This window comes from Phaseolus vulgaris, chromosome 8 (assembly GCF_000499845.2).
Source record: "Phaseolus vulgaris cultivar G19833 chromosome 8, P. vulgaris v2.0, whole genome shotgun sequence".
In the NCBI taxonomy this organism is placed as follows: Eukaryota; Viridiplantae; Streptophyta; class Magnoliopsida; order Fabales; family Fabaceae; genus Phaseolus; species Phaseolus vulgaris.
In genome coordinates, this window is record NC_023752.2 from 24,224,669 (window position 1) to 24,296,087 (window position 71,419).

The window sequence follows — 71,419 nt, forward strand, 5'->3', positions numbered from 1 at the left end:
AAAGGTTTTAAAACTTGACCTAGCATGCGCCTCACTACTAATAAGTCTCCTTCACATGGACTCTCACTTTCTTCTTCACTTAGGGATCTAGAATGGTTAGGGGACCTAGACCTTTGGGAGCTATGGCCACTCATGACAACCCCTTCTTTAACCACCATGTTTCTTTTTGAAGAACAACTAAAAACAGTGTGCCCATAACCTAAACATTTAAATGACTTTCTACTAGAGGTTTTGGTAGGTGACTTAGGTGTTGAAGTGGAGGGATTAGAATGTCTAGGGTTATAAGTGGAATCTTTCTCAACATTTGAAGGAAAAGTTTTGGAAGAAGTTTTCTTTTTGTTTTTCCAAGATGATTGGTAGTAGCCATCATTATGAGAGTTTTTGAAATGGTTTTTCTTTGAAAGTTTGGTTTCAACCTTGATGGCAAGGTGAACCAATTTTTCTAAAGATGAATACTCATAAAGTTCCACCACATCTTGGATTTCCCTTCTTAGTCCATTTACAAATCTAGCTATTTTAGATTCCTCACTTTCATGCATGTCAATTTTAGTTAAAGTCGTTTCAAGCTCTTTAAAATAATCATCAACACTTTTTGTTCCTTGTTGAAGCCGTTGGAGCTTGAACAAGAGTTCCTTCCTATGATGATGAGGAACGAACCTAGCACGCATGCATAACTTTAAATCCTCTCAAGAGACCATGACTGACCTCTTGTTAAGTCTAATGTCCATTATAGTCTTATGCCACCACTGCATGGCATAGTCTAAAAATTCTTTGGAGGCTAACTTGGCTCTTTGGTCTTCTTGAACCTCATGTACATTAAAAATTTGTTCAACTTTAGCCTCCCATCCTAGATATATGTTGGGATCCCCTTCCCCACTAAAACTAGGAATTTTTACATAAGGCAAAGAAAGTTTAGGAGCACGATGTGGATGTTGACGCCTCTCCTCAAATTGGTTCAATCTCCAATCTTCTTCTTCCTCATGGCTACCATATTGAGTGAAACTTCTTGTAGCTCTTCTATGCTTCCATCTCCTTGGCCACTCATTTCCTCATCTTTTTGGGCAAGAGATCTCCTAACAGTCGTCAATTCACCCATAAGGAATGCCTTTTGGGGAGATTGGGGTTTTGATGACTCTCTTGAAGAAAGATAAGCCATATTTCACAAGCGAACAAACAATTTGTGAAATATAAGTTAGAAAACACTCTCTCAAGTTTGCGTCACTTTGGTGAAAAGAAAACAAGAAGAGAACACTCAAAGCACTCAAAAAGAATTTTATCCTCTCGCAAAGATCTTTCTTGAAGTTGAAAACTTTTAAATGAAAAAGGTCAAAGTCTTAATCACTTGATCTTAATGGAAACACAACAAAACTTAAAGACAAAAATATAAAAGACAATCAAGAAAAGTTAAACCAAATTTGAGAAAGAGATTATGACAAAACTTTGAAGAAAGACAATCAAGAAAAAGGGACACAAAAAGGACTCAAAGATACTTACTAAGTGAAACTTTTTCTTTAGAAATTGTTAAAGTAAAAGGATAAAAATTCCACAATGGTTGAAATCAATTAGCCAATCAGGTTGAACCCAAAAGTTTGAAAAAAAAGTTGCTCTTTGAAAGATTAGAACACAATTAGCTTGCGCAATTTTTTATTTTTTTTTATACTTTTTCTTGGATTATGGAAATGAAATGTCCATATTTTTTATCATGCATATTTTCATATAACTTCAATATTCACAAAAGTTTTGGATTCAAAAGAATTGATCACTTGAAATCTTTTGTTTGGAACTTAAATCTGCTTCTACTAAAACAAGTTTCTAATTACTTATAACCTTTCATAGTTAAAAGCAAGTAAGTAGAGGAAAAATTATAAGGACTCCTAGAACACTAAAGAACATACGACTCAAGGCAAAGTAGTAAGAACAATAAAAGACATAAAGGACATTCAAAAAGCGAAACATTATCTAGAAGAGATATCTAGAAGATACACATTATTGATTCTCTTACCTACCAACATTACCTCTTTGGTGTTGGGTAGACAGATTTCACATGTGTTTGTCTTGAACATCACTTGATATCCATTGTCACACAGTTGACTAAGGCTTACCAGATTATGCTTTAGCCCTTCTACATAGAGCACATCATGGATGACCAATATGTCTTTGTTTCCTATGGATCCTCTCCCAAGAATCCTTCCCTTGTTGTTGTCCCCATAGGTGACATGCCCTTCTTGCCTAAAGGAGATACTCTAAAACTTTGATTTGTCCCCTGTCATATGCTTGGAGCATCCACTGTCCAAGTACCATTGTTGCCTGCTCTCCTCCAAGTTTTCCTACAAAGAAGATTTTCAAGTACAAAGATTTGGTCCCCTTATGAATGTTGGTCCATTTGGTTTACATTCATCAATTGAAACTTTATTGCACTTAGGAATCCACTTCATAAAGCCCCTAGGAACAACATATTTTCTGATTTCACAGAACCTCACAGAATGGCCTCTTTTCATGCAATAGAAGCATGTAACAATCGGTTGTTTTGATGGTCCAATCGATTATTTTTCTGGCATTTTCGAAAATGGTTTTGAAAATCTATCTTGTTTGTTTTGTGGGTTAAAACCCAATCCAGCTTTTCCAAAAACATAGTTTTGAGATGCCAAGACATTCTCAAAGTTGGATTGACCTTTAGAAAGCTTATCCACAGTTTTAACAAGATAGTGGACCTTCTTTTCAAGATTTTCGCAATTTTCACAAACAAGAGTATCACACTTGCAAGGCGAGTTTTTATAAACAATTTCAAGGTTTTCAAAATCTGTTTTTGAGTTTTCTAATTCCTCTTCCAGTGATTTGACTATGTTTTCAAGCCAGCTATTCATTCCCTTTAACCGGTTGTTCAAGAGGGCCAATCTATTGACTTCTTCATGCATTTCTTGAAAGGCTTGAAGCAATTGACCATAATTTTCAGAGTTTGAGGAGTTAGATGAACTTACACTACTTGAGTCATCTTCCTTTCTGGCCATGAAGCAGAGGTTGAGGCTTTTCTTGTTTTGCCTTCTTTTCCTTCTTGCTTGACTCTTTGACCTTGCCTCCTTTGGTTCATTGTTTCCATGAGCAGCCTTGAGTGTGTCCCACATCTCTTTAGCAGTTTTTCATTTTGATACCCTAAAAAACTCATTAGTATCTAGTGCAGAAGCTATTATGTTTTGAGTAGTACAATCAAGCTTGGCCATTTTACATTCATCATTGGTCCATTGAGACCAAGGTTTTGCAATGTAAGAACCATTCTTTTTAAACTTTGGAATGTAAGGACCATTCTGAATTGAATCCCAAATCCCTTGATCAATAGATTCCACAAAGATTTTCATTCTGGCCTCCCAATACTTGTAATTCAATCCACAGAATAAAGGTGGTTTGTAGATTGAAGCACCTTCCTCAAAAGATTGTTTTCCAGCCATAGAAAAAAGATTTTTGGATCAACTTGAATAATTTTCAAGAACCAAGCTCTTGATGCCAATTGTTAGAATGGATGACTTTAAACTAGAGGGGGGGGGGGGGGTGAATGGTTTAAAGAGGGTTTTCACAAACTTTTAAGCCAAGAATGAAAATACTTCGAGAAACAAATGATAAGAAATTCAGTTTGGCAAAACACAAAGCAAAAACAACAGCACCAGAAAAACAATCGGTTGTTTATACTGAGAGAATGCACACAGATGTTTATATTGGTTCACTCTAAACCCAGAGCTACATCCAGTCTTCTCAGAAACCACTGAGGAATTCCACTAAGCAATCAAACCTAGATCACTTACACCACAACCAAGGAAGTGACCTTGATCCCCTCAAGACACACACTCCTCTTGGTCAACACACCAACACTAAGAATGCTGATCTTGATCCCCTCAAGAACACACAACACTTCTCAGCAAACACACAAGGTTTCTTTCAACAGATACAAGGATTACACTTGTTACAGAATGAAATCTGAAATCAGTACAAGAGAAAATCCTATCTCACACACTTTGATCAATCTCAATCTCTAAGCAATCTCAACTTTTCGAAAACTCAAAATCAGTGAAAAACTCAAATCTGTTTTTCTGTATATATCAAAGTTGTTGTTTGTTATCAAATCTTAACAAACTATTAATTGCATTCAAAGATTGGTCAAAGCATTAAAAACTGGAGCGTAAACAGTTGGAAAATCATTTAATTCTCAATCAAAGCACAAACCATTTTTCTATTATGGTACCAAAACAAACAATCGGTTGTTTCCTCGAATCAATCGGTTGTTTTGGTTTTGACAGCAAGTCAACCATAAAAACAGTTTAAACACCTAAGTATAAAACAATCGGTTGTTTCGACAAAACAACAGGTTGTTTTTCACTTAGCTTGAAAAACACTTTTCTTTTAAAAAGATTGAGAGTGCTTATGCTTTGGATTCAATCAAGAGTGGATTACACATTAAATCTACCCCAAAGTCTATCTAAAGGACAACTCAGCAACAACAAGCATAACTAGCCTTCATCATCCTTCAAAGGGTTTGGATTCTTCAAAGCTTGAACACCACTTGGTTCAACAGATTCTCCCTCCAATTTCTTAAAAGAAACCACCCCACATTATAAAGATTCTACAGATAAACCCTTTACTCCTAAACCACGCACCAAAACCTCAAGTCAAAAATGCTTTAAATGTCTAGGTTTTGGGCACATTGTTGCTAATTGCCCAAGTAAAAGAACAATGATGGTTAAAGGGGGGAATAGTTGTGAGTGATCATAGTTCCCAAACATCTAAAGCTAGTTCCCCTTCCTCTTAAAAATCCCCAAGTTAGGACAATTGTGAAATACCTTGTGAAAGTGACTTATTGGTGGTAAGACGAATGTTCGGTACTATTCAAAAACGTTTTGATGAAACCCAAATATAAAATATTTTCCACATCCATTGCCTTATCAACAAGTTATGTTCCATGATCATAGATGAGGGTAGTTGGGCTAATGTGGCAAGTACAAGAGTAGTGGAGAAACTTGGATTAACCACTATCTCTCATACAAAGCCCTATAGGTTACAATGGCTTAATGAAGAGGGTGAAATTATGGTTAATAAACAAGTCCTCATAACTTTTGCTATAGGAAAGTATAAATATGATATTTTATGTGATGTTGTGCCAATGGAAGAAACACATATTCTATTGGGAAGACCTTGACAATATGATAGGAAAATTTTACATGATGGCCCTACCAATAAGATTTCTTTTAACTTCCAAGGGCATAAGATCATATTAAAACCCCTCTTTCCCAAAGAAGTTAATGAGGACAAAGTCAAAATGAAAACCAAAAGAGAAAATGAAAAGGATGAAAAAAGAAAAGATAAAACGTGTATCATCACCTCACTTCACGCAGTAAAAACAATAATGTTGACTTGTACAAAAATACAAACTACACCTCAAACATATTCTTCTTCCTTATTTTTTTCATTACCTAATTGTTTCTTCCGGTTTACCAGAATGTGCTTCGTGCGTAGCTGTGACTTGCGTATCAAGGGCACCTTCGTCTTTATTCCAGATCTTCACCCTACACCGCCGTGAATACCTGAAACATAGAGAACAAAGGGTGCCCTCGCGGTCGTTTGCACTCCGACGATCAAGTCAGTAGGCAGAAACACTAAGCACCTCCATATCGAAACACCGTAACTGCGATGTTCTGAAGGCGCGTAACTGTATTCTAACGAACTTCTCTCTGGTTCTCAAATCACTTGTGCGTACAGTGTGTAAGCGTGCAAATGATTAGAATGTGTAAAAACGTACCTTACTAAGTTTCTAGAAGGGCTTATATACCTTGAGTTTCAGTGCTACTGCCACGTGTCCCCTATGACTTGAGCGTAACTCCACGTGGAAGGCCTTACGACGCTGTAACCCAACTTAGGAAAATCCCAGCGCGTAAGTTGATGTGATTCCAATAGCAAGATATAGATGATTCTTTGTCATTTTATGGAATCAACTTGAGTTGGAGAATGAATAGGCACTTTTAATAGAAATGGATCAATGTTCTATGTTTCAAGAACTCACCAAAACTTGCACCAAACACCAAACTCACATGGAAGACCCATTTCTTGCCAATTGAACCGATGAAATTGAACAAGAAAGTAAATGAACCAATTGAAACTCTAAAGTAAGCAATTGAACCGAACAAAACATGAAAAGGAGCTACTGAACTGAATTAAAACAGTAAGAAATTGAAAAGAACCGAACCAAAGTGCAAGAAAAGGAAGATGAACCGAATAAAAGAAACTACACTTGTGTTAGAGTTCATATGGACATGGAAATGGAAGAACTAAATGGAGAAGAGAGGAAACTTATGTGGATGAAGAACTTGGTTGATGAACACGCCACTTGAAGTGTGATTGCTCCAAGATAAGTGTGAATTGCCGCCACTTGAGGGAACCAAGGCTCTCAAGATGAGACTAGGAAGAGGAGAAATCAAATCTCACTCACTCAATCACCAAATTGGGAGAGTTTCTTTACTACAAATTCCAAATCTGAATTGTGAATGACCTAAGCCCTCCTTTTATAGGAGCAAGGGTTGGTCATGAAGCTTACAACATAAGCTAACCAAAAGACTCTTCATATGCTACTTACTAATAGCGCCTAAATGAAGCATGAAGAGTACTCTTCTAGAAAATTCTAAACAAATGCCTAAAGATGCTTTTACAAAAGAGGTATCTAAGGTTTCCCTCTAAGCACCTTTCCTAAAAACTATGTATTTAAACATTCTATATTATTTACAAATTTATAAAAGAAACTATAAAGAGAGATATTTAAATGAAGCCTATTCTTGAAAACATGTAGACTTCTTTGGCTTTAGGCTTGATCCTCTCTTTATTTTATATCTTCTTTTAATTTTGAAAAGACTAGAAGGAAGAACTTCAAATGTGTAGGTGAATGACCTCTCCCTTCATTAATAAAAGTGCGCAAGGGGTGACTATCTGGGTGCCAACTCATGCGCCCTAGCCTCTAGTCACTCGCCCTGGGAGTGTATCTGCCTTCCTCTCGTACCATGCACGTGGATTACCCCTGGGGCAGGGCCCTCTCCCGGGTCGTATCTGTCCCAGGGATTCTCCAAAGGTGGCGTGGGTAGCCACGTCCTGCACCCCATACATGAGTACTTCACGAGTCAGGTTCCTCTCGTACCACTTAACATCTCTTGCGCTTCTCAAGTTTATGTTATATCTTTCAAAAATCGCGTGCTTTAGTTACTGTTTCATCACTTTTCCCATTCCCTCACACTGTTCACCTTCTTCTCGAAGCCTTCTCTGCAATCTCTCTTCACACTCCAAGCCTTCGTCAATCCAATCACTCAAAGGTATGGTTTTTCCTCTTCAATGGCTCTTTCTCTTGACCTTTTGTATTGATATAACTGCCTGGGTCTGTTTATTTTTCTCGCATTCGTGCTTTTGCTTCTCATTTCTTTGTTCCCCCCTTTCTTAACCTCTCACGTGGGTAGGGTTTTTCTAGGGTTTCTTCCTCTTTTTCGTATTAACCCTCATTTGTTGAACCTTTACTCTTCTTCATTCTTCAGTTTCCTTCATGGCGCGTACTAAAACGACTACCAACCCTCCACCTCCCAGGGTCAACTACAAAGCCCTGTACCCTTGGGCCCCTGATGAGTTGCTCGATGAGTGCTCAAGTCTAACCTCCCTAAAGGATTGGAGGGACCATGTGGGCGAACCAGGCGCTTACCAAGGCAGTGCCTTTTCCAAGAGGCATGATATCTACATAGTTGTGCGTCCTTGCACACCTGGGGAGCCCGTTTGCGTAGACGAGCGATCAAACAATGGGGAGGCCTTCTTCTTTCTCTACCAAACCGTGTTCAAACGCATAGGCCTGCGTTTGCCCTTCTCTGGGTTCGAGAGAGAACTCTTGACCGAAATCAATGTCGCCCCTGCCCAGCTACACCCCAATAGCTGGGCCTTCATCAAGGCATTTGGGATTCTTTGCGGATATTTCGGCCAACCCCCCTCTGTGGACGTCTTCCTTCATTTTTTCGAGATCAAGAAGCAAGGGAAGAGCCTCTGGGTGAGCTTCAGCGGCATCGCCGGGAGGATCCTGCTATCTCTGTTCCAACAATCTTACAAGGGATGGAGAGGCAAGTTCTTCAGGGTGTGCTGCACTGAACACGACCGCACTGCCCTGGATGGCTTCCCCTTATACTGGGTGAAGAAAGTGAAGCTGACTAAACCCAAAACTTTGGATGAACTACCCTCGACTGATCGAGAGGTTTGCCAGATTTTGGCCAGCGTGGGGGTCTTGGATACTGCCGAGTTGATAGCACGCGAATTCAACTCCGATGCCCTCACCCAATACATTAGTACGAGAACTACCCCCCACCCCTTATCTTCTTTAATTTCTGCCTCTGCTAGCTTTTACCATAGTTCATACATGTACTGCTTGTGTACTTTGGATCTTCATAGTATGTCTGATTGTACTTTCATGCTTCAACTTAGCCTGTGCCTAACCTCTGTTTTGTTTGCTTCCTTGGTGCAGATTCGAAAATGGATATGAACAAGAGGTTGAGGCTTGCCAAAGCTTTGACAGCCCAGGGCAAAGCTACCTCCAAAGGAGCTGAGGCTGAGCCTATTCCTCCAACCTCTCCAACATCCCGCTCTCAGACTCTCCCAACCACACGCCGCTTCCACCCCTAACTCTCCACCGCCTATTGAAGCTGTGCCCCTCACCATGGTTGGAACTGCTACCACACCAGCCCCCCTAGATAAAGGCAAAGGGGTGGTGGTGGTTCTCTTTGAGGATGACGAGGATACTGAGGACAGGCAGGTCTTCAAAAGGAGGAGGACCAACCAGGTTGTCGCCTCCCCTTCCTCCTCCAGCCACGATGCCGAGTCCCTGAGGAAGCACCCTCCAAGCGCCACATCACCGCCCCGTCGACTGGCCTTGGGAGGTGAGGTCGAACCTGAGCCTGCTCCTACCTCTGCACCGGCCCCAGAACTTCCCCCACTAGTCCAAGAATTACTGAAGGGCTACCTGCGCAGGGCGTCTCCAAGGGGCCCATCTGAGGGGGCCAAGAAGGAGAGCATGGCCTACTATCTTGGGGCCTTCCTTGCTTGCGCCACCTCCTGGCGTGACCAGGCTAGGGCCAAGGCCAGCGAGCTCTCAACCCTCCAAGCTCTTGAAAAAGAGGTGGCTTCGCTGAAGGAAGAAAAACAGACTCTGGAGCGTCGCTGGGCCCGCCAAGAGGAAGCCTACAAGGACTCCTTGAAGGAGGCTTAGAAGGCGAAAGACGCTGCCAGCAAGAGACTGCATGAAGCGGGGCAGGCCCATGCCGAACTTCTGGGGCAGGTTGTGCATCTTCGTGTACAGATTACGGAGCTTAAAGATGCCGTCGAAACTTCCAAGGCCCAACAGAAGAAACTCGAGGACCAATGTGTTGATCAAGAAGTAAAACTGGGCGAAGTGGAGGCGGCACTCAATGCTAATGCTGAAGCCTTCGACCGTTTGAAAACAGAGAAGGACGAGGCTCTAACAGCTAAAGACAAAGAGCTGGCATCCCAAGTCGAGCGCTTCAAGGAGACGGAGAAGGAGCTAATCAACGATGCTGCGAACGCCTTTGCTGATGGGTTCGCATAAGCTCTAGCTCAGGCGGCCTGTGCAAACCCAGGGATCGACACCTCCTGTTGCGGCCCCCTCAACCACATAGTTGACGGCAAAGTCGTTCCCCTAGAGATCCCTGAGGATTAGCCTCATTTTCATCCTTGTAATCTTATGAACAATCGTCTTGTATCTGCTACTTCATTGAATATAACCACTTCTTCTACATATGATTGTTTATTCTTCTTTCCCTTTCTACTTGGTCAACATGTATTTACTTTATCTTTGTGTCGATCATTGACTTTACTTGCTTTCTCTTGCTCTGCGATTCCTTATGCTACTTTAGCTCGTAATCAACTTTTAACTTAGTCATTACTTTCCCTTCGTGCCCCTGAGGCGTCCGCCTCCGAAGGTGTTACTGGCCTCGTCATCGCTCGAGGGCGAAAGAGGGCTTAACTCTCATGGCCTCATCATCGCTCGAAGGCGAAGGAGGACTTATCTTGCTCGAAGCCTTCTTACCTGCACTAGGTGCCCACACTCAGGGAGAGACCTGCCGAAAGCAAGGTCGTTTCGTCCCCAGTGTGTCTAGACACTAGGGACAAAGTTGCGCATTGGTGCCCACGCCCGAGGATAGGCCTGCTCGAAGCAGCGTCATATCGTCCACGGGGTGTCTAAACACCAAGGCAACTGGCCCTTATCTCTGCGCGCTTGGTGCCCACGCTTGAGGAGAGCCCTGCCTGGGGGCAGCACCGTTTCGTCCTCAGGGTGTCTAAAAACACCAAGGCGATCAGTGTTCTTGGTGCCCACGCTCGAGGAGAGGCATGCTAAAGCAGTGCCGTATCGTCCCTAAACACCAAGATGACCAGAGACTTTGGTGATTACGCCCAAGGAGAAGGTTTCCCGAAGGATGGCGCTTCTCTTACATGGCGCGTATCTGCACCAAGTCACCTGGCTCTCCACTGCTCCAAACTTCCTCACTGCCTGATGTCCACACTCGAAGGAAACGCCCCCCGCCACTTCCTTACGAGGTGTCTAGGCATCAGACACCGGGGCCAGCCGTTCTTACCTGAGGAGGGGGCGTCCCGAAGGAATCCGTTAACCCCTGCCCAGGGACTAAACACCCGGATTTTAACTATGCTATGCGTACCTTTCAATCTTGACGTCCACGCCCGAAGAGTGTGCTCCCGCCACTCCCTTTGGGGTGTCTGCACGACCAAGTTGATAAGCGCGCTTGGTGCCCACGCCCAGAGGAGACATCCGCGTCCCTCCTGCTGAGGTGTCTACACACCATGGTGGTGGATTCGTTCTTGATGAACCGTGTCTTTGTTTTTTAACGTTTCTTTACATTGCGAAAAAAGGAAATTGAGACAATGTAAACTTGAACTCATTCTTTTACTTGGGTGACCTCATTAAAAAACCCTCGAAAGGGAAAAAGAGTGTCCCCTTAAAACTGTGTTGATGAGAATCAAATAAAGGAGGCTTTTATTAATGGAGGAAGAGGACATCCACCCTCACATTTGAAGTTCTTCCTTCTAGTCTTCTCAAAATTAAAAGAAGACATAAAATAAAGATGAGGCCCAAGCCCAAAGCCCAAGCCCAAGCCCAAGAAGGCCAAAGCCCAAAGAGCCCAAGTCCATCCCATGAGGGGCAAGGCCAATCTTTGAAATACTCTTGTATAGATTTAGGAGGTGTGGTTATTAAATAAAGGAGTGTGAAAATGTAAAATAAAGTCACATTGTCCATGTGACTTAGGAGAGTGGTGTAGGTGTAGTTTTTAGGAGGTGTCATAGTAGAAAAAGGTCACACCTCCCATGTGACTTGTTTTTGGTGGGAATTTCAAATGAGTTTATTTGAATTTTCCCACCTATTTTTCAGCACCTCTAGGCTATAAATAAAGGTGCTTAGCTTGTACAATTCAGATTTGAATTTAGATTAAAGAAACTATACTCAATTTTTGAGAGAGCATTGGAGAGCTTTGTGCCTTCTTCACTAGTCTTATCTTGATGGTTCCATGGTTACCTCAAGTGGCGGCTTGCACACTCATCTAGGAGTCTCCATCCTTCTAGTGGCGTGATCATCCAACCATACATCCATCTTTATGAGCTTTCTCTTCTCCTTCCTTCATTCTCTTTCAATTGTTCATGTTTTAGCTTGATTCCTTGAAATTCTGTTCGGTGTTCTTGCTGTTTTTTTGTGGTTTTTTGTTCGGTCTTTTTATATTTTTGTCCATTCATCTTGTTCCTTTGCTTTTCTAGCTCATATGTTCGGTTCATTTCAATTCTTAAGTAATATGTTCGGTGCATTTGCCTTTTCTTCCACTTTAATTGGTTCAATTTGACAATATGTGGAACTTCCATATGAGTTTGGATTTGGTACTAGTTTTTGTGAGTTCTTGACTTAGAACATTGATCCAATTCTAAGAAAAAGTGCCTAACTATTGTCCAACTCAAGTTGATTCCTAAGAATGTCAAGAATCATTCTCTTCTTTGCTATTGGAATCACATCATGTGTTCTACATAGAGTTTTTAACTAAAGTAAAACTTCAAATTGGCTACGTTCCAGGTGCGTGGAATGGGGCCTCCCTCCAGAGTTTCGAGACTGTAAGACCCGTTCCCTTTAGCCTCGGTCACTCTAAAGGGCCCGGTCCATTTGGGCGACAACTTGTTCTCCAACTCATATGGATAAGCCTTGCGCATGACGAGATCCGTGACCTGGAACTGGCAAGGCCTCACCTTGGAGTTGTACTGGCGCTCCACCCTTCTCTTCACTGCCTCAGCCTTTATTCTTGCCTCCTCCCTGGCCTCGTCCAACAGGTCCAAATTCACCCTTCTCTCTTCGTTGGACTCCTCTGCCACAAAGCTTTGGAAACGCGGCGAGCTCTCATGTATTTCCACTGGAATCATGGGGTCCGACCCATAAACTAGGTTGAACAACGTCTCCATGGTGGAAGACTGGGGCGTGGTGTGATAGGCCCACACAATCCTTGGCACCTCTTCCGCCCATGCTCCTTTGGCTTTCTCGATCCTCTTCTTCAAGCGTCTTAGCAAAATTCTATTTGCGGACTCCACCTGTCCGTTTGTTTGTGGGTGTTCGACTGATGCGAACACCTGTTTGATGCCCACTTCTGCACACAACTTCCCCAGTTGCTGGCTTGCGAACTGGGTACCATTATCTGAAACCAAACGCCTCGGCACCCCGAAACGACACACGATGTTTTTCCAAACAAAGTGCTGTACCTTAAGCGCAATAATCTGTGCCACTGGTTCTGCTTCTATCCACTTTGTGAAGTACTCGATGGCCACTATCAAGTACTTCATCTGCCTTATCGCTAAAGGAAAAGGCCCCAGAATGTCGATTCCCCATGTGTGGAAAGGCCACGGGCTATAAATTGATCTCAACTCCTCCGGTGGCGCCTTGTGCCAATCAACGTGCATTTGGCACTGCTTGCATTGCTGGGCATACCTCACACAATCCTCCCTTACCGTCGGCTAGTAGAACCCTACACGGATCACCTTGGACGCCAAAGACCTCCCCCCTACGTGACTTCCACAGATCCCCTCGTGAAGCTCCGACATTATCCTTGTCCACTCGCCTCAGCTCACACATGATAGAATCAGATGTGTGAACCCGTGCCTGAACAATGCTCCATCCACGAGAGTATACCTCGCGGAGCTCTTCTTTATCCTCTTGCCCTCTCCCGGGTCTGCTGGTAGGATCCCGTTTTCGATGTAATGCCTATAAGGCGTCATCCAAGTGTTCGCCTCTTCTACGATGCACACCTGCATACAATCCTCTTCTTCGAGCGAAGCCGGGTAAACACTAATACTGGGGACCCTCGCCGTGTCCTGAATCAAAGACCAATGGCTCTTCGGCTTTCCCCAAGCTGTGAAAACATGGAGGATGTCCACCCTATTGTCTGTCACAAACGTTCGTGGCGCCTTGAGGGTCTCCTGGATGACCATCATCTGCCTTCCCCCCTTGCCTGAGCTAGCCAGCTTGGTAAGCAGGTCAGCTCTGGCATTCTGATCCCTTGGGACGTGGACCAACTCGAATGCCACGAAGGCCCCTTCAGGACCTGGACGTACTTCAAGTATGCCGCCATTTGCGGATCCTTAGCCTGGTACTCCCCAGTTACTTGCCCTGTGACCAACTGTGAGTCGCTCTTTGCCAGCAAACTTCGCGCACCCATCTCCTTAGCTAAGAGCATCCCAGCTACGAGGGCTTCATACTCTGCTTGATTGTTGCTAGCTTTGAAAGAAAACCTTAGGGCCTGCTCAATCAGCAAACCCTTTGGCCCCTCCAGGACCACGCTGGCTCCACTTCCTTGCTGATTGGAGGACCCATCCACCGAGAGCATCCACTGCGAGCCTACCTCCATCTCTTGCTGTGTGCTTCCTGGCGAGAGTTTTGCCAAGAAATCAGTGTATACTTGCCCCTTGATGGACCCCCTGGGCTCACACTGAACGTCAAACTCAGACAGCTCTACTGCCCAGCGAACCATCCTTCCTGCAACGTGATGGGTTGATACCAAAAGATGGGTTGTTCTTCTTGGAGATTTGAAAAGGGTGGCGGAAGCAATGGATGTGATGGATCAAGGAGGGCTCATATAGAGCTATGGGTTCCTTGTAGGTACATGAAAGGTATGGAGAGTGATTGGTTGGGCATATCACTTGGAGAAAGGTGGAGGTGAAGATCAAAGTGTCTAACCTAGAGAGACTAGACAAGGGAGTAGAAGCTTGCAATATTTGGCAGCAATTTACTCATAAAATTGATCTTATTAAAACATGAGCCAAGCACCCCATTATGTAGGTTCAGGTGCCTTGGAGAACAAGGAGCAAGGGTAGGAAGGGGAATACACAAAAGAGCGGCTACTAGGGTTTTGACTAAAGTCAATGTTGCACCCTAGGAGCAAAGTTCTAGAAGCTAGGTTAACTTCTTACCCTAAACGACTTTACTCAAGCTACAATGATAAGCACACCCCCCCATTATGCTAAATGAACCCTATTCTACTGAAATTACAAATAAAGAAACTAGCTCTCATGGCTTGGGCTTTACTTCTTGTGGTCCTCTTTGAACATATAAAGAAACATTTCTTTGCCATCAGTAGCAGAATCCCAATCTTCTTGAATCCTCTTTGCCATGGACCTAGTTGCTGGGCTTGAACTAGGGCCCAAGCTTGGGCCTCTTCCATCATCCCCTCCCTCTAGAAGAGGATTTGTACTCAAATCACATGCTTCTGCCTCTTCATCTTCACTACCTGCAAAAGGTGTTAGATCCATAACATTGAAGGTAGTATGTACTCCATATTCTTTAGGCAGGTCAATTTGATATGCATTATTATTGATTCTTTTGAGAACTTGGAAGGGGCCATCACCCCGGGGACTAAGTTTAGACTTCCTCTGATTAGGGAATCTATCTTTTCTAAGGTGAAGACAAACCCAATCTCCTTCCTCAAAAATCACCTCTCTCTTCCCCTTATTGCTATGTTTCCTGTATTTCTCTGTTTGCTGTTGTATTTTGTATTTAATCCTCTCATGCATTTTCTTTACAAATTCAGCCTTTGTTACTCCTTCCTTATGCACAAAATCTTGTGGATTAGGTAGAGATAACAAATCCAAAGGAGTAAGAGGATTGAACCCATACACAACCTCAAATGGAGAAATGTTAGTAGTTTTATGAACTACTCTATTATATGCAAACTCAATATGAGGAAGGTACTCATCCCAAGATTTGTGGTTTCCTTTCATGATTGACCTAAGCATAGTGGAAAGAGATCTATTTACAACTTCAGTTTGTCCATCCGTTTGAGGATGACAAGAAGTTGAGAAATTCAACTTAGTTCCAAGCCTTTCCCAAAGAGTTCTCCAGAAATGGCTTACAAATTTAGGATCTCTATCCGAAACTATGGTCTTAGGTAAACCATGTAGTCTTACCACTGCTCTAAAGAAGAGCTTAGAGATGTTGGTAGCATCATCCACTTTATGGCAGGGTATGAAATGAGCCATCTTGCTAAACCTATCCACTACCACAAAGATGGAATCAAAACCTCTATGTGTCCTAGGAAGTCCTAATATGAAATCCATGCTTATATCTTCCCAATGAGCACTTGCAAAAGGTAAAGGAGTGTAGAGTCCGTGAGGCATTGTCTTAGATTTAGCTTTTAAACATGAAATGCATCTATGACAATGTCTTTGGACATCTTTCCTCATGTGTGCCCAAAAGAATTTTCTTTTTAAAAGCTCAAGAGTTTTATCAACTCCAAAATGGCCCATGAGTCCTCCTTAATGTGCTTCTTTAACAAGGAGTTTTCTATGTGTTCCTTGGGGTATGCAAAGTTTTCCTTCTTTAAATAAGTACCCCTAAAAAACATAAAAACCTCCTTGTGCTCTATGTTGACACTCAGCAAAAGTGGGTGCAAAATCATGATCTTCTTTATAAAGTTTAGGTATGTTTTCAAATCCAAGAATTTGGGCTCCAAGTTTAGAAAAGAGGGCATGTCTCCTTGATAGAGCATCTGCCACAATATTTGTATTGCCCTTCTTGTATTTGAAAACATATGGAAATTGCTCAAGAAATTCCATCCACTTTGCATGTCTTTTGTTCAATTTGTGTTGACCCTTCAAATATTTCAAAGACTCGTGATCACTATGTATGACAAATTCTTTTGAGACTAGATAGTGTTCCCAAGTCTGCAGGACCCTCACAAGTGCATAAAGCTCTTTGTCATAGGTGGGATAGTTGAGGGCGACACCATGAAGTTTTTCACTAAAATATGCAATTGGATGCCCACCTTGGAACAACACAACACCTATTCCTACTCCCGATGCATCACACTCTAGCTTAAAAGTTTTTGAATAGTTTGGTAAAGCTAGAATGAGTGCATTAGTGAGTTGAGCTTTCAACCTTTGAAAGGCTTGCTCATGCTTCTCCGTCCAACAAAATGGAGTGTCTTTCTTCACTAACTCATTGAGTGGTGAAGCTAGACTTGAGAAGTTAGGAGCAAATCTCCTATAGAAACTTGCTAGACCATGAAAGCTCCTAACATCTCCTACATTTTGTGGGGTTGGCCACTCTTGGATGGCTTTGATTTTCTCGGGGTCAACATGTACCCCATTTTTGTTTACTATAAAACCTAAAAACACTACACTATCTACACAAAAAGTGCACTTATCTATATTAGCAAACAAACTATTTTTCCTAAGCACTAAAAGAACCTCCGTAAGGTGACTTAGGTGAGACTCTAGGCTTTGACTATATACTAATATATTATCAAAATAAACTACTACGTATTTACCTATGCAATCCATAAGGACATGATTCATAAGCCTCATGAAAGTGCTAGGTGCATTAGTGAGTCCAAAAGGCATCACTAACCACTCATATAATCCAAATTTGGTCTGTCTTAAAAGCAGTTTTCCACTCATCACCCTCTTTGATTCTTATTTGGTGATATCCGCTTTTGAGATCAATTTTAGAAAATATAGTGGACCCATGCAATTCATCAAGCATATCATCAAGTCTAGGAATTGGATGCCTGTATTTGATGGTGATATTATTGATGGCCCTACAATCACAACACATTCTCCACTTGCCATCTTTCTTTGGCACCAACAAAACAGGTACAGCATAAGGACTTAGACTCTTTTGAACCCAGCCTTTCTCCAACAATTCCTGAACTTGTGACTCTATCTCCTTAGTCTCCTCAGGATTAGTTCTATAAGCTGGTCTATTTGGTAGAATAGCTCCCAGAACTAAATCTATTTGGTGTTCTATACCTCTAACAGGTGGAAGTCCAATGGGTCCTTCCTTAGGGAATATATCACCAAATTCTTTTAAAAATTTGTGGACTTGAGAAGGTAGCTCACAAACTTTAGAAAGTGTGGCAGTGCATATATGTGTTCCTTTACAAAGAAGGAGGCCTGAAGGTTGTTCAGATAGAAGTATCTTTTCAATCTTATTTTCAAATTTTTCTTCTTTCTGAATGACCTTGTGGGAAGGAACACTCTTCTCCCACGCCTCAGCTTTCTCTCTAAGGTCTTTTTCTATTTTCTTTTTTTTTCTCTCTCATTTTCTCTTTTTAGTTTCATTTGTACTTGGTCCTTTATCACTTGTGAGGGTGTTAAAGGATAAAGTAAAAATTTCTTTTCCTTATGAGTAAAAGTAATCTCGTTGGTAAGACCATTATGCATAACTTTCTTATCAAATTGCCATGGTCTTCCCAATAAGATATGACAGGCTTCCATGGGTACTACATCACATAAAATCTCATCTTTATAGTTCCCCATAGAAAGACTAACTTTTACTCGCTTGTCTACAGTTAGTTCCCCATCTTCATTGATCCATTGAAGTTTGTAAGGTTTTGGATGAGGTACTAATTGTAGATTAAGTTTTTCAACCATCCTAGTGCTACAACAATTGCAACAAGAACCACTATCCACAATGAGAGAACAAATGTTTTCTAAAACTTTACATCTTGTATGAAAGATGTTCTCTCTTTGTGTTTCATGGTTCACACTAGGGTGATTGTTGAGGGTTCTTCTGATCATCATTAATTCTCCCTCACAAGGATATGCCCCCTCACTATCTTCTTTCTCTTCTTCCCCACTAGACTCGTCATCTTGGATGCTATACTCACCCCTCTCTCTTAAGATCATGGTTCTCCTATTTGGGCATTTGGATGCTATATGACCCTCTACCAAGACACTTAAAGCACTGGATATCTCTACTGCGGGGTTGTGAGGTAGACACATCTTTTCCTACACGTTTTGGAGTTTCTTTGGGTTTATCTTTTGAAATATTATCCTCCCTTTCTCTTTTATACTCTTTCTTGGGATAAGAGTTAGAGTAAGAACTCTCCTTGCGACTTGATCATTTTCTCAAATTTTGTTGCTCAACTTTTATACAAAGTTGGATCAAGTCATTTAAGTCCCTATAGGGCAAGAGTTCCACTTTATCCCTTATCTCAAGATTGAGACCACAGAGGAACCCAACTATGGTGGTGGTTTCTTCCTCCCTAATAGAGGCTCTCATCATGTAAAGCTCCATCTTTTGCCTGTACTCCTCTACACTCATGTTCTTTTGTTGGAGTCTTTGGAGCTTGTCCATTAACTCTCTATTGTAGTATGAAGGAATATGGCGGCGTCTCAAGGCTCCCCTAAGGTCATTCCAATATTCTATGGGAGGGTCCTTCTGGAGGCGCCTATCTCTCTCTAGTGTTGTCCACCAATACATAGCATTCCCTTGGAAGCTTAAGGTGGCTAGGGGTACTTTCCTCTCTTCACTAACATGGTGGCAAGCAAAAAGTTGTTCTACCTTCATCTCCCAATCTAGATAGGTTTCAACATTTTCTTTCCCATAAAAATGAGGCAAGTCTACCATAGTCTCCTTTGGGTGTTCCCTTCTAGTTCTTCTAGGTGGAGGTTGATAATAATCATTAATTCTCAGACTCCCCTCAGCATGTGACTCACTCGACCTAGAACTAGATGCATGTGATTTTTTTAAGTTTCTAATATATTCATCCTTTTCTTTCACAATTTTCAACTCCTCTTCTAACATAGCAAGATGAACATCCCTTTCTTTTTTATCTTCTATGATTTGGGCCTCATGTTGCAATTGCCTATGTGATAGTGATTGAAAGTCTTTGGCTAATTGTTTTAAAAGAGATTTTATAGACTTTCTATCACTTTCACTTGGACAAGAAGAATGGGAAGACATGTTGAAAGTTATGTGTTAGAAGCAATTTACCAAAAGAAAGATAGGTGGAGTACCGTAGGTAGATTCCCAGGAAAGGGAGGTGGACCCCTTGGATCACTTAAGTACCAAGCCTTTCCTAGCCAGATTCTAATCCACAATACTTTCACAAACCCTTCTCTAAGTAATTCACTTAGAGCACAATGAAAGATGAAAACAAAGTTTTATGCAAGAAAACAATGTAAAGCAATAAAACACACAAGAATATTGCTATCTAGAAAGCTTTAAAACTAGTCGAATCTTAAGGTGAGGCTTCTTAGCACTTTGGAACCTTGAAGACAAACTCACCGACTAAAACGGATTAATCCACTAATTAATCAAAGTTCTTGCAAATTACAACTCAAAGAAATACAATGAAATTAGGTCAACAATTTTTTTATTTTTATGCACAAAAATTAAAGTCCTATTCTTTGCACTCCTTCACTTGTAGCTCCTTTGTGCATATTTGTGTATTTTTCAAGTGAGGTCCCTGCTTTGTCTCCTTAGGTTATTCAACCTCGAGTCTTTACTCCAACTCCCTTTTAGTGATATAGCTTTCACCAAAACAAAATTTTAGCTCCACTACTCACCAAAACACTTTTTAGGTAAATTCCACCAAAGAGAGGTCAAACAAGTTTTAAAGCAACAAAACTCAAATTTTAAAATCAAGGACTACTGCAAATGGAGTTGATATTTGACAAGACTTAAGAGTATTCAATAAAATTGACAAGCAAAAAATTAAGGCACACAAGAAAAGGTAGCACACAAAGTAGAATCCTAGTGAATGGAACTAGAATAGATGAATAAAACCAAAACAGCATTACAAAATTTTTTTGTGTAAATTTTTCACAACTTCCCAAATTTATGCTGGACAGAATACTTCAAAATTGAGCTTGAAATTTTAACCACAGAAACTTCAATGTCTTAGCTCAAAATAGGCGTTGGAATTTTACCAAAACAGTGAGCCAAATAATTTTAATATTTTTTTCAAGATCACTGCCGCATCACCGTTTTTCCAGAGTCAGAATTTTTGCACTCTGTTCGTATTTCATTTTTCATTTTTTTTGTATTTTTAATTTTGATGTACTTTTTTTTCACTTTTTCTCAACAGATAAAACTAATCAAATCCAAAATTTCATAATTTTTCACCCACAGAATTAATTTCTGGGAAAGATTCCAGCCAGCACAGTAACAGTGAAAACATAGAAGTCCTAAACTGGAATTAGAAAAGAACAAGGAAACTTCAAAAACACAATGGAAATTATAGAAAAAGAACTTGTATGGAACTAACACACAAGTATGAACTCAAATATGAAAATATAAAAGGCACCAAAGCTTCAAAAATAGAAATATAAGCTGCACTCAAAATCAAAATCAAGCAACCAAATCAACAATAAAAGGCACCACTAGGAATTTATGACATTGTAGGATGAACATGACTTTGACAAAACTTGTATAGATTCAAAAATAAAAAAGACTCAACCACAAACACTTTGTACCGATTAAAACATCAATAAGACTCAAATAAAATTAAAAACAAAACAGCCAACACAAAATAATCAATGGAACCTAAAAACAGTTTAGAAGCTCAAGAACAATTTGAACCAATTTTAAAACAGCAACAAAATTAAAATGACATAAAAAAAACAGCAAGACAATCAAGGCAAGATGAACAACACGGATTTGAAGAAAACTAAAAATAAAATAAAATTAAGAAAACACTTATCTCTTGAAGAACCAAAGCTCTGGATACCAAATGATGGGTTGATACCAAAAGATGGGTTGTTCTTCTTGGATATTTGAAAAGGGTAGTGGAAGCAATGGATGTGATGGATCAAGGAGGGCTCATATAGAGCTATGGGTTCCTTGTAGGTGCATGAAAGGTATGGAGAGTGATTGGTTGGTATTACGAAGTGGACTTTAAGCCTAACTCAACCCCATAAAACCGGCTCATAGGGTTGAGGTTTGCACCCACTTATATACAATGAAAGGCTCTAATCTCTAGTCGATGTGGGATCTCCAACACACCCCCCTCACGCCGATACCATATTACGAAGTGGACTTTAAGCCTAACTTAACCCCATAAAACCGTCTCATAAGGTTGAGGTCTGCACCCATTTATATATTATGAAATGTCCTTATCTCTAGTCGATGTGGGATCACCAACACACCCCCTCACGCCGAGAGTGATAGATAGAAACTCGTGCGTGGGACTATATATTATGGGTGGTCCGATAGCGGCCCGATAGCGGGTGGCCTGATAAGCCTAACAAATACTCGCTAGGATAGGCTCGAAATGGCTCTGATACCATATTACGAAGTGGACTTTAAGCCTAACTCAACCCCATAAAACCGACTCAATAAGGTGAGGTTTGCACCCACTTATATACTATGAAAGGCTCTCATCTCTAGTCGATGTGGGATCTCCAACACACCCCCTCACGCCGAGAGTGATAGATAGAAGCTCGTGCGTGGGACTATATATTATGGGTGGTCCATAAATAGAAGCTTGTGCGTGTGACTATATATTTTGGGTGGTCCGATAGCGGCCCGATAGCGGGTGGCCTGATAAGCCCAACAAATACTCGCTAGGATAGGCTCGAAAATGGCTCTGATACCATATTACGAAGTGGACTTTAAGCCTAACTCAACCCCATAAAACCGGCTCATAGGGTTGAGGTTTGCACCCACTTATATACAATGAAAGGCTCTAATCTCTAGTCGATGTGGGATCTCCAACAGTTGGGCCATATCACTTGGAGAAAGGTGGAGGTGAAGATCAAAGTGTCTAACCTAGAGAGACTAGACAAGGGAGTAGAAGCTTGCAATATTTGGCAGCAATTTACTCATAAAATTGATCTTATTAAAACATGAGCCAAGCACCCCATTATATAGGTTCAGGTGCCTTGGAGAACAAGGAGCAAGAGTAGGAAGGGGAATACACAAAAGAGCGGCTGCTAGGGTTTTGACTAAAGTCAATGTCGCACCCTAGGAGCAAAGTTCTAGAAGCTAGGTTAACTTCTTACCCTAAAAGGCTTTACTCAAGCTACAATGATAAGCACCCCCCCCCCCATTATGCTAAATGAACCCTATTATACTAAAATTACAAATAAAGAAACTAGCTCTCATGGCTTGGGCTTTACTTCTTGTGGTGCTCTTTGAACATATAAAGAAACATTTCTTTGCCATCAGTAGCAGAATCCCAATCTTCTTGAATCCTCTTTGCCATGGACCTAGTTGTTGGGCTGGAACTAGGGCCCAAGCTTGGGCCTCTTCCATCACAACGTCTGGCTTCTGCAACACCTTCTGGATAGGGAGGTCCGGCATCACCACCACCGTAAAACTTTGGAAATAATGGCGGAGCCTCCTAGCTGAGAACACCACTGCCAGAGCCTCCTTCTCTAACGATTGATACCTCATCTCCGGCCCCTACAAGACCTTGCTGACGAAGTATATGGGCTTCTGAGTCTGGTCCTGCTCTTAAACCAGTACTGCGCTGATCGCCCACTCAGTCACTGCGAAATACAGCCTCAAGGGCACCCCCACCCGTGGCTTGCAGAGCACAGGAGGCGCCGCCAGATATTCTTTAAGCTTGAGGAACGCCGCCTCGCACTCCTCGGTCCATACGAACTTACTATTTCGCTTGAGGCATTGGAAGTAAGGATGCCCCTGGTCTCCTCCAGCTGAGACGAATCTGGACAGTGCGACCATCCGCCCCGTCAGTTGCTGTACCTCTTTCATCGAGGCAGGGCTCCTCATTGCTAGAATCGCCGCACACTTGTCGGGATTCACCTCTATTGATGGAAACCGTCCAGCTTCAAAACTTTCGGCCAAGAAGATAGACGAAGATCGAGCTTTAATGAAGAGTTTGTAAAGTCTTTTTCTTCTTCTTAGCCTTGTAAAAATTGTATAGAGTAGTTAGGAAGTTTTGGGCCTTGTATTTTGGGCCAAAGTAGAGAAAGATGTAAATAGAAAACAAAGTAATGTGTAAAATAGGAAAAGAGGGGTCCAAATAGAAATGTAGGCAAGGAAGACATGAGTCTCCACATGTCTTCTTCTTAATGGAGAGGATTTGCACCAATAAGGTGGTGACACTTGTCACACTCTCATTTGAGAGTTTTTGAGAGACTTTATCCTATAAATAGGAGTCTCTTATACATGTATTTCTTTAACTTGGAATTAGTAATGAAATGTTGCCTAATTTTGGCCATTCTACTTGTTCTTAAGTTCTCCCTAGGTTAGTCTCCTTCAAGACTTAGCCTAGACTCTTTCCTAGTGAGTTGGCCTCACCTCTCACTCTCACAAATTCCTACTCCACTTCAATCCATGGAAACTCCTCTTGAGTTTCTTTAATGCTTCCGCTCATCATATCTCCTTCATCATTCATCCAAAGAAGAAATTACAAAGATCATTACTAGAAGAAGATCGTTTTTCCATCATCTATACCCCACTCGGTGAGCATGAATCCCAAAAACTCTCCCGCCTCAACCCCAGAAACGCACTTCTCTAGATTCAACTTGAGGCGGTACTTGGCTCAACACGTATCCTCTGGCCAACACGTCGATGCTGGGCAGAGGATACGAGTCCTTGGGGCATGCCTTGTTCAGGTCTGTGAAGTCTACGCACATCCTCCACTTCCCATTCGCCTTCTTCACTAAGACCACATTAGCTAGCCACTCAGGGTAATGAATCTCCCTGATGTGTCCAGCGCTCAACAACTTCTTAGTCTCTTCCTGCACAACGAGGCGCCTCTTCTCATTGAACTTCCTCCTCCTTTGACGCACCGGGCGAACCTTGGAGTCCATAGTGAGATGGTGGCATAAAAAGTCGGGGTCGATGCCTGGCATGTCCAATGCGGACCAGGCGAATGCGTCCAAGTGACACGAAATTACTGCCGCCACCTCATCCTGCTCCTCTTGGCTCAGCTGTCGCCCCAACTTGAAGATCTTACCCCCAATTTGCCTCTCCACCACGTTCTCCACAGGCTCGGGTCGCCTATCTCGAGCGCTCTTTGAGCGAGACTCACTTTTGCGGCCTTCTCTTCTAGGCGTCACCTCGTCGGGCACTTCTTCTGCAGGCGAGGCCTCCCCGTGTACTTCTTCAATGGGCGAGGCATTCTCGGGTACTTCTTCCATGGGCGAGGCCTCCCCGGGTACTTCTTCCATGGGCGAGGCCTCCCTATGTGCTTCTTCTAAGGGTGTGGCCTCTCTGGGTGCTTCCTCCGCAGGCACGAACTCAACAGGCATTGCCTCCACGGGTTCAGCCTCCTCCGAAGGCTCCGCCTCCATAGGCGTATCTGCAATGGGTGGGTGTTCCATCACCATAACCACCCCCCCTTTTTGTTTTTAGGCTATTCTCATAGCACTTTCGGGCCTCCTCCTAATTTGACTTGATCACGATCACCCGACCACTAAGATCTGGCAACTTCATCTTCATGTGGCGTGTAGAAGCCACTGCCCTTAGCCTATTCAACGCAGGCCTTCCCAACAAAATGTTGTAAGCTGAGTTGGCGTTCACGACTAAGTATCGGATGCTCTTAGTACGTGACGTCGTTCTATCTGTAAACGTCGTCCTCAGCTCCAGGTAGCCTTGTACCTCCACTTGGTCCCTTGCAAACCCATACAGACATCCCGTGTATGGCCTCAGCAGATTAGGGGACAACTGCAGCTTGTTGAATGTGGACCAAAACATGACGTCTGCGGAGCTGCCCTGGTCCACGAGGACTCGATGTACCCTTCTCCTAGCGGTGACGACCGAAATGACCATGGGGTCATTATCGCGTAGGTTAGCCTTTGTAAACACTAGGTCTGACTCCCACGGGTCATCCAGTCCTTCCTCAGCTACAGAATTAACTGATCGCAGGTACCTCTTGCGTTGAGAGGCAGTGCATCCTCCTCCTGAGAAGCCACCAGAGATGGTGTGTACTTCTCCATGGATCGGCATCTCATGTGCCTGATCTTCTTTTGGTACCGCCAGGGCCGCAGCCGTAGAAGGCCCGACCAAATAGTCCTTCAGGAACCCACTCTTCACCAACTCATCCAACTGATGGCCCAACGCCAAGCAGTTGTTGATGTGATGCCTGAACGCTTGGTGGAACTCGCACCACGCGTCCTTGTGAGGTCCCAACACTTTGTCAGTCTTCACTGGGGGCCTCAGCCTATCTGCTATGTTAGGCACATCGATTAAATCTTTCAACTCTACCACGAAATTATGCCTCAGCAGCCTATTCCCCTCCCTCGCCGGCCTATAACCCTCCGTTCGCCCTCTCGCCTGGGGCCTTCTCGCCTCGTACGGGCGCTTCCTCTCTTGACCCTTCCTTCCAGTCGCGGCCTCGTTCACCCTTGCAGGCTGTGCACGTGACGACGCTCTTGGACGTGCTGGTGCAACACTTGTGCGCTTCTCACACACCTCGCCCTCAGTTGCGATGTGCTCCACCGCGCGACGCCTTATTTCTGCAAAGGTTCGGGGGCGGCTTCGGATGATTGACTCACAGAACGGTCCAAGGGACATCCTCTTCCTGAACGCGTAGACTATCATCGGTTCCTCCGTGGTGCCAACCTTCACCACCTGCGCCCCGAAACGATTGATGTACTTTTTCAAGGTTTCGCCTTGATACTGCTTCACGTCGAATAAATCATATGATACCGGTGGAGGAGCCCGGTTCGCTATGTACTGTTCGCGAAACAGCTGTGAGAGCTGTGCGAAGGAGGTGATGTGGCCGTCTGGAAGGCTGATAAACCAGTCCATGGCCATTCTAGTTAACGTGCCCATGAAGAGCTTGCACGTCACGGCGTCAGAGCCGCCTACTAGCATCATCTGTATGTGGAACGTAGTGAGGTGTGCTTCGGGGTCTTCCATCCCTGTGAAAGTCACCTTGGGACCCACGAACGTGTGAGGGATCACTGCCTCCATGATCGACTGCGAGAACGGTGTGGAGAACTCCCTGCGACGTTGCCAAATCCGCTTGTATACGCTCTTGCTAAACCTTTGACGCCGCCATTGCTTCCTGAAGGCCTTGCATCATATCCATGACTTGCTGCATGGTCATGTCACCGCTCTCAGCGCGCGTCGAACTTTGCCTTGTTGTCCTCATTCTTGCAGTTTCTTGAAGAACTTCAAACTGTAACAGCGGTTCTTGAAACTCCTTCAATGAAAACGAGCGGGATCGCGAACAAACGGTAGAAACTCAAGAAAACTGAAAAACGAACAGTAGGAACTGATCAAGACCGAAAAGAATCGGTAGAAACTAAGCCAAACTGAACGGTGAAAACTGAGCAAACTTCAACTACGAACAACGAAAACATGAGCTGGACCGAGAGCAATCGGTGGAACTGCGTAAACTTCAAGATGAACGGTGGATCTTGCAAGATTCTTGGAAAACTTATTAATGGAGGAAGAGGACATCCACCCTCATATCTGAAGTTCTTCCTTCTAGTCTTCTCAAAATTAAAAGAAGACATAAAATAAAGATGAGGCCCAAGCCCAAAGCCCAAAGCCCAAGCCCAAGCCCAAGAAGGCCAAAGCCCAAAGAGCCCAAGTCCATCCCATGAGGGGCAAGGCCAAGCTTTGAAATACTCTTGTATAGGTTTTAGGAGGTGTGGTTATTAAATAAAGGAGTGTGAAAATGTAAAATAAAGTCACATTGCCCATGTGACTTAGGAGAGTGGTGTAGGTGTAGTTTTGGGGAGGTGTCATAGTAGAAAAAGGTCACACCTCCCATGTGACTTGTTTTTGGTGGGAATTTCAAATGAGTTTATTTGAAATTTCCCACCTATTTTTCAGCACCTTAGGCTATAAATAGAGGTGCTTCCTTTGTAAAATTCAGATTGGAATTAATCTAAGAAAACTCTACTCAAATTTTGAGTGAACTTTGGAGAGCTTTGAGCCTTCTTCTCTAGTCTTATCTTGATGGATCATTGGAGTCCTCAAGTGGCGACATCACTCTCATCTAGGAGCATTCCACACTTCTAGTGGCGAGATCATCCAACATTCTTCCATCTTCATGAGCACTCTCTTCTCCTTCCTTTCTTCTCTTTCTATTGTTTTTGTTAGCTTGTGTTCTTGAGTTTTGGTTTGGTGTTCTTGCTGTTTTTTTATGAGTTTTGGTTCGGCAGTTTTATATTTCAGTCCATTCATCTTGTTCCTTTGCTTTTCTTACTCTTTTGTTCGGTTCAATTTGACTAAAATTGGTTCATCCAAATGAGTTTGGGATTTGGTACTAGTTTTTGGTGAGTTCTTGTCTTAGAACAATGATCCAACTCTAAGAAAAGTGCCTCTATAATGTCCAACTCAAGGTGATTCCTAAGAAGGTCAAGAACCTTTCTCTATATGGCTAGTGGAATCACATCACTTGCGGTGGGACTGATGTTTTAGATCGGCCCCACGGTGGGCGCCAAATGTTCCTGCCGGTTGACCAGAATGTGCTTCGTGCGTAGCTGTGACTTGCGTATCAAGGGCACCTTCGTCTTGATTCCAGATCTTCACCCTACACTGCCGTGAATACCTGAAACAGAGAGAACAAAGGGTGCCCTTGCGACCGTTTACACTCCGACGATCAAGTCAGTAGGCAGAAACACTAAGCACCTCCGTATTGGAACACCGTAACTGCGATGTTCTGAAGGCGCGTAACTGTATTTTAACGAACTTCTCTCTGGTGCTCAAATCACTCGTGCGTACAGTGTGTAAGCGTGCAAATGATTAGAATGTGTAAAAACGTACCTTACTAAGTTTCCAGAAGGGCTTATATACCTTGAGTTTCAGTGCTATTGCCACGTGTCCCCTATGACTTGAGCGTAACTCCATGTGGAAGGCCTTACGACGCTGTAACCCAACTTAGGGAAATCCTAGCGCGTAAGTCTTCCTTCTTCGAAGTGCATCTGGCGCAAGGGGTGACCATCTGGGTGCCAACTCATGCGCCCCAGCCTCTAGTCACTCGCCCTGGGAGTGTATTTGCCTTCCTCTCGTACCATGCACGTGGATTACCCCTGGGGCAGGGCCCACTCCTGGGTCGTATCTGTCCCAGGGATTCTCCAAAGGTGGCGCGGGTAGCCACGTCCTGCACCCCATGCATGAGTACTTCACGAGTCAGGTTACTCCCTACTGGTACTGGGAATATGGCCTTGAAGCCACCTTTCTCTTCTCTTTATTACCGTTCTGAGGTACCGGGGCCCGAGGCCTCCTCGCCCGTACCGTGGCCTCTTATCGTGCCGCCTCCTCCACGGTCTTCCCTACTCGTGGGTATCGGGGGGTGGCACCATCGGGGCCTGAAGCGCGCTCTTAGGACAACGAGTCACGCCTTTAAGGTGGGAGACGCTTAAACTTGGCGACGCCCACACTTGTCGATGCCCGCACCTGGCGACGCCCACATCCGACGACGCCCAAGGTGGTTAACACTTACTTTCCTTCCCGGAGCCCCTTGGTGGGTCCCACCGTATGTTTGACTTTGGTCAACGCCCGTGGACGGGTCGGTACACTAATCATTCTAAATACTCAACATCTTTGATAAAGAGGTTTTGGGATGATATTCACAAACCTCCTAAAGGTTTTCACCTTCTAAGAGGATTTAAAAAAGAAACACATTCTCTACAAACATGGCCTATATTTAGGACTCATTCATGTGAACTCCCAAAGCTTCATGGACATAAGTTTGATTCACAAACCACTACTAGAAATGAATCTATCTTTCTTGTGAACAAACTAACTATGTTATTTACAGAAGGTCTAAATTAGAGGTCAAATTCTATCCAACTTGGGGGCATGATACAACCCAACTCGACAAGCAGATGACCAAGGACACAATAAAAACTTCACAACTAGGTCAGTCATCTCAGCATACAAGACCAGACCCCACCAAGCCTCAGAAAAGCCTCAGGAGAAGAAGAACCAAACATGGAAATAGAAATGTAGGGAAGGAAGACATGAGGCTTCACATGTCTTCTCCTCAATGGAGAGGATTTGCACTAATAAGGTGGTGACACTTTTTACACTCTCATTTGAGAGTTTTTTAGAGAATTTTTCCTATAAATAGGAGTGTCTTGTACATGTATTTTCAACTAGGAATTAATAATGAAATGTTGCCTAATTTTGGCCATTCTACTTGTTTAAGTTCTCCCTAGGTTAGTCTCCTAGACTTAGCCTAGACTCTTTCCTAGTGAGTTGACCTTACCTATCACTCTCACAAATTCCTAACTCCACTTCAATCCATGGAAACTCCTCTTGAGTTTCTTAATGCTTCCTCTCCTTAGATCTCCTCATCCATCCAAAGAAGAAATTACAAAGATCACTACTAGAAGAAGAGCATTTTTCCATCATTTGGTATTCAAAGCATGGTTGTAAGATCTTCTTCTATTTCTTTTTCAATAATTTCGTGTTGTTTTCATATTTTTTTTCATGTCTTGAATGTTTTTACCGATGTATTTTTTGTATTTTTGTTTGGTTCAAATTCATCGTTTTTACTTGAACTTTCATGTATGTGTCTTTAGGTGTTCTTGTGTTCATGTGCATGTGTTTTTTTGAATTTTCTCGAGTTTTCTTCAAATTTGTTGGTGAAATTTTCTTATAATTGAGTCATTTTGATTTTATAATCATAGATGTTTTGTCTAGAGTCATGTTTAGTCCAAAAATTAGGATAAACTCCATTAGTTAAACTTTTTGAATTTTTTTGAAATTTCTTCATAAATTAGAGCTCTTGAGTATTTTTTATTTTTTAGTTCTTAAATTGATATTAGATCATTAACAATTTTCTTTAAAGTTCGTGGTTCAGAAATGAAATTCATGGTGTAATCTGGAGTTGTTTGGAAAATTTCATGAAATTCTTCAATTTTTGTTGACTTTTTATTTGAATTTGGGGCGTTGATTTTGGAACATATCTTTATGAATTTGGGAATCGAAGAAGTTTATTATGTTTGTTGAAGCAGAATTTCAGTTTTCGTTTACCTCTAAAGTGTTGTTCATGGATTTTTCATATTCATCAAATCCTCTTCTAGCAACTTTCACTTTTTGCAAATTGAAGAGCGAAAACAGTTGTCGTTTTGAATCTAAGTAAATTGGTGAAAATTTCTAGACGGTGGTATTGTGGTTTTCGATGAACGGAATTAGTGAATGGAGTTTGCGTTTTCCGGCGACCTATATCGGTGAAACGGTAAATTTCCGCGTTTTCATTCGTGTTCTTCATCTTGTTCATTCTTTTTGGAGCGATTTTGGAAATCTATGATTAGAATCAATTTTGTAATGTTAAAGCATAGAAGCATGTTGTTGGTGCTAGTGCGAAATGAAAAAATTTCAGCGACGGAGAATCGTAAACGGCAATGGCATTTTCCACGAAAACAGAGGAGCCAGTTTACGTTTTCCGGTGAGATAGGTGAACGGAGAACTGACCTCGTTTTCTTAAACGATTTGTTTGATACTAGCGATATCATTTTCGGTTGTTTGCGGTAGAGGAATTTCATTTCGGTTGTTGGAAATACAGAAGTTTGTTTAAAAAAAAAAAAGTTGATCTCTGCTAGAAATAAAATTGGTACGAAGTTTGTTTGTGGAAATAATTGAATGTTTCAATGTGCTTGTGTACTGGACCAGACATCGGGCATCGTCATCAGGCATCGGACATCGGCACCTGTGGAGCAGGTCAGCTCGGTGGTCTGGTCGAGATAGTGGGCCACATAAGTGGATCCAAGAGATGCGTGTTTTGAAACCCGTGTATAAATGAAAGGCCTAGTCAGTAAGAAAGTGCATGTGGTGTGTATAGTACATTTGGGTCTAGCACAAGTAAATATCCCCTGAAGACGCCAAAGCCCAAGAGCGTTAGGGTTTTCAGGAGAAAGCTACATGCATGATACGTAAGGACTAGGGCGCCTACAGTAACAGATGGGCCCCGTAATGCTGGTACATGAGTTGGTACCCTAGCGGCCATGCTGTTAAGATTTGCACTCCAAAGAGGAAGATTTTGTGCGGTTGTTGCGCTAAGATTGTGTAACAACAGAATGTCCTCCAACAAACCTAATATTACTAGAGATAAGGCTTTGGTGAGAGAAGGGTTGTTACAATGAGGTAACCTAAAAGCAGTCTATAAAAGGAAGTTGAGATCCCTGGTAAAGGTACACCGTTTCTAAGACTGAAACTGCTTACATACTTATTGTTTCTATAATCCCTGAACTGATTTGATCGTTAGAGTGCAATCAATAGGTAGGGCCTCCTCTGTTTCAACGGAGCCGCTTTCCAACATCCACGAGGAAGTAAAAAGTCCATCAGAAATAGGAGGAGCCACCGCTTGCCTTTGAAGTCAACTGGCGACCAGGTCAACCGACGAGAATATTTGGCGCCCACCGTGGGGCCTGATAAAACTAGGTCCCATCCTCAATCGTGTTTAAAGCCATCTAGCAACATGAGAAATACAAGACAAGGTACATCTGCACTTGAGGAAGGCGAAAACGTCACCATGCAACAACTCATGGAGACCATTCGCACCATTCAGCAAATGTGTCCATCAGGACAGGATTCTAGCTGAAGTTCAGGCCGAGCAGACAGCCAGTCAGAACCGGTTCCAGGTCGATTTGGATGCGTCACAAACAGACAACGAAGAACTGCACAGGGCCAATGAGGAACTGCGCAAAGAATTACAACGGATGGGGGAGCGCGCAACAGGCGAACAAAGCCCGCTCATTCCTGTTAGGGCTCGCCCCATGCCTTTCTCCCAAACGATCATGAATGTCGTGATACCCACCAATTTCATGACTCCAAAAATCAGCTTTATAGGTATCGAAGACCTTGAGACCCACATCACGGCCTTCCACATCCAAATGATGATCTCAGGAATAACTGACGCTTTGCACTGCATGCTGTTTATGGGAACATTCTCAAGCACAACATTGGATTGGTTCATCAGTCTCCCCGGTGGACACATTACTTCATTCGATCAGTTCTCAACATTGTTTAGGAAACAATTTATTGTCAACCGAGCAACACCCCGCATCTCTTTCGACCTCTTTGATGTGAAACAGTACCAGGGAGAGCCCCTAAAAGACTTTCTGAATGGATACGAGGCACTAGTGGTAAAGCTGCATACCAAAGACGAAGACATGATAGTGCATGCCTTCAGGCGGGGAATGCTATCAGGACCCTTCAGCGACTCTCTGATAAGGTTTCGTCCAAGGACGTTTAGCAAGATCCGTCGCTGAGCTGTGGCCCACATCGGTGCAGAGGAGGAGGTGACGGAAAAACGTGGAAGCGTTGGATCGACAAGATCTCGGGGAACTGGTCGTCCTCAACCCATGAGGGTGCATGAGGCTACGACAAAGAAGAAACCCCCAACTGGGCAGGCGCCATATGAGCCGAAAAGGCATCAGACCAGGGCACGAACAAAGGAAGGTGCGCCCACCAGGCATAAGTTCATAATAAACCTCAAGGAGCTGATCATTATCCCCAACATGGTCGATAACCTGAAGTCGCCTCCAAAGATTGGCAGAAGATTTGGGCCTAGCAAGGAAACTTGGTCCGAATTCCACCAAGCCTCTGGCCACAACCTGCGCAATTGCTTAGCACTCGGAAACCAGTTAGATGAGTTGGTGAAGGATGGTTTTCTGAAGGAATACCTAGAAGAAAATTAGGAAGCCCCGACGTCGGTAGCCCCAGCAGGAGATCATGGGCATAAGGTACTAGTCCATGGGGAGGTCAATACAATCTCTGGGGGCTTTTTGGGAGGAGGGTGTACCACTTCCCAGCAAAAGAAGTACACCAAAGAGGTAATGGCAGTGGAAGCACGGGAGCCTGACCAGTCCCCTGAGCCCGATCTCTACTTCACAAAGGCCGATCTACAAGATGTGATCCTACATGATAATGACTTGGTGGTGATCTTAGTGGTGACAGTAGGGAGAAGAGTGCACCGAGTCCTTGTCGACCAGGGGAGCTCGGAGGATGTGATGTTCTGGTCAACTTTCAATAAGTTGCAGCTGTCGCCTGACCAGTTGAGACCTTACAACGGCTTCCTTTACGGTTTCACTGAAAACCAGGCGGAGGTGAGAGGGCATATGGAGCTGAGGACAACTTTCATAGACGGCGCCACATCCCAAACCGTCAATATAAGATACCTCGTCGTCAACGCTCCTTCAGCTTACAACATCCTTTTAGGCAGACCTGCCCTAAATAGGATAGGAGCAGTGGCCTCGACAAGGCATATGAAGATAAAGCTGCCTTCCCTCGAGGGAGCAGTGATTACCATCAAGTTCGACCAGAAGGCGACAAAAAAGTGCTATGAGAATAGCCTGAATACGAAAAGAGGCGTGTGCTTAGTCCCCAACCATCCTCAAGATGGAGAAGGGGTTGCCCGAGCTGAGATGGCTCGAGAGAGGATCCAAGCCTGTAGGGGATGGAAAGGGAGATCGGGGGAAAGAAGTTCAAACTCGGCAAGTCTCTAGGCCAAGAAACACAAGACCAGATCGTCGAGGTTATAGCACGACATCTGGATGCCTTCACATGGTCTGCCTCAGACATACCCGACATCGACCCCGATTTCTTATGCCATCGTCCCACCATGGATCCGCAAGTCCGACCTGTACGCCAGAGGCAGAGGAAGTTTAACGACGAAAGATGACTCGTCATCGGACAAGAGACCCAAAAGTTGTTGAATGTTGGTCACATAAGGGAGATCCAATACCCTGAGTGGCTAGCAAACGTAGTGTTGGTCAAGAAGGCCAATGGGAAGTGGAAGATGTGTGTCGACTTCACAGATCTAAACAAAGCCTGCCCAAAGGACTCATATATGTTGCCTAGCATCGACACCCTAGTGGATAACGCGTCAGGATGCAGGCTTCTCAGTTTTCTGGATGCCTTCTCTGGATACAACCAGATCCGGATGCATCCTAGAGATGAATGTAAAACAACATTTATGACAGAACTCTCCAATTATTGTTAGAAGGTGATGCCCTTTGGACTCAAGAACGCTAACGCGACCTATCAGAGGTTGATGGACAGGGTACTCACCCCTATGATAGGGCGGAACGTGCATGCGTATATGGATGACATGGTCGTCACCTCCCAGGTGAAGGACTAGCACATCGCCGACCTAGAGGAGTTATTCACCACAATAACCAAGTATAGGTTAAAGTTGAACCCCGAAAAATGCGTGTTTGGGGTAGAGGCAGGGAAGTTTTTAGGGTTCCTACTCACCGAGCGGGGAATAGAGGCGAACCTCGAGAAGTGTGCGACGATTATAGCTGTGAGGAGCCCAATCTCGGTGAAGGAAGTGTAACAATTGACAGAACGAATGGCCGCCCTGTCCCGGTTTGTATTGGCAGGAGGGGATAAGGGCATCCCAATTTCCAGTGCTTGAAGAGGAACAACAGGTTTGTGTGGACCAACGAGTGTGAAGAATCGTTCCTCAAGCTGAAAGAATATCTGTCCAGTCCTCCAGTGCTGTGCAAGCCGCTGCCAGGTACTCCACTCCGCCTATACTTCGCCATTACGGAGCAGACGATTAGTTCGGTCATCATCCAGGAGCAGGACCACGTGTAGAGACCTATATACTTTATCAGCAAAGTCTTGCAAGGGCTTGAGGTACGCTATCAGGCCATCGAAAAGGCGGCTCTAGCAGTAGTGTTTGCAGCACGAAGGCTCCACCACTACTTCCAGAGTTTCAATGTGATTGTAATGACGGACCTTCCTATTCGTAAGGTCTTACAGAAGCCTGACATGGCAGGGCGGATGGTGCGTTGGGCGATTGAGTTGTCCAAATTCGATGTACAGTATGAGCCAAGATGACCTATTAAGGGTTAGATTTATGCTGACTTTGTGGTAGAACTCTTCTCGACGGTCGCACATCAAGAAGAAACAAATTTCTGGTGGGTCCTCTCCGTGGACGGGTCTTCCAACCAACAGGGTAGTGGGGCTGACGTCATTTTGGAAGGGCCAAATGGGTTACTAATCGAGCAGGCCCTACGGTTCTCCTTCAAAGCTAGTAACAACCAAGCTGAATATGAGGCCTTGGTGGCAGGAATGTTGCTAGCCAAGGAAATGGGTGCTAGAAGTCTGTTAGTGAAGAGTGACTCACTATTGATAATTGGGCAGGTTATAGGTGAGTATCAGGCCAAGGACCCTCAGATGGCCGCATACTTGGAGTATGTCAGGCTCTTGAGAGAGGCTTTTGATGTGTTCGAGTTGGTACACGCTCTTAGAGAACAGAATGCCTGAGCTGAGTTACTAGCAAAGCTCACCAGCTCAGGCAAGGGGGCAGGCAGAGGACAGTCATTCAGGAAACCTTAAAGACACCCAGAACCACCACAGGCTGCACAGAAGAGGTCCAACATGATGGAGTATGCCTTCATCCGATTTGTGCTTTCTTGGAGGAATGGCAGAAGCATCAATGAAGGAAGATGAACAAGGAGCTCACATAGAGTTTTTGTTTCCTTGGAGGTGCATGTTAGGTGTGGAGAGTGAGTGGTGAGGCCATCTCACTTGGAATAAGTAAAAAATGATGACTAAGTGTCTATCCTAGGGAGGTAGGAGACAATGAGTGAAATTGGCACAATTTTGGCAGCAATTCACTCTTCATTATTCCTGAAAACACATGAACCAAACAACTCAATTTATAGGAGAGAGGGCTGAACATTTTGGAGCCAAAATTTGAAAATTCAAAATAAAACTCTCCAATGAGAAGGTGCCATGTGGAGTCATGCTTTCCATGTTTAGCTCACACCTTCCATGCTAAATCCTCTCCACTTCTATGTTGCCATGTGGACGTTCATGTGCTCCATGCCAAGGTATTTTCATTCTCCAATATACCCTAGACGTTTTAGGGTTACATTGGGCTCAAAGAAGCCCAATTGTTACCCTAACTAGTCCTATTTTACTATTGGGCCAAATACAAGCTCAAAAACCTATACTACTTGGCCCAAATATTTGGTCCAATTATTTTATGCTACTAGGCCCAATACATGGCCCATGAAATACTAAACAACTTTATACAATTTATTTAAGCTAAAGCTTGGCCCAAAAATAATGTTGATTAGTCAGCAGAAACTCAGTCTTCTTGTGTTCTTCTGACCAAAGCTCTAGTTTATGTTTTGATGACTTGGAGGGCCTCTTGGATATGTTTGTACATTCCTTCACCCTAGAGTTGTCCTCTTGATTGGGCCTACAAAAATAAACAAAAGCCCAATTAGATCCATATTTGCAATTAAATCAATAAACAACTTTTAGGTCTTCATCCTCTTTATTATGGGGTTGTGTGTGGCTATGGTTTCCATCACAACAGGTGAGCGTCTCGGAAGGCGAAATAAGAGGTCACCGGTCGTTGACTCATGAAACGTTGAGGGCACCCAGGATAAGCGCATACGACTTATTATGAGGAGAGTCATTGCATGTGTGCCTAGTCGATGAGGGTGAAACCTGGATGACACTCTATAGACGCTACTTGGCTGATGGTTAGCTCGCACTGGAGCTAGTGGAAGCCAGGATCGTCAAGAAAAACGCAAGTAGGTATACCCTAGTTGATGGGAATTTGTTTAGACATGGCTATGCTCACCCTATCCTGTCCTGTGTGAGTGGTGAGCAGTGCACGCGTATCATGGTAGAGCTCCATGAAGGCATATGTGGGAGTCACATCGGCGGGCGATTTCTCTCGCCAAAAGCCATTCGAGCGGGGTACTACTGGCTGACCATGAAGGAGGACTGCACGAGGTACGCACAATGATGCAAGCCATGCCAACAGCACGCCAACTGGCATCATGCACCCCAGAGGAATTGCGGTCGATCCATAGCCCATGACCTTTTCACACCTGGGGAATTGACATCCTGGGACTGTTTCCTCTAGCAGTTCGTCAGATGAAGTACCTCGTAGTTGCCATCAAGTACTTCACCAAGTGGGTAGAGGCCGAGCATGTTGCACAAATCATAACTCACAAGGTTCAACACTTCGTGTGGAAAAACATAGTTTTTCGTTTTGGAATCCCAAAACGTTTAGTGCCTGACAATGGCACCTAGTTCGCAAGTCAGCAACTAAGCAAACTATGCACGGAGCTCGGTATCAAGCAGGTGTTCGCATCAGTCGAGCACCCCCAAACGAATGGGCAGGTCGAATTTGCCAACCGAGTCTTGCTGAGGGGCCTAAAGAGAAGTCTGAAGAAAGCCAAGGGAACTTGGGCGGACGAGGTCCCCAGAATTGTGTGGGCTTACCATACCACTCCCAGTCCACCACCAAGGAGACACCTTTTAGCCTGGTGTATGGTTCGGATGCCATGATTCTCGTTGAGATGCAGGAAAGTTCACCTCATTTCCATAACTTCATGGTCGAGGAGTCTAACGAGGAAAGGAGGGTAAATGTGGACCTGCTAGACGAGGTCAGGGAGGAAGCGTTCATCAAGGCCGAAGCCTCAAAGAGAAGGGTGGAGTATAAGCACAAGTCCAAGTTGAGACCCCGGCAGTTCCAGGTCGCCGACTTGGTAATGCGGAAAGCTCACCCCTACCAGCTGGAGAACAAGTTGTCTCCCAAGTGGAATGGCCCATTCCGTGTAATAGAGGTGCTCGAGAACGGAGCGTACAAACTCGAGACCTTGGAAGGCGGGACGATTCCCTGAACATGGAATGGGGCCAATCTCCAATTAACTTACCTGTTGTTTCTATAAGCCCTGAATTGACTTGATCGTCAGAGTGCAATCAACAGGTAGGATCCCCTCTGTTTCAAAGGAGCCGCTTTCTAACATCCACGAGGAAGCACAAAGTCCACCAGAAATAGGAGGAATCACTTTGAAGTCAACCGGCGATCTGGTCAATTGGCCAGACCAATTTGTTTTGTAATTGGAATGGGTTTAAACATTTCTCCCAGCAGTAGGAGCTTTTGGTAAAAGAATTTATTGAAGCAGTTGTGTTTGGTTGAAAATTGCAGTTAAGGTGTTTGTTGAATTGATTCGGTAAAAAAAAAATATCTGAAGTGGTAAAAGTTTATTGGAAATTTGGTTTTCTGCACTTGTGTAAAATTTTGGTTGCAGTTGGTGCAGTTCTTATTTTGGTACAGACTTGGTGCAAAATTTTCCTGAGTTTCAATTCGAGATTTTGAAATTGAATGTTGACGTACACAAGTAGATTGGTGAAGAGGGGTACTTGAATTGACAACACTTTAGTTGATTCAAGTTTTGATCTTCAGGTGAGTTGACAGACGTGTGGTTATTGGTGCAGATTTCACAAGTGCACTCTGAAAACATTTTATTCACTAAATGAAAATTAAATAGGTGCAGAATGTTCACTGGTTTTGATTAAAAAAAAAAGACAGTGTAGAATTGGCAGCTGTTGTACTGTGATTAAATTGAAGAACTATATGTTGATGATTTTTTTTTTTATATAAATCTTCTGTACTTGGTGCAAATTTGGTGAATTCGTGATTTGGCTATTTTATCCTGGTTCAATTTCTCAATAATTTTTTAGTAGGAAAAGCTTAAGCGTGAGAATCGGTGTGCACTGACTCAAACATATAAAAGTGATATGAGAGAGAAATACTTGATGGATACCCGCGGTTTGACTTTTCAACATGTATTGATTGGTGAGAATTGGAGTGCGGAGAAGTTCATTAAGATCTAGTATATTTCATTCAAAATTCTACTAGCGGGACCCATGCCATTTACATTTCTTCGATTTAATTTGTTGGGGCTGCCAGAGTGCTGTGCAAATTATCTTTAGGGAATTACTTCTTCCATCCAATCAATTCCTTTTTAAAATCTTATTATGTCCTTGTATTTTTCTTTAAAAACGGTGTAGGATGAAGAGAAATATGTTACGAATATCATTATCCAGAATTGAGTTTTGTATTATAGATGTACATATTCAAAATAGTTTAATGTGTTTCGGATGTGAGCATGCGGAAGTATATGTTTTGACTATACATTTCTATATCTGGAAGCTAAGTGATATATTTTTTTTCAGCATTCTCAATGGATACTGCTGCCTCAGAGGACATATGTGAACGGAAGAATGGCAAGACGACATTGCCCGCTGTGTTGAGTGCGAAAACGAAGGTGACAGTGGCGGTGGTGGCTGCTGCGTGAAAATGAAGGGATGTTGTGATTGGGTGCAGATTTCTCCCTTAACCTAATTTCAATTTCATTAAGGGTATTTTTGTATTTTCCTAAATTTCATTAAGGGTATTTTGATATTTTTGCAAACATGATTGGGTGCTAGTTCAAATTGATTGGGTGCAAGGAGAATCAGCCTTATCTTTAATTTCTAAAGCAATTGTTGGCAAACTGATAATTTTAATGGGCCAACATATTATGGCTATTGAGCATGTGTGAATTGGTATGATTTTTGGTTCCAAATTGCATGAGGCATGAGAAATTGCATCATTTGGTTTTAAAGAAAAAACATCCTTTATTTTTTTTAATTCATTCTAGAATCATTTTCTAGGTAATTCTTTTTAGTGTCCACCTTCTTGAAAATCTTTAATTTTTTCTTGTCGTGAGTTTATGGATAATCTTTGTGTTTGTCATCTCTAATCATTTTTGAGTTTCACTCTTCAAATTGAGTTTTTATTATTTTTATTATTGACCTCTTGAAGTGGAATATATCAAATTAGCTACGTTTCATGTCCTTGGTATAAGGTCGTTGTCCAAAGTCTTTAGACAATAGGCTTTTCTTCCTATGACTTCTCAGATTTGCTTCTACTCTTCTTTTGAGAGCAACTTTCCTCACTCTTGCTTTATCTCTCAACTCATCTATTGTATCCAAATGGAAAAGTCTTCCCATTACCGATTCTTGTATTGTACCTCGAAATCTCCTACCCTTCTAGATGATATTTCTATCTCAATAGGTAATACTGTATCGGTTCCTTAACTTCTTTTTTAATCCTTGCAGAATTACTTTATTTGCAACCCCTGCTTGTCCATTCGTTTAAGGATATTCTACTGATGAAAAACTCTGATGAATATCCATCTCTTCACACATGTCTCGCATCTTTTTACTTATAAATTGTGTCCCATTGTCCGAAATTAACTCCTTTGATACATCAAACTTTCATATTATAGACTTCAAAAGAAATTTCAAAAAAAATTCAACTGTTATTGTTGTTAAAAGCTCTACTACTTCCACCCACTTAGTAAAACATTCAATTGCTACCACAATGAATTTGAATTGTCTGACCAAGATCAGAAACAGACCAAGTATATCAATTCCCCATCTATAGAAAGGGCAAGGTGTTACAAGAGAATATAAATGTTCAGTCAGGGCATTAATCTGAGTTGCATGTCGTTGACATTTATCACATTTCATTACATAAAACAAACAATCATCTCTCATGGTTAACCAATAGAAACTTGCTCATAAAATTTTTGTTGAAAGAAATCATTCTCTGATATGGCTACCACAAACCCCTGCATGTACATCTTGCATAATTCTTTCTTTTTTTAGGGCTTTCCACACACCTTAACAAAGGTTTTGATCCGCTCCTTGAAGGGTTCTACTTACAAAGTAAATGGGCCTTTGATCTTTCTCTACTTCCTACGTTAAAATTGTAATGACCGCCCTTTCTGTCCCCTTTCTGTCACACATATATACAGGTGTATTGGCACTCCCACGACTGGCTTCACAAACGCTTCTTCGCACTCCTTCGTCCCCTGAAATCTACTATTGCCTTTTAAATACTGAAAATAAGGGTATGCTTTGTCTCCTTCCTTTGGAATAAATCTAGATAGCGAAGCCAACCTCCATGTTAGTTGTTGTCCCTCCTTAACAAATGCCAGACTCCTCTTGTTTATGGTAGTCATGCATTTTTCCAAATTCACCTATATTCCTCTTTAAGTCAGCAAGAAACCCAAAAACTTGTCTGCTTTCACACCAAAAACACATTTATCTGGATTCAAATTTAATTTGTATTTATCCAAGGCTTGAAACAACTTCATCAAGTCCTCCACTTGTGTACATGCTTCCTTTGATTTCACCATCATGTCATCTACATATGTTTCCGTGTTTCTCCCTAGCATCTCGCTTAGAATATGATCCATTAAATGCTGATAAATTGCTCCTGCATTTTTTAATCCGAATGACATTACCGTATAACAATAGTTCGATAACCCACCCATGAAAGTGATATTCTCCTTGTCTCTTGGGTGCATCCTTATTTGGTTGTAACCTGAATAAGCATCCATGAAACTCAACAACTCACATTCAGATACCCCATCTACCAAAGAATTAATATTCGGTAAAGGGTATGCGTTCTTTGGACATGCTTTATTTAGATCAGTAAAATTTGTGCACATTCTGCACCTCCCATTAGCTTTCTTTACCAAAACTACATACGATAACCATGATAGGTATTGTATTTCCCTTACATGTCTACGCCTATTAATTTTTCCACTTCCTGAATTACTACCCTTCTATTTTCATATCCCATCTTCCTTCTTAGTTGCACCACAAGTTTCACCCTCGTGTCAATAGAAAGTTTATGGCACATGACATCAAGATCAATTCCTGGCATGTCTTCCACCGACCATGCAAAAGCTCACATGTTATCTTTTAAGCATTGGACTATCCTTTGCTCCAAACCGGGTTTTAATTTACACCTAATCCTCACGCTCCGCCCTTTTTTCAACACTACTATCTTTACCTCCTTCGTTGGATGCGGTCGCTCCTCTTCATAACTATCCTGAGGATCTAACTCCACTTCTATCCTACTCTCTCTTTCTCCCCTTTCAACATACATGCATCTTCAGCTTTTCAAACTCCCCCTATAACATTTCCTAGCCTCCCTCTGATCAACTTTGATGACCCTCACCAGACCATCATTAGAATGATATTTTACTTTTATGTGTACTGAAGACATCAAATCTCCTAACTTATTTATCATTAGTATTCCTAACAAAACATTATATGACGAAGGGACATTAACAACAATGTACCTGATGTTAATGGTCTTTGCCCGATCACCTTCACCAAACGTGGTTCGTGTCTCTTGATAATCATGTACGTGTATTGGGTGTCCCGAGAATCCCACTAACATTTTGTCAAATGGCTCTAGTTCCCATTGGAATGCCTAAACCTACAAAAGCATCCCAAAAAAGAACATCTGATGAACTCCCTTGATCAACCAATATCCTATGAACCTTTCAACTCTTCATTATTTTTGAAATAACAACTGGATCATTATCATGAAGGAAAATGATACAACCCAATTAACCAAGGAGATAACCAAGGACATAAGCGACAATTCACACTATGATAAGTCATCTTAGTATACAAAGTCAGGCCCCACCAAACCTCGAGAGAGCATCAGCAGAAGAAGAACCAGATATAAACCAGAATATCAGAAGTTCTTCCTTCTTGTCTTTCCACAAGTGAAGTTATGTAAATAAATTGAGCTCACTCTAGGGGTCTAAATAGAAGAATAAACTAGAGTAAGGCGTGCTTAGTATTTTGAGTAGGGTGTGCTTATTAATTTGAGTAGGTTGTGCTTAGTAATTTGAGTAGGTTGTGCTTAGTAATTTGGGCTTGTGTCAAGCCCACCTTTCATGACAAGTGCTTCTAGGTTTAGGGTTTCTTTGACCTACCTTCTTGAAGGCTTCTCACAAATAACACCCTTACCCCTCTATCTTGTTCTCCAAGACACTCTCTCCTATAAATAGAGTGCATGCCTCATGTATTTCACACTTGATTTTGAATATAGAAAATAAACTCTGCAAGAGTGATTTTGTGAGACTCTTGAGCTCTCATTTTTGGGTCTTATCTTGGGTGGGTAACATCTCAAGTGACGTCTCTTTGCACCACTCATCTTGGAGTCCTCTCTTCTCCAAGTGGTGTGGCAACCTTCTTATTCCATATGCTCCCTTCATCTGTTCCTCTTTTTTTCTTTCTTTGTGCCATCCTTCCATTCCATATATGTCCTTTTCTACTCTTTAATTTTTCTTTACTTTATTCTTCTACTTTATTTATTCCTTATCTCTAATTCTGCTGCATCATTTGTCACCTTATAATTGTCTTTTCTCTTTGCCCTAAGTGAACCTTCACACTTACTTAACCACTTCATTAAGTTCGTGTCTAGTGAGGATCTTCTTAGGGTTCTCACCTTAAATTGCTAATTCAAAAATCTTAAACAAAGAGCAACCAATAAAATGTGCAATCCTAAAATCAACTCACATCAGAAAACATCCCTAAAATCTTCTTCCGTCAAATTTAAAGAAGGTACCTTCACATGACTTTTGCTTAGGTACATGACCGAACATGCATATCTTTTCCGATTTACACTAGATACAACTCCTTCTGAGAAACCTCATGCGATGGTATGAAGATCTCCCATCATAGGTTTCTCATGTTTTTCTCTTCCTTCTTCACGACCCTTTCCTTTCAATCAATCTTACTTATTTGTATCTTGGTCGAGCTTCTCCCAATCTCCTTTTCCCTTAGCTTTGAAAATTGCAACAAACCCTGACTAATCAGAGAATCAATCTGCGTTGCCAAAGTCACAAAATTCTCGGTGTCATGTTCATATGTTCTATGAAATGACACCACACATATCTATTGGTCCCCATGTCTTTATCCATTTTTTCTGGGAAACATAACAATATTTGCGTATTCACATCCTTGACAATATCTTTTCGTGATACTATTAATTTTGATGGGAACCATTCGTTTCGCCCTTCCACCTTGTAATTTACTCAGAAACCATAGAAGGACTTACCAATCATCTGTCCTCCCTTCGAGTCCTCTTTAAAGGTTCTCCTCTGTTCTCAGCATGACGTATTCCCATGTTTGCCCCTTCATCCCTCTTTTCTTCCCCTTTCTTTTTGACTGTGAACTCCTCCGCCTTAATATGAGATGCTGCCCTAATTTTGATGGCTGCCATATCCTTTGGCCTCCTTTGCACCAACGATTCACCAAAGGTTCCCCCCCGAAGCTCCCTGATAAAGGCCTCTACAAACATTCCTTCATTAGGTTGTGGAATTTGTACCATTACCTCGTTGAAACGGTATAAAAATTGCTTTATGGACTCCTTTTTCATTTGCTTAACCTCAAAAAGGTCTTTGATCTCCAAAGGTTTTCTTTGTTTGCCACGAAATGAGCAACAAACAATTTTGTGAATACCTCTAAAAAGGTGATGGATCCCCCTAGCAAATTATTCAACCAATCCAATGTTGTGCTTACCAGAGTCCCCGCAAACATCTTGCACCTTATCACATTCGATCCTCTACATATCAATATTTGTGCTCTAAAATTTTTTATATAAGCACTAGGGTCTTGTTTTACAGCAAAAGATCCAATTTTCGGAAAAACGTAACTAGGTGGAAACCTAGCTTAACCTCCTCCTCCTCTCGGTGGCTCAACATCATTGTGGTCATACTTTTCTGGATGTTTTGTATCCCGCCCCAAATTTAGGTTAACATTTGCGCATCATGGGGAAAGGAGAAATTTGGCAATTTGTTCTTCCACAATTGATCGAGATGCATCTTTAACAAGTCCAATTTCCTTAATTTGTTCACATAATTGAAAGAAGGTTTCTGGTCCCATGTGAATAATGCTACGACAACGTTCAATGTGCACCAAGTACTCCATCAATTCTTGTATGCGACGCTTTTTTTGTGGTTGGAACTCGGTAATAGAGTTTGTTGTATTATGTACTATGCGTAACAAATTTAATCCAAAAGCAACGATACAAAGGATGATTAGTTGATACAGCTTAAGTGTTTTTTTTTTAATTTATTGTTGTATTTGTCCAATTAGATTCATGTTTGGACAACCAAGATCATTATAAATTGCAACTGTGACCTCAAAATCTGCAATCTCCACCTCATCAAAATGTACTGCAAAATTCATGTCGTTATCCATGTAATGTCTACCTTTTCATCAACAACCATGCTTACAGGTAAGTATGAGTAAAACATTTGTCATTACAAATACACATACAATTACAATTACCGTTTTAATGTAAAACTACACCACTACAATTATCCTGAAATCTAATTATAATAATCATACCACGTATGTCATATATCAAATATAAGCATATCAACACTAAAATACAAAATTAACTAATTATATAAATATTTTTAATTTAAAATACTCTATGATTTCAATTCTGATTAATAAAGAAAAATTATATAAATATTTCTAATTTTAAAATTTCAATACTAAATGGATTCTGATTAATAAAACAAAACAAGAATAATTAGATAAATATTTTTAATTTAAATTACTCTATCATTTTCAATTCAGATTAATTAAAAAATTATATAAATATTTATAATTTTAAAATTTCAATATTAAAATGGATTCTGATTAATAATAAAAAAAATATTTAGATAAATATTTTTAATTTAAATTACTCTATGATTAATTATGATTAATAAAAAAATATATAAATATTTAAAATTTTAAACTTTCAATAGTAAAATGGATTCTAATTAGTAAAAAATAAGAATAATTAGATAAATATTTTTAACTTAAATTACTCTATGATTTCAATTCTAATTAATAAAAAATATATAAATATTTATAATTTTATAATTTAAGTATTCAAATGGACTATGATTAATAAAACAAAAAGGAATAATTATATAAATATTTCTATTTTTATAATTTAAATATTGAAATGGATTCTGATTAGTTAAAAAACACTAGTACAAAATTTGAAAACAACGACCATTTATTTAGTGCGGCTTTGCGTTTAAACGCATTTGTAAAAAACGCGGTGGCATTTTTGTAATTAAATTGATTTACAAATGCGGTTCTAGGGTAAGACCGCATTTGTAAATCAATTAAAATGAATTACAACTGCGGTCATAGTAAAGATCGCAGTTGTAATTCATTTTAATTGATTTACAAATGCGGTCTTACCCTAGAACCGCATTTGTAAATCAATTTTACCCTAAAAATAGAAGCGCGCCACTGGTTTTCACTTTCACTTTCGTCTTCTCCGCTCTTCGTTTCAACGTTCTCAGCTCTCTCCGCTTTGCATTGTAAGTTTCAGCTCTCTCTGCTTCAACGTTTGTTTTCGTTTTCGTTTTTGTCATTGTCATTATTCACTTCCTTGGCATTGTCATTTCGTTTCCTTACTCGTTTTCTGCATATAGGTGGTTACTGTTCTATTGGTTCGCTGGTTTTTTCTGCTCCGCCACCGCCACTGCTTCCGCCACCGCCTTCGCCTACGCCTTCGTCTTCATCTCCGATCACCATCAACCTAAAGGTTGGTGTTGTATTTATTTAATATTTTGAATTTATATTTAAAATTTTGAATTCATATTTAATATTTTGAATTTTTATTTTCTGTATTATAATATATATTTAATTAATAACTAATACAACTTGGAATGTATAACTAATAACTAATAATTTATATATTTGTGTGTATTTTGAATTTTTGTATTATATAATTTCTATTTTCTTAAATTTATATTATATATAAATTCTATTTTTGTAATTATTTTTATTTTTTGCACTTTCTCTTTGCATATCTTTCTTTTTTTCCCTGGCATCATTTATTTTTTATAATTGTCACTTTAAACTACTTTTACTTAAATAAAAATGAATATGATATTAATCTTTATGGAATTATAATTCTATAGTGTATTAAACTTTGTTCTAGAATTTTAATTTTAGAAGTGACATATTTAGTTAGTTGTTAATTACATTTTAATAAAAGTTTTATGTTATGTTAGTTATTGTTACTTTTAGAATAGAAATATCGTGTTTGGATTGAGTCCGGGGGTGTTCGACCCTCGGCAAATGTGTGAGATTGAAGAGAATACTAATTATTAGAAAATCCTAACTATATTCCAGAATATATAATGGATCGAAGTTGGATTAATGCTGTTCGTATAAGTGATGAGTACGAAAGGGGAGTAGAGGAATTTATACAATTTGCGCAGCGTAACGCGATTATTAGTGGTCATGATGGAGCAAAGATCAGGTGTCCGTGCGTTAACTGTTTGAATGGAAGGATACTGGATGTGAATATCATGAGGGAACACCTGCTATGTGATGGGTTTCTTCGATCTTATACAACTTGGACATGGCATGGTGAATTATTAAATTTACCACGTGTTTCCGTAACTAAAGAATATGTGGGTTCTACCATGGATGAAGCAGTACACGATGATGGAGATGATGATCGATTGGAGGACATGATTCGTGATGTGGGAGCTGAGTGTTTTGCAAAAGCGCATGGATATGAAAGTATGTCAAAAGATGCAGAGACTCCTTTGTATCCTGGATCAACTAACTTCACACGGTTGTCGGCGGTGTTAAGATTGATGAATTTGAAGGCAATAAACGGATGGACTGATAAAAGCTTCACGGAATTGCTCCAGCTGTTGAAGGATATGCTTCCAGAGGGAAATAGTCTACCTAATCGTAATTACGAGGCAAAAAAGATTCTTTGTCCAATGGGTATGGAGTACAAAAAGATACATGCATGTCCTAATGATTGTATATTATACCGGAAAGATTTTGAATTGTTGAAAAGTTGTCCGAGGTGTGGGTTATCACGTTATAAGTTGAAACAAAAAGATGATGATTCTATTGATGACATGGAAAAGCATGGACCCCCAATGAAGGTTATGTGGTATCTTCCCATCATTCCAAGGATGAAGCGTTTGTTTGCAAACCCAGACGATGCTAAGAATCTTAGATGGCATGCAGATGAGAGGAAATGCGATGGCATGTACCGACATCCAGCTGATTCTATTCAATGGAAGAAATTTGATGATGACTTTCCAGAATTTGGTAAAGAATCAAGAAATATCCGACTTGGTTTAGCTACAGACGGAATGAATCCGTTTGGTAATATGAGTACAAATCACAGTTCATGGCCTGTATTACTAGTTATTTACAACTTACCTCCTGGATTGTGCATGAAGCGAAAATACATGATGTTGTCTATGATGATATCCGGTCCGAAACAACTAGGGAATGATATTGGTGTTTATCTAAGTCCCCTAATTGAAGATTTGAAGTTAATGTGGGACCAGGGTGTCGAAGTATTTGACGGATTTGCTAATGAAACTTTCAAGCTTCATGCCATGTTATTTTGCACCATCAATGACTTTCCGGCATATGGTAACTTATCAGGTTATAGTGTTAAGGGTCACAAAGCGTGTCCAATATGCGAAGAAGACACTGCTTCTCAACAATTGAAACATGGAAGGAAAACAGTATATCTTCGGCATCGGAGGTTTCTTAGAAGTCATCATCCTTACCGAAGGTTGAAAAAAGCCTTTAATGGACACCAAGAGGGTAGTGGTCCACCAACTCCATTAACCGGTGTTGAGGTTTACGAAAAGGTAAATAACATAGACCACACCTTCGGCAAGTCCAAAAAAAAGTCATCTGTGACAAATATTTGGAAGAAGAAATCAATCTTCTTTGATCTTCCGTACTGGTCGAGGTTAGAAGTCAGACATTGTATAGATGTAATGCATGTTGAGAAGAATGTGTGTGATAGCTTAATTGGTACACTTCTTAACATTAACGGGAAGACGAAGGATGGTCTAAATGCTCGTTTAGATTTGATTGAGATGAACATACGCGGCGAGTTGGCACCCATACAAATGGGTAAGCGTACATATTTGCCCCCAGCCTGTTACACAATGTCAAAAGATGAAAAAATTAGTTTTTGTCAATGTCTAAAGGGTGTGAAAGTGCCACAAGGACATTCCTCAAATGTGAAGAGTCTAGTGTCAATGCAAGATTTGAAGTTAATTGGGTTGAAGTCTCATGATTGTCACATCTTGATACAACAGTTGTTGCCGGTAGCTATCCGTGGGATCTTACCAAAAAATGTTAGACACACCATAACCCGTTTGTGCTCATTCTTCTCTTCCATCTGTTGTAAAGTCATTGATCCCTCAAAACTAGATGAACTTCAAAATGAAATTGTTGTTATCTTGTGTGAATTGGAAATGTTTTTTCCTCCGTCTTTTTTTGACATCATGGTTCATCTAGTGGTGCATCTGGTAAGAGAGGTTAGATTGTGTGGACCAGTGTACTTAAGATGGATGTATCCTGTTGAGCGGTATATGAAAATTTTGAAAGGTTATGTGAAAAATCATTATCGTCCAGAGGCTTCAATGATTGAAAGGTACATAGCTGAAGAAAGTATTGAATTTTGTTCAGAGTACATGACAAAAGCAAATCCAATAGGTGTTCTAGCTAATTCATGGCACCACAGGCGTTCTACAAGTAAATGTTTACGTGGTGTGAATATTGTAAGCAAATCTCGATCAGAAGTCTTGCAAGCACATTTGTACATATTGAATAACACAGATGAAGTTGTACCTTACATAGAAGCTCATAAAGCCATTGTGAAGGCAAATAACCCAAGACAAGCAGAGAAATGGGTCTTGATGGAACATAATAGAACTTTCATGCCTTGGTTTAAAGATGAGGTGTTCAAGGATTCAACGACATCAGAGACCTTGACTTGGTTGGCTGCTGGATTGAAGTTTGATGTCATTTCATGTACAGCGTACGAAGTGAATAATTGTATATTTTACACGAAGTCCCTGGATGAAAAGAGTACAGTTCAAAATTCTGGTGTTACTCTTGAAGCCGAGTCAATGCAGTTTTCGACTTCGAAAGATACAAATCCAGTACTTGGATCAATGGCATACTATGGGTTTATAGAAGAGATATGGGAGATTGACTACACTAAGTTTTCCGTTCCAGTTTTCAAGTGTAAATGGGTTGATAATAAAAGTGGGGTTAAAATTGATGAATCAGGATTCACACTAGTGGACTTTCGAAAGATAGGATATCGAGATGAGCCATTTATAATGGTTCAACAAGCATCTCAGGTTTTCTATGTGAAAGATCCTACGTCAGAACATTGGTATGTCGTTTTACACGGGAAAAAACAAGGGGAAGCCATAGATGATATTGAATATGGCGAAACTCGTTCATTCACACCAATGATAACTAATAAAGATGACGATGTACTTGATGATGTACATGCAACCCGTAAAGACCATAGTGAAGGAATTTACATATAAACATTCAACCCACATGCAACATGTAAATAAACATTTAGAATTTTTTGTATTATTTTTATATGATTTTAATTCGATGCACATTAACTAATGTTTGTTACCTAATTTTTTTAACAGAGACATGAATGACGACCAGACTCCAGACAGACCTCGATCTGGACGAGGCAGTAGAGGACCTACTAGATTGAAGCGTCTTGCATTGAGACGTGTTGCTGGTGAGAAGACACATGTTGACATTGACGTCAACACTGGAGTGGCTTTTGGTCCTAAGGCAGATGAGTTTATGAGCTATCTTGGAGTTGTTTCTCGTGAGAGGCTCTCCATTTTGATTAATTCATGGGATGAGGTTTCAGAGGTTGATCGGAACATGCTATGGGAGGATGTTCTGGTAAGCTTTACATTATTATTGTTATCATATAATGCTTTTTAATATTGATTAATTAATTTTAATTTGATGATGTTATTTTCTAGGCAAACTTTGACATTCCTGATGTGGAACCGCTTCGATCAAAGATATTATCCAATATCGCACTTAAATTTCGTACCTTTAAGTCAAGACTGACTTCGAGATACATTTTTGGCGACCTTAAAGACGAAAATCCATGTTTAAAGTACCAACATATTGATGAAGAGACATGGCGTCTTTTTAGAGAAAGCCGTGAAAATGAGGCTTGGATGGTAAGTGAAGTAACTTTTTTGTTTATATAACATTAATAAGTTTATCTTATTTACTTCAGTTTATTTATTTCAATTATGACAGGATCGTCGGAAGAAAGCTCAAGAGATAGCTTTGAAGAATCTTACCCCGCACGTTATGTCTCGTTCGGGGTATAGAAAACTTGAGCAAACACTGATGGTGGAAAAGGAGAAATCTCAACAGGGGACGTATTCTGAGAATGTGGAAACAGGGGTCACTTCTCCTCCACCACCTTTTCGCCATGAAAAATGGAAGAGGGCCCAAATTAAAAAGTCGGGTGCACCAAGTTCCGAGCAATCCGGGGTTATAATCGAAAAAATTGTAAGTTATTTTTGTTATTTTCAATTTTTTTAAAGCATTAATTATATTAATGATTGAAAATATGATTTTTGTGTACTCTTGCAGGATTCCTTGGAATCTGACGGTACATTTGTTGCTGAAGGTCGTCACGATATCCTGGTTGAAGCAATTGGACGACTTGAACACTCTGGTCGTGTTCGTGCCGCTGGACAAGGGGTCGGAATTAAACTTTATTTTGGAGTTTCAGAACGACAGCCATCCTCCTCCTCCAAGAAGGAAACTCAAATGAAGACTAAGTTACGTGAAGAAATAATGGAGGAGATGAGAAAGGAGACTGATTTGATGTGGCTGGAGATGAAAAAGGAGAATGATCGAATGCGACAAGAGTTTCTATCGCAACAAGTTTGTGCTGAGCCGATTGAACCCCTTGTTAGTCCCACTCCCAAGAGCACAAAGGGGAGTTGTGCGGCTCCTCCAACATCAGGGGATGATATCAATGGGCAGACAGAGGATTGTGAGCTACTGGTAGTGGGCGGCAAACTTCCTCGGGTGGTGGCACTTGGAAAAGTCTATAAAAACGCCACCACCTTACATAACGTTCCTCTCTCCCCTGATGTGGCGAAGGTAACAGTTGAAAAAGTACGATTTCCTGATGCTCGTGTTCCACTACCTTCAGATGAGGTAACCACTGTGGCCGATGCATTTCAGACATTCGTTGCCTGGCCCAGAGAGCTCATTCGATCTATGCCCGAACCTCATGTAATAATTTCGTTTCATTATATTATTTTTTATTTATATTTATATATTACATATAATTTAATACAAATGTTGTTTATCTTGTAGGAACCTTTTCAGCCACCAAGTCCGAAAAAGAAGCGTGAGGTTCCAGTTGACGATCCTATGGCTTCCCTACGTCTCATTGCTAGTCAGATTGGCAATGATCCTTTTCCAGTTCCGTGGGATAATACATTTTTTCAAATCAACACTGAACTGCCACTGATGATTTACAACACAGATTTATCAGAATTTATATCTGGGAAACAGGAGCTCAATATAAGTATAATTCAATTTTTTATGATGTAAGTATCTTTACCTATTATTCAATTTACTTTATGTTAAATTATTATTGATTATGCTTTAACTAAAAACTTGTAGGTTTTTGCATAGAGTCTGTATCACTGAGGGGAAGGAAAATATGTATGGATTCGTAGATCCTGCATATACTAATCCCGTTGGACCAAACTCAACTGAGACTCAAGCATACATCACTAACATCCTGGAAAAAGAGGGAAAACAAATTTATTTATGCCCTTACATTAATGAGTAAGTTTAATTATATGTCATCAATTATTATTATTTCATGTTTTAAATATTTACTAACTCTTTTCAATGATCATATAGGCATCATTGGCAGTTACTTGTCTTATCAATGGTTGATAAGACTGCTGTGTGGTTTTGTTCCCTACACAAGAAGATGCCCACAAAATTTAAGGATATCATTGATACGTAAGTATAGTATAAACTTAACTTTGTATATGTTACTAATTAACCATCTACTAACGAGGTTTTTTGTATTAACCAGTTCATGGCGTGGATATAACATCCTAAAAGGTCGATCCAGTTCAAATAATTTGAACTACATAAGAGTAAAGGTTTGTAATTTTTTTCTTTCTCTATTATCATTGTTTATCAATATACTAACATATTATTTTTTATTGAATTATATAGTGTAATAAACAACCAGGAAGCTATGAGTGTGGCTATTACATTATGCAATGGATGATTACCATTATAAGACTAGGTGTTAAAACTGGTTGGAAGGAGGTATATGTTAAATCATTTTTATAATTCTTGAACATATATATATCTAGAAACTAATTTATGTCAACTTTGCAATGCAGTTATTCACAGAAGAAACACCAATGAGTGAGGAAGGCATTTCATATGTTAGAGATTCTTGGTCCACATACTTCATTAATTTTTATAACTCTAGCATACGTAAACAATATTAGTGGTTTTATTATATGTAATTTGATCACTTGTAAATGTACATTTTGATGATTTCAATTGGTTACTACATTTTTGTATTTGTCTGGCTGGGTTTAATCATTATGCAGGTTATTTAAATATATGGTTTCTGCACAAAACAGGATGTACCAAAAAAAAAAAAGCACTATTTACAAATGCGGTCATTTACCAAGACCGCATTTGTAAATGTGAATTCGCTATTTACAAATGCGGTCTTGGTAAATGACCGCATTTGTAAATAGTGATTTATGAATGCGGTTTTTACCAAGACCGCATTCATAAATCATAAACCCCAAACCCACTCCCTAATTCAGAATAATATACAAATGCGGTTACCTAAAATGACCGCATTTGTAAATGTGATTTATGAATGCGGTCATAGGACCGCATTTGTAAATTCCAGATTTACAAATGCGTGTTGATCAAATGCGGTTCTATGACCGCATTGGTAAATTTAAAATAACCGCATTTGTTTAACTTATCTGCACTAGTGAAAGTATGAATAATTATATTAATATTTCTAAATTAAAATACTGTATCATTTGAATTCTGAGTAATAAAAAAAAAGAATAACTATATTAATATTTATAATTTTATAATTTAAATTTTGAAATTGATTCTGGGTTCTGATTAATAAAAAAATAAAATTATATTAATAATTATAATTTAAAAGAATATATCATTCCAATTTTTTACTAATAAAAAAATTAATAATTATATAAATATTTCTAATTCCATAATTTAAATATTGAAATGGATTTTCATTAAATAAAACAAATAAAGAATAATTACATTAATAATTCTAATTTAAAATACTGTATCATTTAATTTCTGATTAAAAAAAAATAATGATATTAACATTCTTAATTTTATAATTTAAATATACAAAGGGATTCTGGATTCTGATTAATTAAACAAAAAATGAATAACTATATTTATATTTCTAATTTTAAACAGTGTAAGAAATTAAGTCTGAATAATAACTTAAAATATATTTATATTAGTACTTCTAATTTCAAATAATGTATGAAATGAATTCCGAATACTATAAAAAATTGGACTACTATATTAATATTCTAATTTCAAATAATGTATGAAATTAATTCTGATTAATAAGAAAAAAAATATTTATATTAATATTTCTAATTTCAAATAATGTATTAAGATTTATAATTTAAAAATAATGTATCAAAAGAAAACTTATATTTGATCATGTTCTTTTTTTTCAAAAATATAATAATAAATTACATAAAATAGGTAAAAGTTTTTAACGTAGGGATAACTAATTTATTAATATAAGTATTCAATTTTAAATGAAATATTTACTTCTTCTATTCACATATAGTAATTAATTTAAATTATAACTAACTTATGTACATAATTATAACTTTAAATTTAAATTATATAATATAATCTTTTGCATTATAATAATTCACAACAATTTTCAAGATATCAATTAATAATTTTTAAAATATATAATAAATTTATATTATGATTTCATTCAATAGTTATAAGTCATAAGACTAGGACCGACCTTATTAATCAAAATATAAACTAAAATATAAATATAATAATGATTTTAAATTAATTTCAAGTAAACCACAAACTTATTCAAATTAATCAACTGTAAAATAAATTAAATACATAATAAATAAAAACATGCATAAGCTCATGAATACAAAAAAAAAACACAAATAAAATATAAATTTAAAACAAAAGAATCTGATGAAGATGAAGTTGGGGCTCAAGAATTTGAGCCAAGAAAAGACCTTAAAACACCCACATCAAATTAAAAACTAAACAAAAATTATTCAAAAATCTTAAACTAGAAAATTTGAAAGAATGAAAAACATTATTTGCCTTCAAAAAAAATAACACAATCGATTATCCACAGTTTTCAACAACATAATCGATTATGCTCGAAAAAATAGAAGGTAATTGATTATTCTTTTTGGATAATCGATTATGCACTATTTTTTATGGGTTAATCGATTATGGATAATGTGTTTTCAAACTTAGTTGATTATGGATCATGTGTTTTCATAAGCTTAATTGATTATACATTATGAAATATGTAAAACATACCTCAGGTCACTTGGAAGATGAACATGAAACTGGCACCGGCTTACTCACCACACTCTCCAACAACTATGACTGCACGAAAAAACCATCACACAATGCAAATGAATATGTTCATGAGAAGTTTAGCTTAGATAAATAACTCGTGATATGTGTTATATTAATAAACTCATCTACCCACCTACACCTACAACATTGCATGTTGAAGATAGTCAAGGTCAAAATTTCCTATCCCAAGGTCAGGAATCTCTGCATGGAATCTGTGTATGCATGCAGAGCAGAAGGCACGACTTTATCATCAACTTATATAAAGAAATGTAATAACACTTCTACACACGTGGCTTTCTCTTCATACCTTCATAAGTCCCTCCACTTCCACGCTCCCCATTACTCTACATTCATATTGTACGCTCCCCATTACTCTACATTCATATTCTAAAGGGATAATACTAGATACATATATAGTCTCTTCTAGGCTTTTCCTTTGTAACCACCAATCGTTTATTCTTTTATATATTCTTGTTGTCAAGGTAAGGGTGTGAGTACAGTTTCTTTTCTAAAGCTTTCACTCTGTGTTTTCTTCCTTTTACTTTTGCCTTCCTCTTCTTCATATGGTATACAAAACTCTCTTTACTCATGTCTCCCTCTTTTTCTTCTCCGACTAGCGATCTCGAAAAATTTTCTGGTGTTTCATCCTTCACACCTCATACATTCTCTACTCCAATCTCGTTGAAATTGGATGATGACAAATTTGTTCTTTGACAACAACAAGTTACTGCTACTATACATGATCTTAATCTTTCACAAATCTTGGACGATCCTTCATCACCTACACAATTTCTCACTACTGAAAATAAAGAATCTAACACTATATATTAATCCCCTTTTTCTTTGGCATTAACAACAAGATCACCTTCTCGTTGTCTGGCTTCTTGCGTCCATGACAATGCCAATCTTGACGAAAATTTATAAGCCGGTTTTATGAGGTTGAGTTAGACTTAAAGTTCGCTTCTTAATATGGTATCAGAGCCAAATTGAGTCTATCCTAGCGAGTGTTTGTTGGACTTATCAGGCCACCCGTTATCTGACCGTTATCAAACCACCTATAATATGTAGTCCTGCGCACGAGTTGGTAGCCTCAGCGTGAGGAGAGTATGTTGGAGATCTCAGATCAACTAAAGATTAAAGCATTTCATAACATATAAGTAGATACAAACTTTATCTTATAAATCAATTTTATGAAATTAAATTAGACTTAAATTCTATTACTTAATAACATATATCTAATTCCAGGACCTCACTTCAACAATGCCCCCACAGATCCAAGTACAGCATTATCCAAATCATTATCCAAATACAGCGTAAAAGTGGGAAGAACATATAGTGCCTGTAAGTGTAAGGAGAGAGGGAGAAAATTTAGGAATTTAACACATACCCTTTAAAGTTAGGGTTAGTGTACCGCCCTGGTGGTCGGGTGTGATGACGTGGCATCCTGCTACAGTGTAGGCGTATTAACAAGGTGCCAGGTTGGCAGTTGGGAAGGAAGTCGGGAGGCACGTGTAGTCGCCAGTTGGTAAGTTGGCGTGTTCCGATTTCCAGATTGCCAGAATGGGTGATCGCCAGGTTGAAGATGAAGTCGCCAGATGTGGACTCAGGCGACCAAGCAGTCGGAGATCGCCAGAACAAGCACATCGCCGAGGATGAAGGAGAAGCAGATTATGAAGGCGGCCGGCGAGACCACAGGGAAGGTGTATGAAGGCCCTAACTCGCCAGTTTCAGTAGAGATCGCACTCCTAAGTTTGCTATGCACTGGGCAGTACCATGCATACGTAACTTAGCCAATATGAGAGTAGAAGCAGCGCCAAGTCAGGGAACCTCCAGATGATGGCACGTGTATGGTTGGATGCGGGCCACGTGTCCAAGTCTGCAACTGCCAGGAGAGAGAAAGTCACCAGGTATATAAGAACTCTTAACAAACTTTCTGAGGTACGCACGTTCAGTTCATACACTTTACGCTTGCGAGTGAGAGAGGATTTGCACGGTTCTCGTTCTTAGTTTTTGGTGATACCGTCACTGACTTGAGCGTCAGAGTGCGATCGGCCGCAGCGGCGCCGTATCGTTTCTTTGCAGGTTCTTGAGATAGATCACGAGGAGGAACGAAGGTGATAAGCGGTGCGCACGTCGATCCTTTGACGAGGCATTCTCCAGCGCTCCGGTCAACAGGCAGGATCATCAGGCGCCCACCGTGGGGCCGTGTAAAACTTGCTCCCATCCACAGCGTGAGTTCGTGGAAGTTTTCGAGGTTTTCTGCGCGGTTGTATGCTGGTGCAACCGTCATTCGCAGTTTCTTTGAGTTTCGTTCGGTGAAGTTTGCGTTTTGAACCGTTCGTTTGGCTTTTCGGTCGGTGGATTCGAGTTTTTTCGTTTGTTTGGTTGTTCGCGGGGAAACGGTGGTTTTTGGTGAAGCTGTGATTTTCTGCGAAGGTTTGCGGTGTTCTTGAAGTTCTTGCGCAGTTTCTTGAGTTTTCTTCGGTTGATCGCTGATTCGATCGTGGTTGAAGTGTTGTTTGCTGTATTTCTGTGGTTCGCTGAAGTTAATGAGAAAAATGAGAAGCAATCGTTCCAGTCCCGTGGCGCCTGTCGCAGCTGAAGGCGACGCCGCCATGACCATGGCGCAGATGGCAGAGATGATGCGCGCGTTGCAGGCAACTGTGGAAGCCTCGCGCGTCGAGCAGGCAAGGATACATGAGGACCTGGTCGCCTCTCGCGCCAGGAACGAGGAGCTCAGCAAGGTAACTGAGGAGCTGCGTCGAGCTCTTCAGGAGCAGCAGGGACGCTCTTCTGCTGAAGAGGTGGCACCGTCGACGCCACCTCGTGTTTTCCCAATGCCCTTTGTTCAGGCGATTACCGACACGCCTATCCCCACGAGCGTGGTTCCGGTTAAAGCTATTTTTACCGGCGTGGAGGATCCAGAGGCTCATCTGACCACGTTCCACACACAGATGATGCTGTCGGGAGGGTCAGACGCCGTCTACTGCAAGATGTTCGTGAGTACGCTCCAGGGAACGACGATGGAGTGGTTTGTGAGCCTGCCTAATGGCCACATAACCAATTTTCAACAATTCTCGAAAATCTTTGTCGAGCAGTATATTGTGAATAAGGCACCGCCCAGGGTGTCCTATGATCTGTTTGATATAAGGCAGTACCATGGGGAGTCCCTCAGAGACTACCTCAATCGCTTCGGAGCGCAGATGGTCAGATCGCCGGCCAAGGATGAAGAAATGCTAGTCTATGCCTTCAAGAAGGGCGTGCAGCCAGGGCCATTCTGCGAGGCCTTGATCAGGGCTCATCCAGCGACGTTTGCTGAAGTCAGGCGACTTGCGGTGGCCCACATCGCCGACGAAAGTGAAGTCGCCGAGAAGAGAGGCAGCGTGGCTCCCGCCAGGCCACGCGCCCAGACCAGGATCCAGCCGCAGAGGGTGCTGGAAACGGCGGCGGCGGCCAGAAAAGACCAAAGGACTCGCTATCCTTACGATAGGAGAAATAAGGGAAGAAGCCAAGCACGCCAGCAACCAGCACGCCAACAACCAGCACGCCGGGAATACAATCGCCCGCCTAAGCACAAATTTGTCATGAGACTAGCGGACCTGATCGCTATCCCTAACATATCTGCTAGGTTGAAGGCGCCCGAGAAGGTGGGAGACAAGGTGCTGGGGTCAAAGCCGGACGCCTGGTGCGAGTTCCACCAGTGTTTTGGCCACAACCTGGACTCGTGTTTGTCTTTAGGATACCAGCTCGACGATCTGGTTAAGAGCGGGTTCCTAAACGACTATCTGCTGGATAGAAGGACGGGGGGAGCGTCGAGTTCCCAGCCAGCAGGTGTAGAAGCCCAGCAACACGAGATGCCTATCCATGGGGAGATCCACACCATTGCAGGGGGTTTCTCAGGTGGTGGATGCACCGCATCGCAGAGGAAAAAGTACGCGCGATCGGTAATGGCAGTGGACATGTTTGAAGATCACTCGCCAGAAGTGGACATTACGTTCACAAAGCAGGATCTTCGGGACGTTGTGCCTCACGACAACGATCCCATAGTTATTTCGTTGATAACAGCAGGGAGGAAGGTCCACCGAGTCCTGGTGGACCAAGGAAGCTCGGCAGACGTGATGTTCTGGCCGACTTTCACGCAGCTGGAATTGCCCCTTGACCAGCTAAGGCCCTATGGAGGGTGCTTATATGGGTTCGCTAGTGACCAGGTGGAGGTCAGGGGGTACATCGAGCTGAGAACCACGTTTACAGATGAGGCTGGGTCGAGGACGGAGAAAATCAAGTACCTCATCGTAAACGCCCCTTCAGCATACAACATCCTGTTGGGTAGGCCCACTCTTAACAGGATAGGCGCCATTCCATCGACTCGGCACATGAAGGTGAAGCTGCCGTCCATGGAGGGGGTGGTGATCACGATCAGGTCGGATCAGAAAGAAGCGAAAAGGTGCTATGAGAATAGCCTGAAAAACAAAAGATCAGTGAGCTATGTAACAACCACCCCACCTCCCGGCGTGAAGCCCAGACCGCCGGTATCAGAGGAGGCCGCTGGAAGGGATGTAGAGATGATAGACGCTGAGCTAGGGGAGAGAAATGCTGGCCTGGAGGAGGAAGAGGCGCGGAATCGCCCCGAGGAAGCGAGAGAGCTAGGAATCGCCAAGGCGGTGATCGCCAGAGAATCCAGGCCCAAGCCTGTCGAGCAGTGGCTCGAGAAGGAGATCGGAGGGAAAGTTTTCAAGCTCGGAAGATCTCTGGAGGTCGATCTCCAGGATCAGATCGCCAAGGTGATTGAGCGGCATCTGGACGCGTTTGCTTGGTCCGCTTCGGACATGCCCGGGATCGATCCCGACTTCTTGTGCCATCATCTGGCGATGGACAACATGGTGAGACCGGTGCGACAAAGGAGAAGAAAATTCAATGAAGAGAGGAGACAGGCGATTAGGGACGAAACACAGAAACTCCTCGTTGCAGGCCACATCAGGGAAGTCCAGTACCCTGAGTGGTTGGCAAATGTCGTACTGGTGAAGAAGAGCAACGGGAAATGGCGCATGTGCGTCGATTTCACCGATCTGAACAAAGCTTGCCCAAAGGATTCGTATCCTTTACCAAGCATTGATGCCCTGGTTGATAGTGCTGCAGGGTGCAAGCTGCTGAGTTTCCTGGATGCCTTCTCGGGCTATAATCAGATCAAGATGCATCCCATGGACGAAGAGAAAACAGCCTTCATGACGGAGAGGTCGTGCTACTACTATAAGGTGATGCCGTTTGGGCTGAAGAACGCGGGGGCCACGTACCAGAGGTTGATGGATCGAGTACTTGCACCAATGCTGGGAAGGAACGTGCAAGCCTACGTCGATGACATGGTTGTGACCTCGCAGGAGAAGAGCAAGCACGTTGCAGACTTGGAAGAATTGTTCACGACGATCGCCAAGTTCAAGTTAAAGCTCAACCCGGAGAAATGCATTTTCGGCGTGGAGGCTGGGAAATTTTTGGGTTTTCTCTTGACTGAAAGAGGAATAGAAGCTAACCCGGACAAGTGTGCCGCCATCTTGGCGATGAGAAGCCCGGCTACGGTGAAAGAAGTCCAGCAGTTGACAGGTCGGATGGCAGCCCTATCTCGCTTCGTGTCAGCTAGCGGAGAAAAAGGGGCATCCCTATTTCCAATGTCTGCGGCGCAATAACAAGTTCGCTTGGACGAAAGAATGCGAGGAAGCTTTCGTCAAGCTAAAAGAGTATCTGGCGAGCCCGCCGGTTCTGTGCAAACCGCTGGCGGACACCCCTCTCAGGTTGTATTTCGCTGTGACTGAAAGGGCGGTGAGTGCGGTGCTCGCCCAGGATCAAGATCAGGCTCAGAAGCCCATTTATTTTGTGAGCAAGGTGTTGCAGGGCCCAGAAACGAGGTATCAGGCCCTGGAGAAGGCTGCGCTAGCTGTGGTGTTTTCGGCGAGGAGGTTGCGCCACTACTTCCACAGTTTCACAATACTGGTGATGACTGACCTGCCCATCCAGAAGGTCTTGAAGAAACCTGACGTTGCGGGAAGAATGGTGAAGTGGGCAGTGGAGTTGTCAGAGTTTGACATTAAATATGAGCCCCGAGGCCCGATCAAGGGGCAAATCTTTGCGGATTTTGTGGTCGAGCTCTCATCAGAGGCGACGCGGGTTGAAGGAGACGATTTCCGTTGGGTACTCTCGGTGGATGGATCGTCAAACCAGCAGGGCAGCGGTGCTGGAGTCATATTGGAAGGACCCAACGGCGTGCTGATCGAGCAATCGTTGAGATTTGCCTTCAAAGCCAGCAACAATCAAGCAGAGTATGAGGCGCTGATCGCCGGGATTCTGCTGGCCAAGGAGATGGGGGCTAGGGTGCTGATGGCTAAGAGTGACTCGCTGCTAGTCACAGGGCAAGTAACAGGCGAGTTCCAGGCTAAAGATCCACAGATGGCGGCTTACTTGGCGTATGTGCAGGAATTGAAGAGTTCCTTTGGCTCTTTTGAAGTAGTGCATGTGCCCCGAGAGCAGAATGCTCGAGCTGACTTGCTTGCTAAGCTCGCCAGCTCAGGCAAGGGGGGTAGGCAGAGGACGGTGATTCAAGAAACTCTGAAGACGCCGAGGGCATTTGTAGCAGATCACCTGGTCCTTCAGATAAGCAAGTCGACGGAGAGAGCAGCGAGGAGCCATAAGTCTTTGACGCAAGAAACCCTGAGATCGCCGAGAGTGAGAGCAGGTCGAGGAGAGAAGGCAGACGTGATGCAGGTCTGCGCCGCCCATGAGCCAGACACTTGGATAACATAGTACAAGCGGTGCTTGGCAGATGGCCTCCTCCCGCTAGATCCAACAGAAGCTAGGAAGGTAAAGAAAAATTCCAGCAAGTATACATTGATTGATGGCGATCTGTACAGGTTTGGGTTCACTCACCCACTCCTGGAATGCATACACGGCGAGAAGTGCACGAGAATTATGGCAGAGCTCCATGAAGGTATATGTGGAAGCCACGTCGGGGGTCGAGCTCTGGCCGCGAGGACTCTCTGTGCAGGCTACTATTGGCCATCTATGAGAGAAGATTGCAAGAAGTATGCCCAATGCTGTAAACAGTGCCAGCAGCACGCCGATTGGCATAAGGCACCTCCTGAGGAGTTGAAGTCGATCTATAGCCCTTGGCCGTTTCATACTTGGGGAATCGACATCCTGGGACCTTTCCCGCTGGCGATCAGGCAAATGAAGTACTTGGTGGTGGCGGTTGAGTACTTCACCAAGTGGATTGAAGCAGAACCAGTGGCCCAGATCACCGCACACAAGATCGAAGGCTTTGTATGGAAGAACATCGTGTGCGGTTTGGAGTGCCTAAGCGCCTGGTGTCAGATAATGGGACACAGTTTGCAAGCCACCTGTTGAAGAAGCTTTGCGAAGGGGTAGGAATTCAACAAGTGTTTGCATCCGTCGAGCACCCTCAAACAAATGGCCAGGTGGAGTCAGCTAATCGGGTGTTGTTGAGAGGTTTGAAGAGAAGGCTTGAGAAAGCCAAGGGAAGTTGGGCTGAGGAGGTGCCCCGTATAGTCTAGGCGTACCACACCACCGAGCTGTCCGGAACCCATGAGACCCCGTTTAGCTTGGTCTATGGGTGTGACGCCATGATTCCGGTGGAGATCCAGGAGAGCTCGCCGAGATTCCAGAACTTTGTAGAGGAAGACTCGAATGAAGAGAGAAGGCTGAACCTGGATCTGCTGGATGAAGTCAGGGAAGAGGCAAGGCTGAAGGCTGAGGCGGTGAAGAGGAGGGTCGAGCGAAGATACAACTCAAAGGTGATGCCAAGGCAGTTTAGAGAAGGCGACCTGGTGATGAGGAAGGCCCACCAGTACGAGGTGGAGAATAAACTATCACCCAAGTGGACTGGACCGTTCAGAATAACTGAGGCGCTCGGGAACGGGGCCTACCGCTTAGAGACGCTGGAAGGAGGGGCGATTCCTCGCACCTGGAACGCCACACACCTGAAGTTGTACTATAGTTAAGAGCTTTGTAAGTAAAGACAAACACAATGTTATATTACAATGTCTCTGTTAAACAGTTTGAAGGGGGCACTCTTTTTTCCCTAAGGAGGGTTTTTAATGAGGCTACCCAATAAAAGAAGAGTTTTCGAAGTATAAGGTGTTTTCAGATTGCATGTGCGCTATTTTCAAAAAGTTTTGAAGAAAGACCTTGTCATTTGTACATGATTTAAGGCAAGAAAAGATATATCGCGTGCTTTCTAAAAGATTTTAAGTCCTCATCGTTTTTCGGCGATTAGAGGCACCAGTTAAGTTTTAAAGTCCTCATCGTTTTTCGGCGATCGGAGGCACCAGTTAAGTTTACAAAGTCCTCATCGTCTTTCGGCGATCGGAGGCACCAGATGAAAGACCTCAACGCCCTCGCGCGTCCTGAGGCAAGTAAAAGACCTCCTCGCCGTTGAGCGAGTGCAGGCGAGAAAGAGAAAAAGTCCTCCGTGTTTCTGGGAGCGTGAAGATGTAACTCCTGGGGCAATGTAGAGGCAGGTTAAAGACCTCCTCGTCGTCGAGCGGGTGCAGGCGAGAAAGTTCCTCAGTGCATCCAGGGGGGGAGGAGATGTACACCCTGGGCAAGTTGAGGCACCATATAAAGTCCTTATCGCCGTTGCGCGAGCTAAGGCCAGTTAAAGACCTTCTCGCCGATGAGCGAGTTCAGGCGAGTAAAAAGTCCTTCTCGCCGATGAGCGAGTTCAGGCGAGTAAAATGTCCTTCTCGCCGATGAGCGAGTTCAGGCGAGTAAAAAGTCCTTCTCGCCGATGAGCGAGTTCAGGCGAGTCAAAGACCTTCTCGCTTACATGCGAGCGTAGGCAAGATAAAATCCTTCTCGTCTTGAACGAGTTCAGGTATGGTGAAGAGGGTGGAAGAAGTTTGAAAGGTGGCTAAGGTAGGTTCGAAGAGAACACCTAGTCAGCCGGTCTTTGCTTTGAAGTTCAAGGGGGCAAAGGAAGATTCCAAAGGGCGTTTCTACCCCAGATAAAGAAACGATTGCCAAAGCACGAGGCTAGAAAAAGCTAATGTTACCAAGGGGTCTTGGCGATCGGGAAAGGTTCAAACACGGCGAGAAGGTTGAGAGACTTGTTTGATAAAGCAGGTCGAGTGGGGCATTGTTTGGGCCAATAATTGAGTTACAGTTTGTTGCTTGAAAGCTATTCTTATGATCAGGTTAGTGCCTCAAGAGCACAAGTTGTTTAAAGCGATTATTGCTTAAGTTTGAATTGACTCGAGGCAGTTACGTCAAAGGTTGCGTTTGCAAAATCGCTAAGTTAAAATCGACAAAGTTAAACATACAAAGAAGGCTAAAGCGCTCAAAAGGAGTCAGGAGAGAAAATATCCAAGTTTTTGCGATTGAAATAAGTAACTGTTCAAAACACATATGCACGAGTTTTTGTTACAAGGTATATACAAGCAAAGTTATAAAGTAGCAGATGGGGTGGAGTTGGTTGAGCCTTCGGCGGGAACGACCTTTCCATCTACTACTTCGTTGTTTAACGACACCATGCTGAGGTCGAGATCAGGGAATAGGCATGCGAATTGCTCCCGAGCGGCTTCGAATCCAGCAACCAGAACCTGAGCGGAGTTTAGTTTAAGTTCTTCAAATTGCCCTTGAAGTTCTTCAACCTGTTTCTTAAGCTCCTTGTTCTGCTGCTCCAGCTCTTCGACCTATTTTCGGAGTTGTTCGTTGGTCTCTTGAGCATGGAGAAGGTCGTCAGCAACCTTCTTGGATTCTGTTTGAGCTTGGGTCAACTCGGCAGCCATCTTCCCTTTTTCCCTGTTGGCCTCGGTGAGATCAGCCATGGCGTCGTCCCTTGCTTTCTCTACTTGCCCAAGTAGCTTCTCGCGTTTTCGACCGACCTCTGCTCCAGTTTTTGCATCTTGGCGGCATCAGCTTGAATGTGAGCCTCCAGGTTGCTCGCCTTGGTGCGTAGAGGCACGATCTTGCTTTCTAGCTCAACTTTCTCTTGGGCAAGATCATGAATTTTGCGGCGAAGGTCAGCAGCTTCCTTGCGCGCCAGCCTGAGCTCGGTACTCAGGGCATCCTCCACTCGGGAGTGTTCCATTTCCGCGAGCGTCAGGCTGAATGACACCTTCTCCACCTCAACCTTCATAGTGCTATTTTCGGTCTTGAGGTTGTAGAGATCGTCTTGAAGCCGCCTGGTGGAGCTCTCCACAGCCCTTGTTATAATCGGTGGGATATCCTCTGCTATGGTTTTGAGTTTGGCAGTCAGAGGTTCCCACATCCTTGTGACTTCAAGGGAAAGGTTTGATGCTTGGAGAGGCGCCAGGGGGGCTTGTTGAGGGTTCTCGCCGCCACCTTCCTTAGCAGGATTTTCAGTTGTTGCTTCCTGGCGTGGCGACGCAATCGGGGATTCGGTAATTAGGATTGGAGAGGTGTGAGCAACCTCATCCCCGATTGGAACGTTCTCCGCAGCTGAAGCGTTTGAAGGGGGGCCCCCTCTAGCTGAGATATGAGGCGTAGAGGCACTTGGGGGGTCCTCCAGAAAATTTGGCTCTTGAGCCTCAGCTGCTGGCGGCGCAGTGGCCAGTGGAGTTGCTTGGACTGGTGATGAAGGGGCTTGCGGTGTTGGCGATGAGGGAGGAGGAGCGGGCGTTGATGGTGGTGATGAGGTTGGAAGAGGGGGTGGAGCAGGTGGAGAAGATGGTGCCACCCTCTTCCTTTTCGTGACAAGGCCATCCTCTGTGACCTCGTCGTCCTCTTCTTCCTCCTCTTGGACGATTTGGGGGGCTTTCCGTTTTGGCCTCTTAAGGACCAGTTTCTTGTGCTGGGTGGGTTCCTTGGGCGGTGATCGCCCATGAACGATAGCCTTCTCGACCGCCGAGTTGGGAACCGTCTGGGAACCGGTCGCCAACCCGTGGTTTCGGGCGAGCGCCTTTAAGTCGGCGAGCATGTTCTTACCCAACATGGTGTCTGCATGAAACGAAAGTGCATGAGTTAGCTCAGAGAAGAAAAAGATAAGTGCATGAGGTAATGAAACGGCAAAGCAGGTATATGCAGAAAAGGTAAAACCGAAGTCTTGTGCGTATCGCACAAAACGCCCAGAAGCAGTATCAGAAGCAATGTCGAAACAAGAGTGTAGCGTCCTAACCTATTTGGAATTCCAACTGGTCCTCAAAGAACTCGAAGGAGATCAGGGTGGGGGTCAGGAATGTTATGTTGGCATCTGCCACCCTCTTCCAGAATAGACAGAGGTCTCGGTCCAAAGCTCCCATGCTATCAGGACTTCTGGGCCTCCTGAAGCAGCTCTTGGACTCCTTCTTCCCCTTGTCCACCCAGTACAAGGGGAAGCCATCAAGCAGGGAAGTGTCTTTATCATTTGCGCGTACTTGAATGAACTTCCCCTTCCAGTCCTTATACGATTGCTGGAAGATGGTAAAAATGGATCTCCCAGCAATTGCATTTAAGCTAACCCACAGGCGGTCGCCTGGGTGCTTGGCCTAAAAAAGAAACAAAAATACGTCCACCGACGCGGGCAGCCCCAGGTGGTCGCACGTTATTTGAAAGGCTCGAACAAACGCCCAGCTGTTGGGATGAAGCTGGGCGGCGGCAATGTTGAGCTCGGTCAAGAGTTCCCTCTCGAATCGGGTGAGAGGGAACCTAAGTTTGACCTTCTTGAAGAAGGTTGTGTAGACGAAGCAGAAGGGCCCGTCGGCGCTTACTTTGTCATCAGCGCACACTGGTAGAGCGGCGGGGCAAGGCAGCACCATCATCCTCTCGTCGTGCTCCTTGTGAAACGATTGATAGGCCTCGTCCCCCTTTGTCAACCGCAAAACTGCTCCCGCAGTGTTCACCGACGAAGTCTCCTTTAGAAGGGTTGGGTTAGCCCAGGGATATAGCGTTTTGAAGTCTGGCAGAGGGGTGGGGGCTCCTCCAACGTTAGATGGAGTCGCCTGAGCCGGGACAGTTTGGGAAGATGCAGGCCTCTCAGCCTGCGAAGAGGAAGCACCACGAACTCGTGTCGGGTCATGTGCTTGTGAAGAAGGGTTTCGTGCTGAAGGAGGGGGGTTCGAGGTGATCTTTGTGCGAGTCATGATAGCAACTGCAAAGGAAGAAGAAAGAAAAAACGATCAGGGAATTACAGAGGCTGACTCGATCACAGAAGGAAGGTGAAAAAACGAACGAGTGTATGTTCGTCGCGACGATCAACAAAGCCCTAAGTTACGCAGAAGGAGAAATGGAAAAACAACCCACAGCGTATGCACCAGGCAGTTACAGGATGATGCAAATCGGTGAAAATGCAAGGAAACCCAGCAGATGAAGGAAAGTAGTTACCTTTCGATGATCAGGAACGCGGTGAAGGGAGATAGTGATCTAGAGCGTCGAGGAACGTCGAGAGCTTTCGCAGAGGGAAGTTAGAGCGTTTTGCAAGCACGAAGGAAAGTGATGGAACAGTGGAGCGTAATGGGTTTAAGGGTTTTCGAAATAAGTTAGGAAGCGCTAACGGCAGATGAAGAGAGCCGTTGATGGAAGCCACGTGTCGAACGATGAAGGAAGGGGTTGGTGGAGCGTCAGAGCAGCAGAAAGTACTATCGCTTGGAATTCTGCGTCGGTGCCACGTAGACCGGTGTTAACGAAGGCTCTTTCAGTCTTTTCGCTAGACAAGTCCTCGCTTAAGACTGGGGGGCTTGTGTACCGCCCTGGTGGTCGGGTGTGATGACGTGGCATCCTGCTACAGTGTAGGCGTGTTAACAAGGCGCCAGGTTGGCAGTTGGGAAGGAAGTCGGGAGGCACGTGTAGTCGCCAGTTGGTAAGTTGGCGTGTTCCGATTTCCAGATTGCCAGAATGGGCGATCGCCAGGTTGAAGATGAAGTCGCCAGATGTGGACTCAGGCGACCAAGCAGTCGGAGATCGCCAGAACAAGCACATCGCCGAGGATGAAGGAGAAGCAGATTATGAAGGCGGCCGGCGAGACCACAGGGAAGGTGTATGAAGGCCCTAACTCGCCAGTTTCAGTAGAGATCGCACTCCTAAGTTTGCTATGCACTAGGCAGTACCATGCATACGTAACTTAGCCAATATGAGAGTAGAAGCAGCGCCAAGTCAGGGAACCTCCAGATGATGGCACGTGTATGGTTGGATGCAGGCCACGTGTCCAAGTCTGCAACTGCCAGGAGAGAGAAAGTCACCAGGTATATAAGAACTCTTAACAAACTTTCTGAGGTACGCACGTTCAGTTCATACACTTTACGCTTGCGAGTGAGAGAGGATTTGCACGGTTCTCGTTCTTAGTTTTTGGTGATACCGTCACTGACTTGAGCGTCGGAGTGCGATCGGCCGCAGCGGCGCCGTATCGTTTCTTTGCAGGTTCTTGAGATAGATCACGAGGAGAAACGGAGGTGATAAGCGGTGCGCACGTCGATCCTTTGACGAGGCATTCTCCAGCGCTCCGGTCAACAGGCAGGATCAGTTAGCATGGAGGGATGCTGGTGAAGTAGCAGTGGTGAGGTGTGTTAATTAGCTAACACGTTTGTATTTGCGACAACTTATGTGGAGAAAAGCTGGCATTAATCATTGTAACTCGAATACAGAGCCAAATGTGACGTTAAAAAGATAATTGGCCAATTATAAAATAAATCATTCTCAAAGATGATACATTCATCTTTTTTTTCTCTTTTTCTGCAAAAGGAGATGTTGTCATTTAGCAATTTTTGTTGGTGAATTTTAATAATTCAGATCGGAATCGTTGATTTCTACTTTAATCTATAAATAATAGGTAAAATATAAAGTATATATGTGAAATATTATGAGCAATAAAATTTGTTTTACGAATTCTTAACTCAAGGTATATTGAAGACTCAATCGAAGTCGAGACTAATACATATAACATGGAGAAGTCTGTGTCAATTTACGTATTTGGTAATGTATATGAAACAAACAAAACAATCAAATTTAGAGTGTGAAAATTATAAATTCGAGATGTATAATCATATACAGATAATCAATATTAAACGTTTCAGATTATATAATTTTTTAAATATTTATGCATATTTACCTTTTAGTTTTGATTATTTAAATGTAATCTAATATTTATGATTAATTTTTAATATGATATGATTTTGTAATTTTCAAAACTTTAATTTTATTAGTATTTTTACATTATATTATTTTGTAGAGGGCGGGGTATGAGACCTAATTTCTTATAGTCTTCATGTAATAATTTTACTTTGTGATATCTCATATTAATAAAGAACAACTGTTAATTAATGAATCACCTTTATATATAATAAGTTAAATTTATGTGTTATATTACATCAAATTTATATGTTATATTACACACGCACACACTTAAAACTCATTAGAACTAAATGTAAATAATTACCAAAAAATAATTAAAGCATCTATACAAGCATCCAAAGTGAGATGCTTGTTGCCTACAAGTGTGTGTATATACAAACAGGAATCTTGATAACTTCTTTTACACTTAACAGTGATGATGGAAGAAGAATTATTCCATGGAGGAGTTTATGATTTTTATATGAGCACAACTTGTTCCAATCATAGCTTATTTAATAAACCAAATGGCGAAGAAATGATTACTATATGATGCATTTAGTCTTGTGGATATCTTTCCAACTGAAAGATAAAGAAAAGCAAGAAAGAGTTCAGGTTGCCTTGCTTTACAGTCAACAGCATCATGAAAACTACTTCAAAATGCTGAGAACAAAATCAAAGACAGAATAATGTTCTTTTCATGCAAGATCTATTCTTCAAATTACCAGATAAGCCATACATGGTGAAGAAATTAAGGAGTCCAATATCTCCCAACTACCATTCATTTTCATAGTGAAAAGGAGAGAAAGATACTGAAATGAAATTTCAATGTGATGTATGCACAAAAAAAGAAGCTTCTTTTATTGTTTATACAGTGGCAGACATTGGTCACATTTTGTCAAATTTTTCCCTTTATATTTTAATCCATGACAAAACAAAAATAGCAATAGACAACATCAATTTACAGACTAAAAGGGTAAACTTTTTCCCTAAGTGGTATTCTAGCATCAGATTGCACTATTGCAGTAGACAGGAAGATTAAACCTCAATTTTGTAGTCTTTTTCACTTAATATTATTATTATTTTTAAAAATGGAACAATCTGTACTGCTAATAATTCTCCCACAAAAGTTGCTCTTCATGCCTGAATCCACTATCAACAGCACATAAGCGCCAAGAAGAAGAATTGGAGAAAAGTCCATTGTTTCCATCAGGGAAAAGATCTGGAAGGTCAAACAGTGTGTCATCATCTGCAGTAGAGTGAGAAGTTGAAGACCCTTGAGTATTGTCCATGGATAGAGTAAAAGATGAAGCTTGTTTTGCTTGAACTTGCTCAGCCTCAGTACTGTCCATGCGTAGAGTTGAAGATGAAGCTTGTTCTGCATGGTTTTCTTCATCTTTTTCAGCTTCACAATGCTTATCATCATCAAAGAAAGTGCTTGCTGCTTTTGCAGCTGCAGCTTGAATGTCCTTGGGAGATGTGGTGATGGGCCTTGGAAGATCTTGAGCCAAATTGGGGAAATTGAGGTAAGCTGAGTGACCCTTGATGGCTAAAGTTGCCACATCGTGTGCTCTGGCTGCCATTTCTGCTGTAGGGTATGTTCCAAGCCATATTCTTGACTTCTTTCTAGGCTCACGTATCTCAGACACCCATTTGCCCCATGCTCTCATTCTCACACCCCTGTAACTGGGGTGCTTGTTATCACTGCCATTTCTTTGTCTTTTCTTCCGTTCCTTGCTATTTGGGGTGTTTTTATTTTGAGGTCGTGTTGAATCATCTGGAGGACTTGTTTGGGAGTCTTGCTTGGTGCATGAGTTTGAGCTTGAGGTAGAAGATGTTGGTGATGCTGCTGCTGATGATGACGATGATGACGAGATGGTGTGGGTTGTTATGGAGATGGTCATGGATGTGGAGGAGGAGAAGAATGTGCCAAACAAGTTTTCCCCAGCATCACTTTCCATGTTGATATGTTTC

General features: G+C 42.2%; 6 protein-coding genes across 6 annotated transcripts in view; 2 read left to right on the plus strand and 4 right to left on the minus strand.

The window, feature by feature from the left end:
• Positions 1-13,396: 13,396 nt before the first annotated feature.
• LOC137824796 (uncharacterized) lies at positions 13,397-14,078 on the minus strand. Its single transcript, XM_068630476.1, has 2 exons — positions 13,663-14,078; positions 13,397-13,460 (listed from the first exon to the last, which is right to left on the minus strand). Exons 1-2 carry the CDS (start codon positions 14,076-14,078, stop codon positions 13,397-13,399), a joined length of 480 nt encoding a protein of 159 aa, XP_068486577.1.
• Positions 14,079-16,954: 2,876 nt separating this feature from the next.
• LOC137824797 (uncharacterized) lies at positions 16,955-18,327 on the minus strand. Its single transcript, XM_068630477.1, has 2 exons — positions 17,757-18,327; positions 16,955-17,496 (listed from the first exon to the last, which is right to left on the minus strand). The coding sequence occupies exons 1-2, from the start codon at positions 18,325-18,327 to the stop codon at positions 16,955-16,957; spliced, it is 1,113 nt and encodes a 370-aa protein (XP_068486578.1).
• A 6,358-nt stretch (positions 18,328-24,685) lies between these two features.
• On the minus strand, positions 24,686-26,218 carry LOC137824798 (uncharacterized). Its single transcript, XM_068630478.1, has one exon. The coding sequence runs from the start codon at positions 26,216-26,218 to the stop codon at positions 24,686-24,688; it is 1,533 nt and encodes a 510-aa protein (XP_068486579.1).
• Positions 26,219-33,045: 6,827 nt separating this feature from the next.
• Positions 33,046-33,714, plus strand: LOC137824799 (uncharacterized). Its single transcript, XM_068630479.1, has one exon. The coding sequence runs from the start codon at positions 33,046-33,048 to the stop codon at positions 33,712-33,714; it is 669 nt and encodes a 222-aa protein (XP_068486580.1).
• Positions 33,715-34,945: 1,231 nt separating this feature from the next.
• LOC137824800 (uncharacterized) lies at positions 34,946-35,485 on the plus strand. Its single transcript, XM_068630480.1, has 2 exons — positions 34,946-35,002; positions 35,072-35,485. The coding sequence occupies exons 1-2, from the start codon at positions 34,946-34,948 to the stop codon at positions 35,483-35,485; spliced, it is 471 nt and encodes a 156-aa protein (XP_068486581.1).
• A 34,796-nt stretch (positions 35,486-70,281) lies between these two features.
• LOC137826976 (ethylene-responsive transcription factor ERF035-like) overlaps positions 70,282-71,419 on the minus strand; it is a 1,327-nt gene continuing 189 nt past the window's right edge. The window contains exon 1 of the mRNA XM_068633146.1: positions 70,282-71,419. This exon is cut by the window's right edge and continues 189 nt beyond it. Coding sequence (XP_068489247.1) covers positions 70,555-71,419 — 865 coding nt within the window. The 3' untranslated portion in view covers positions 70,282-70,554.

Excerpts from the sequence above, each read along its gene's own strand:
- LOC137824796 (XM_068630476.1), bottom strand. The coding sequence starts at position 14,078 with ATGGTTCGCTGGGCAGTAGAGCTGTCTGAGTTTGACGTTCAGTGTGAG. Across the intron at positions 13,461-13,662 it reads CAAATGGCGGCATACTTGAA|CTTGGGGAAAGCCGAAGAGC; the intron begins GTACGTCCAGGT and ends ATGTTTTCACAG.
- LOC137824797 (XM_068630477.1), bottom strand. The coding sequence starts at position 18,327 with ATGTGTCTACCTCACAACCCCGCAGTAGAGATATCCAGTGCTTTAAGT. Across the intron at positions 17,497-17,756 it reads TAAGAAAGTTATGCATAATG|GCCTCCTTCTTTGTAAAGGA; the intron begins GTCTTACCAACG and ends AACAACCTTCAG.
- LOC137824798 (XM_068630478.1), bottom strand. The coding sequence starts at position 26,218 with ATGGAGGCAGTGATCCCTCACACGTTCGTGGGTCCCAAGGTGACTTTC.
- LOC137824799 (XM_068630479.1), top strand. The coding sequence starts at position 33,046 with ATGGCAGTGGAAGCACGGGAGCCTGACCAGTCCCCTGAGCCCGATCTC.
- LOC137824800 (XM_068630480.1), top strand. The coding sequence starts at position 34,946 with ATGACGGACCTTCCTATTCGTAAGGTCTTACAGAAGCCTGACATGGCA. Across the intron at positions 35,003-35,071 it reads CTGACATGGCAGGGCGGATG|ATTTATGCTGACTTTGTGGT; the intron begins GTGCGTTGGGCG and ends ATTAAGGGTTAG.